The sequence below is a fragment of the Mytilus californianus genome, unplaced genomic scaffold (assembly GCF_021869535.1).
Source record: "Mytilus californianus isolate M0D057914Y unplaced genomic scaffold, xbMytCali1.0.p SCAF_12, whole genome shotgun sequence".
Lineage (NCBI taxonomy): Eukaryota > Metazoa > Mollusca > Bivalvia > Mytilida > Mytilidae > Mytilus > Mytilus californianus.
This window is the reverse complement of record NW_026262604.1, coordinates 48,019,377-48,076,136: the sequence shown is the minus strand read 5'-3', so window position 1 is coordinate 48,076,136 and position 56,760 is coordinate 48,019,377. Positions and strand designations below refer to the sequence as shown.

At 32.3% G+C, this 56,760-nt stretch overlaps 1 protein-coding gene across 2 annotated transcripts; it reads right to left on the bottom strand.

Annotated features, from left to right (window-relative positions):
- Nucleotides 1–1,056: 1,056 nt before the first annotated feature.
- Nucleotides 1,057–29,332, bottom strand: LOC127721935 (collagen alpha-1(I) chain-like). 2 transcript variants are annotated; one of them, XM_052228771.1, is made up of 35 exons: nucleotides 29,232–29,332; nucleotides 27,565–27,579; nucleotides 27,344–27,361; nucleotides 25,449–25,505; nucleotides 24,199–24,258; nucleotides 23,890–23,952; nucleotides 23,570–23,632; nucleotides 23,250–23,312; nucleotides 22,292–22,477; nucleotides 21,189–21,254; nucleotides 20,510–20,566; nucleotides 20,078–20,131; nucleotides 18,899–18,934; nucleotides 18,064–18,132; nucleotides 17,425–17,487; nucleotides 16,964–17,017; nucleotides 16,379–16,405; nucleotides 15,891–15,971; nucleotides 15,479–15,532; nucleotides 14,988–15,041; nucleotides 13,993–14,046; nucleotides 13,159–13,185; nucleotides 12,628–12,735; nucleotides 11,555–11,689; nucleotides 10,700–10,726; nucleotides 9,461–9,568; nucleotides 8,975–9,055; nucleotides 8,619–8,780; nucleotides 7,430–7,519; nucleotides 6,616–6,660; nucleotides 5,976–6,026; nucleotides 3,068–3,108; nucleotides 1,867–2,173; nucleotides 1,759–1,824; nucleotides 1,057–1,445 (listed from the first exon to the last, which is right to left on the bottom strand). In XM_052228771.1, exons 1-35 carry the CDS (start codon nucleotides 29,299–29,301, stop codon nucleotides 1,117–1,119), a joined length of 2,841 nt encoding a protein of 946 aa, XP_052084731.1. In that variant the 5' UTR covers nucleotides 29,302–29,332; the 3' UTR covers nucleotides 1,057–1,116. The 2 variants fall into 2 exon arrangements, with proteins under 2 accessions (XP_052084731.1, XP_052084730.1); XM_052228770.1 differs by having other exon boundaries at nucleotides 1,759–2,173.
- Nucleotides 29,333–56,760: the final 27,428 nt, after the last annotated feature.

Here is a 56,760-nt window from a genome sequence, read left to right as displayed (position 1 = left end):
TGATAGGTGATGCATTTATAGCAGAAGAGTCTTGACCTTTCGATGCACGCACCTAGTTTATCTCAGTATACTACTACGATTGATATCACTCCTGCACGCACCTAGGTAATTTCAGTATGCTACTACGATTGATATCACTCCTGCACACACCTTGGTAATTTAAGTATGCCACTACGATTGATATCACTCCTGCACGCACCTAGGTAATTTCAGTATGCTACTACGAATGGTATCACTCCTGCACGCACCTAGGTTATTTCAGTATGCTACTACGATTGATATCAATCCTGTATGAATAAAAAGACAAATCACAAAATACTGAATTCCGAGGAAAATACAAAACGGAAAGTCCCCAATCAAATGGCAAAATCAAATGATAAAACACATCAAACGAATGGACAACAACTGTCATATATATGAATATGAGAAGATGTGGTGTGATTGCCAAATGAGGCAACCATCCCTGAGAGACCAAAATGACGTAGAACTAGTCAACTTCAGGTCACTGTACGGCCTTCAAAAATGAGAAAACGCCATACCGTATAGTAATCTATATAAAAGGTCCCGACATGAACAAGTTGTAAAATATTTCAAACGAGAAAAAACAAACGGACTGCTTGATGTACAAATCAACAAACAAAACAAAAATGATTGAGAGTGACCACTGACACGATTTGTTTTGTCAGTTTGTACAACTGTTTAAATGAATTTTGGTATTATAATTCATATATTAAATGATATTCAAATATTGTGATCGGTAATGGGTTTCATTCGTGTTATTTTGTCTACTGAACATGGTTAATTCAGCCTTTAATAATTTAATCATTCTTTTAATAATTAAAAAAAATGTTATTTGAATATCAGAAATGTTAATGTACGAAGCTGGTAACAAGAAGCGAAAATATTCTTACTGAAACAAGAAGGGTTAAATGTGATGCCGATGACTATAAATATGAGCATTCAACCATGTAGATGTATATATTTGTAAAAGTCCTCATTTTCTTATATATTATTGACCCTGTAGTTGGATGTTAAGATAATCACAAATACATAACAGGAACTTGCACTTTTTATTATTAATAAAACATATTCATTTACAATACAGTTCATTTAAAGTTAATAGTCGGCTTTATGTTTTTTGCCGTAAAACGGGTCATTGTAGTGCAGTGGGTGTCCTCCGCTAGATCCTCCGTGAGATACAGCATGTGCGTGTGCTGAGGCAGCTGCGTGTGCGTGTCCTCCTCCTCCGCTGTGACTAACGGAGTGACTAACGGCGTGACTAACGGCGTGACTAACGGCATGAGAAACTCCTCCTCCTCCTCCGCTTACTGAAGCTGCATGTGCATGTGCATGGGCATGAGCACTTGCACCACCGCCTGCGCCTCCGCTTACTGCATGTGCTCCTGCTGCGGCGCCTGCACTTGCACCGGCTCCACCTCCTAATCCTGTAAATAAAAATAGATATTTAAAACATTTGTACACCCTTGCATTCTTTATTGGTGCAATAAAAAGACCACTAATTAAAAAAAAATAATTACTCGTTACCAGCTTTTCCTGTACTTGATAAACATTTAACAATATAGAATATTTAGGTTTTCACCATTCTACAATATTTCATCTTTATGTGTTATGTACTTGTTCACAGCACTTATATAAAATCTGTACAAAAGTGATTTCGGTAGCTGAAAAATTTGGTTGAAAATGAAATACGAATCTACGCAATATTTTTTAACAAATTAAAAAAAATATATTAACTACCTCCAAAACCTAAGCCTCCCAATCCTCCGAGTGCACCACCGGCTCCGAGTCCACCGACTCCACCGACTCCACCGAGTCCAGCACCGAGTCCACCGACTCCACCACCGAGTCCACCGACTCCACCGAGTCCAGCACCGAGTCCACCAACTCCACCGAGTCCAGCACCGAGTCCACCGACTCCACCGAGTCCAGCGGCTCCTCCGGGTCCAACACCGAATCCTCCGACTCCTCCGGGTCCACCAGCGACTCCACCAGCTCCTCCGGGTCCACCAGCTCCTCCGGGTCCGATTCCACCAGCTCCTCCGGGTCCGAGTCCACCACCGATTCCAATGTCTCCTGCGCCGACTCCAGCAGGTCCTCCTGGGCCGTTCAAGCTCAGGAACGTATCAAGATCTCCAATAAATTCTCGTACAAGCTATAAAATAAAGAAATAGCTATTTATCATAAATCTCGAATCAAATATTTTTTAATCTTATTTTAGCATGCGTTATACTATAAATGGAATATTTAACCAATACAGATATATAAAAAATTATAAAATCTATCATTAAGGTATATAAAGATCATATATAGTTTTAAAAAGTTGATAATTACATCAATAATTTAACCGGATACCTTGAATAGAGTTGAAAAATGTATTTCTATTGAATAAAATTTGTTATTTGAGTTGACAAAGTAGTTACTGTGGCTTCATTATTATTCGTGGGATACCAATTTTCGTGGATTTCTTAAATTAAATATTCAACGAAGAACACAGTTTCTATTAGCATGTACTGTGGATTCGTTATTATTGGTTGGATACAAATTTTCGTGGATTTCGTTGGTATAGGTACACCACGAAATTAAATGCTCAACGAAGAACAAATTTTCTATTGGAATTTATACAGACTTTGGCAAAACCACGAAATCAAATATCCACGAAAATGCAATTTTCCCTTAATTTACGATAATTGGTATCCATGAAAATAAATTAATCCACAGTGTGCAAATTTTACCAAAACAGTTTTTCCCAAATCCACTAAAATTGGTACCTACGAAAATAAATGAGCCTCCTCATGGGGTTTTTGATTATGTGATTACTTGGCCGTTTTTATAGTGATTATTTGATTACCAGACCAAATATTTCATGATTATTTAATCTTTTGATAATCTAGGACTGTATTTTTGACTATTTGATTATCTTGTTTAAAAAAATTTATTAATAATTATATGATTAATATATTGGCAAAAAATTTGTGATTATGTGATTACTTGGACACCGCCATGAGGGGCCTCATAAATGAATCCACTAGTTAGGTAAACAACCTACCTGCCTGTTTACTTCGTCACTGTTCGGGCCAGTTATATCCGCTACAAAATAAAATGACAACTTCAAACTCCTTAATGAAGCTAGGCGCGGGCGCACATGCTTGTATGGCACATTGATGCTTAGAACGCAAAGCAAACGCAATCGATCAGCTAAAACCGGTAACTAATAGGCACGCGCAACTTGGCACGTTTACACTACCTATTTAATTTCATAATTTTGTGTGCTATCTCCCAAAAATGCGTGCTAATTGCAGCTAAGCGCCATCTTAAAATATAGTAAAACAGGTACAAGAAAACCTGAAGTAATATAAAGTAAGGAAATGCGGCATGACTGCCAATTACACATAAGATACCAATGGGCGAAAACGCTCTTGAAGACCTAGTTCTCTAATTCCTTTAACAGAAAAAATATCTTTTCAATCACATGTTACCTCTGGTATGACAGTATTAAGATGAACTCTGTATCTTTTGATAATTTATATACATATAGTTCCTGCACTAGTATAAGAAGACATGTGTTTTCTATGTTGTGATGTTATACTATTGTTTCAGAAAAGGGAGAAGATTTGGTACCATTTAAACGTTTAATCCCGCTGCAAATGTTTGCACCTGTCCTAAGTCAGGAATCTGATTACAGTAGTTGTCGTCTGTTTATGTAGTTCATACCTGTTTCTCGTTTCTCGTTTTTATATAGATTAGACCGTTGGTTTTTCCGTTTGAATGGTTTTACACTAGTTATTTTTTGGGGCCCTTTATAGCTTGCTGTTCGGTGTGAACCAATGCTCCGTGTTGAAGGCCGTACCTTGACCTACAATGGTTTACTTTTATAAATTGTAACTTGGATGGAGAGTTGTCTCATTGGCACTCATACCACATCTTCCTATATCTATGTATGGTCATTTGATCATAACATCGATTAAAATGGCTAGACATAAACATTTTCATTTTGTTAAGAGTATCGTTTATTGTTTTGTTTTTGTATAGATATGTTACTTGCGGGGAATTTTGTATTGTTCAAACATTTGGCTTTACGAAATCACTAGACCAGAGAACAAATGACGAGAAATGGCGTAAACAACTATCGGTCACCATACAGTTTTCCAAGACCACATAAGATTAAATCCTTTTTTAAGTCCAATAACATGTTCTCATAGAAATAAAACAACTACTGAACAGTCAGAAAACAGAAATGAACAGATTTTAATTGACCGCATACGAAGGGTGTAAACACAAACTTGATTTACCGCTGTGGGTGTATAAAAACGAATGAAAGCTGAACAGACTGAATAATGTATTCAATTGGGTAACATGAAAATAATCGTTTCTGCTCAAAATAGATATACAAATGGTCTGTTCAGATACCAAAGGGACATTTAAATTCATAGGTCGAATATAAACTGACAACACCAAGGCTAACAAAGAAAAATACCAACAGACAACGAACAGTACACAAACCTCAACATAGAAAACAAAAGACTGAGCAACACGAACTCCACCAAAAACTGGGGGTGATATCAGGTGCTCCAGATGGGTAAGCAGATTCTGCTCCACATTTGGCACCCGAATTTAACTGTTCAGTATCGTGTTACATCGCGAAAAAATTGTTTGATATTTTAGAGGTAAATGATTTACATAATGCTTTATAACAACCGTACTTTCAAGCAGCAAACAACTACCCTTTGTAAACAAGGAACTTGTAATGAATTAAATATGAGATTCCTGTTTTCAGAAAGGGTCATATGTAGATGTATGATGTGATTTTAAGGCGACAATAGTTTACCGATGTTCAAATCTCGAAAATCGATTAAAAAGAGACAAATCATGGTAACACACAAAACTGAAGGAATCGCAAGAACTCCAAACGGAGCATCGACAGGGTAAGCGTCTCCTGCTATATGTAACAGGAATAATGCAAAGGTAAATAAACATTTGTCACATACATCAAAAGCAGTCTGTGATCGGTTTTGTTTCGATTTGAAAATTATAAGCGCATGGTATCAATTTGCACACAAGCAATGATATTGATTTGATCATAAGAAGCGCATGGTATCGATTTAAGCATAATGAGCGTATGATTCTGCTAAGTTATCATATTTGGTAAAATAAGATGTATGCAGCGCTATGAGATGAAAACAATTTATTGCATATGTATATAGGAAGGACCACGTGATTAATATTTTCTAAAGTCAATATATCAAATACAAAAAAAAATCCTCTTCAAGATATAAACTGATGAGAGAATACAAATTATGTTTGCAAAATGCATCGATTAAATGTTTCCTTTTTGTAAAAAAAGATTCAACCATATAAATGACAGCTCAAATCTTTACAATTATTTGATTTAATCAATGTTTTATTTACAAACGGGCACATTGATAGAGTTGTTTTAAACATTAAATATAGAGCGTTTGCTGAACAAATAATCATAGAACCGAATCTGGTTCCTACTGATCTCTTGAGGGGTGAAAATAATCCCTGTCTAGCTTGAGTATGGAAAAAATGAAAATTTAAAAACTGGAATAGTTTTTGTATTTTTCTAATTCTTTCAAAAAAAATGTGTTTATGAATATCATTCGTATTTTCAATGTTTAAATTGTCGTTCGCATTGCAAAAACATATAGATCCACTATTAAAACCATACATTCCCTTTGCTTTTCATTGACCCATAATATTTTATCCCCTTGATGGATCTAGCCATTTGAAAAAAAAGGGGAGGGTTCCAACCACATGTCCCCATTCAAATGCATTTATCGTCAAAAAAGAAAGGGGATTCCAACCCCCTTGAACCCCCTGGATCCGCCACTGATTGCTTAGAAATAACAAAAATCAACATGCAATTGGCGGAAATGAAACTCGATCTTCAGCAAACGCTCTATTGCAACACATATTTGAATAAAGATGGTACATACCGAAGTCTCCATATCGAGCACCATCATCATCAACAATAATAGTTATGGTTCCTGTAAAAAAATATATAATAATATATTTTAACGCATGATAGCTTAAAAGACCTAACTTTGCAAACTTTGGAAATAACATATAATTAGAATCATGAATATAAAAATGATGTTTTTATGCATATATGCATGTGATATATTATAGGGATTTTTAAAAATTTAGGCAATATTCAGTCCTCTATCCATTCGGTATAAGTATTTGACGTGATACATCTGACTTGGAGGGATCAAACCTGTACAAACGTCAAATGCCATAATAAAATCACTGAATTTTGATGTTTATAAATTTGCACGGGGGTTTATATATAACTATATATTTAGACCTTCATTTAATGGTATAGTACATTGTTGTCATGCGAAATGAACAGTCTCGTCTTGATGTCAGAAGATGCTCGTTCATAATTGTGGTTACTTGTTCGTATATTTTATGAGACCAGACACGTAGATCAAACCATGTTTTGAAGTTGAATGCATCACAATAAAAAGATGTGTTTTTATCATTTGTATTCCTATGTTAAAGCACCGTGTCAAATGTGTACTTTCTGAACAAATTTAAAAAAAATCAATGACGTAACATTTAACTTTTACTGACCTGAAATTCCACCAACACCAGGTCCTCCTTGTTCACCATCAGGTCCTAAAATCAAAAGGAATAATTGTACAGACAAAAGGAGTAACGAAGTGAAATAAAAAACAATTGAAATGACAAAAGGAGTAACGAAGTGAAATCAAAAGGAATTCAATGTAAAAACAAAAGGAGTAACGAAGTGAAAAAAAAATGTAAAGACAAAATGAGAAACGAAGTGAAATAAAAAAAAAATGTAAAAACAAAAGCAGTAACGAAGTGAAATAAAAAATTGTAAAGACAAAAGGAGTAACGAAGTGAAATCAAAAGGAATTTAATTGTAGAGACAAAAGGAGTAACGAAGTGAAATCAAAAGGAATTTAATTGTCGACACAAAAGGAGTAACGAAGTGAAATAAAAAAGGAATTTAATGGTAGACACAAAAGGAGTAACGAAGTGAAATCAAAAGGAATTCAAAAGAAAGACAAAAGGAATGAAAACATTGAATAACTTTATAGGTCGATTTCCTGGCATTGTTATGCAATTCGTTAGGGTCTAAGGGTTATAAAGTTACTATTATAAAATGTGAACGAAAATAGTAAATCAAGATAACAAAGCAATACAATAAGTGTAAACAAGTCACATGGCAAAGTAGGTACTGTTACCAGTATATAATTATTAATATATGAGACAAGTGCAATTTCAAAATTTAAACATATATATGTTGATTTCATCAAAGTGTAATTGTATCTATTTCTATCCATGATAGAAGAAACTAAATGGAACAAAATGAAAATAAAGGCTATACCAAGCTTATCTGTAGCAGATAAATTTTAAATACCTTGGTTTCCTCGTAGTCCTTGTGGTCCCTGTGGTCCTCTTGGTCCATTTCTTCCTGGTCTGCCTGGTCTTCCAGCATTTCCGGATTTACCTTAAATTATTAAAGTTACATTGATGTAAATTATACCATTATATTTTATATTTCAGCCTTAAAGCAATTGATATAGGTGACTTATTCATCTGGACATAATTTTTAAGATACATGGTAAAGTTGGGGATATTTTTATTATAAAAAGTCAAGATTGATTGCTTCAGTTAATTCTTTGTAGTTTAACGTGTGAAGTAATAAATTTTAGAAAAATGTTGGAAAGTTGAATTATAAAATGTCTTTTTGTATTAAGAAAAAGGTATACATATATATTAAGTAGTCGATTTTTCATATCAAACTCATATTTTGATTTTGTTTGCACTATATCAAGAAAAAAAGAATTAAGTGAGACAATAAATGAAACGAAAAAAATATACATGTAATTCACCATTTCAGAATCTAATGCATTCAAAAACGTACAAAAACACTCTGAGATTGGCTAAAATCGTCCAAAACAACGAAAATTCAACCAATGAAATGATGTTATTTTCAGATTAGGGTACGAAAAATAAAATTACCCATAATTCAACTAATGAAATGATGTTATTTTCAGGTTAGGGTACGAAAAATAAAATTACCCATAGTCCTTTAGATTCCGAAACAACGAATTGTTGCATGATCGCAATAAATAGAGAATATCATATGGCTTTTTCAATATCACATCTGTATCAACCAGAGACACCAATATAATCACAAGAGCTCTGCTCGAGGGATTATATTGGTTGAGGGTTGATACGGTGTGTGATATTGGAAAAGCCATATCATATACACTTTATTATATACATGTACCTCATGTAGATGTTTTTTATGTGACATGACGTCATACATATAAGGGGATTTGAAATGACGTCATACAGTTAGAGGTTTGACATGATGTCATACAGGTTAGGGGTTTGATAAAGCCTTTGCAACAGTGACTGCAATCGATGACGTCACGTCATACGGATTAAAGGTGTGATAAAGCCTTTGCAACCGTGCTGATATCGATATCATCACGGGTGGCTGATACAGCACGCTTGCCAATGACTGTATTACACATACAATTTATCTGTATTTACTTCTAAGTATATAATAAAAGTAATTATATAGAATATCTCGGTACCTCTGGCTCCTCGGAAGCCGGTTGGTCCTTTGACACCACCAACACCAGTTGCACCTCTAGTTCCTGTTGCACCCATGTCACCTTGTTTGCCTTCTTCTCCGGGTTGTCCTGGTTCCCCGGCAGGTCCTTTCTGGCCGAGTCTACCTTTACCACCAGCCTCTCCTGTTAAAAGAAAATACATTCAACTTTTATTCGCAATATTTCTCCGTATAAATCTCTTAGAAGTTGTTATTATAATACATAATAGTATTCTGCCATTTTTGATTTGTTAATAGTTTTGAATGAACCATTATACTATTTAACTGTTTTAAAAATAAGGACCCAGTGTTAAATAAAAGCTTCTTAACATTTTTTACCTGCTGGTCCTTCTTTGCCGACTGGGCCGAGTTCTCCTTGTGGTCCTTGTATTCCTTTGGATCCAGGAACGCCTGGGGCTCCTGAAAGATTAAAAAAATAATCAAAAAAATTGGTTCGTAAAACGTAGCTTCAGGATAGCGTTAATCATTCAAGAAGGCGATAGTATTTCGTTATAGTAGAATAATCTTGAAGAAGACTGCCTCATATTTCAAGATTATATTTTGATATAACACATACAACCTGAAGAGGAATTTCATGAGACTTTTTTTTCCTAAAAAAACATTGATAAGAATCAAGTCTCACAGTAGAAACAAAACTAATTAGAAATGTGTAACTTTATACTTAATTTAAAACTTTTAAATAGATACATTCAACTATCTATCAAAAATATTCAATATTTAAGAAACATAATGTAAAAAGAAAGGAGACATCAAGAGGTAAACAGAAACAGTAGAACAAAAAGATGAAAACAAGTTAATATTTACCTGCATCGCCAGCGGGTCCAATTTCACCAAGGTCACCTTGTTCACCGGCTGGTCCTTGTGGGCCATAGGGTCCTGGTTGTCCGGGACCGCCAGCTTCACCTGGGGCGCCTGTTGAAGATTAACAATGAACATGTTAACATAACTGGTTACCTTTCATTTAGAACATTTAACCATAAACGACCATAAAATACAAATAAAAATCCCATTCTTCAACATAAATATCCTCATTTTAGTACATTGATTAAAGAGCCTCCTCATGGAATTTTTGATTATGTGATTACTTGGCCGTTTTTATAGTGATTAGTTGATTACCAGACCAAAGATTTCATGATTATTTGATTATTTGATTATTTGATAATCTAGGACTGTATTTTTGATTATTTGATTATCTTGTTTAAAAAGATAATTAGTGATTATGTGATTATATTGGCAAAACATTTGTGATTATGTGATTACTTGGACACCCCCATGAAGGGCCTCAATAAAGATATGACTTGGTTTTACAGCTTTTGATTTGAGAACGTGACAAACATAAGATTCGAAGATTTATTATAAACAATATTGAAACTACTGTTTTTCGAACATGTAGATAATATTAATGACAATTGATCTTTGAAACAGTTCTATGTGGACCTTTAACTTATTCATATTCTATGTCTTGATCTCTTAAATACAAGATACCTTTTTGATACAAGAAAATCATTTTCGTTTGAACTACATTTGTATCTGCTTTCAATGCACATACTCTTACTTCACCTATCCACCCCTGTCTAGATTCTAAGGTTTCATTGGTGTTAGACGAGGATCAAACTATGTACATGGATTTCTATCTCTTTTTTGTATATATTTCATATTTCGTAAATGTAGTAGAAGAATTTTCATACATCGGTTCAGTGGTTAGTGAAGTGCTTTTGTGGTTTTTTAAATTGTTAATACGACGACGAGGTTTTTTTTAACGATCTTGACTACTCATGAAGGTCTCGCACGGTCAGTAAAATTGTTAATATGAATACATTTTGAATCATTTATTCTCTTTCTGGTGGACCGATCTCATAATGAGGCCGAGGCTTGTTTATTACATTATTTGCAATGTTTTAGTTTTTGGTTTAAGGTTCGTTCTGTTAATCAACAAATGGGAACACAGAGACTTTTAACGCAGTTTGACTGGGTTATGGTAGATAACTCTTGAACTCATTTATGCGTTTGTTACAGACAGTTTTAAATGAATATTTTACATACCTTTGTCCCCGACTTCTCCTTCTGGTCCTGTAATACACAAAATATACAAATTGTAAGCAAATACACAGTTTAACCCCACGGTATTATTGCGCATGTCCCAAGTCAGGAACCTCTAGCCTTTGTTAGTCTTGTATTTTTTTGAATTTTGGTTCATTTATATGTTTTGGAGTTTACTGTGACGTCCATTTTCGCTGAACTAGTATACATGCTTATTTAGAGGCCAGATGAAGCCCGCCTTCGGGTGCGAGATTTCCTCGCTGTGTTGAAGACCAATTGGTGGCCTTGGGCTGTTTTCATTTCTCTTTGGTCGGGTTGTCTCTTTGACGCCTTCCCCGTTTCCATTTTAAATTTTATCTTTATTGCTTTCTCTAACTTTATCAAGATTTGAAATAATAATACATTTAAAAATTTCTTTTTCACATTCCATTCTACCAAATATTCTTAAAATGTTCATAAATTGCAATACTTTTTTTATACTTCATCTTTAAGGAACCTGGACAATTTATCAATTAAAATTTTACTAATTTTACAAAACTATCCTACATTTTCAATGGATAAGGAAAATAATTTATAAACGCTTCATTTGATAAATACAGAAAGTCGTTTATACAGTTGTACATTACATATTGAAAAAAAGACCTTCCATTTTTTTATAATTAGGATTCACTGTGTAGTAGCTTGGTAGAAACTTTTCCCTTAAATCAACAAAACTTTGGTTAGTACATTCAAATACCAAATGAAATTCATCACCAATATTACTCCTTCACAAAGTACATATTCTATCATGCCTCGGTATATTTTGCCATCTGCCTGCAAATTCAAAGATAACAAATAATGGTAGTAAATAATTCTAACCTTGTGGACCAGGATTTCCTCGGGGTCCTCCATGACCTGGTAAACCATCAGCTCCCTTTGATCCAGGTTCTCCTTCAGCTCCTGGGTCTCCGTCTTCTCCGGGTGATCCCTTTGCTCCTTGTGGTCCGTTTGGTCCTTAACGAAAAAATTAAGACTAAATAAACGCGTTACGGAAGTTAACAAAAACAAAAAAGAGAAAATGTTTCATACTTTGTTAAAATTGACGTTCGTATTGTTGTGTACGAAAAAACCCCAAAAAAACTCGCAATACAAACTACCGGTCATCGACCATGTTTTAAAGCTACAGGATACCCATTTTATAGGGTTATACAATTTAAAATCATTATTATGTGCCAATTTAGAAAACGTAAATGAGGGAATTCTGAAACAAAACAAGAGAGGAAATCATATCACATGCTTACGAAAATCAAAAGAATACATGGTGTCACCATACTTTTTTGTGTGCTACATAACACAATGAATATCTTTTATAAGGGTCTGGATGAGGGTTCCTTCCTTTCTGTATTCTTTAATTTTTTTAGGCCATTTTCCTCTATTCTTTATACCTTTAACCCATTATTTTCTATTCTTTATATTTTAGCACCTCATTATTCTCTATACTTTATTTTTTTGCTCCATTTTGCTCTATTCTTTATATTTTTTGCCCATTATTCTCTATTCTGTAAACCCAAATCCACACCCTCTTTTATAACGTTTAATTATCTGAATTCACTTCCGTCAGGAACATGACAATTATTTTCCATTCGTTTGATGTGTTTGAGCTTTTGATTTTGCTATTTGATAAGGGACGCTCCGTTGAAAATTTCCTTGGAGTTCGTTTTTTTTTTTTAATTTTTGTTGTTTTACTTTTTTGGTCAATGAAATAAATAAATTACAACCTATGGGACAATCGCAAATCATTAAACAAACAAACCCTGAAAAAGTACATATCATTTAAGCATACAATAGTTGCAACAGAGTGGTAGGTTGTGTTCTTGCTGACAGCTGTATGATTTCAGTATAACCTTTAGTTATAACACAATTGAATACTTAATTTGTAGACAGTCTTTTACCTTTTGGCCCTGGTCCACCTGGTTTGCCCTCTGGTCCTTCTGGTCCAACATCGCCTGGTGCTCCTTTGTCTCCTGTGGGTCCCTTTCCTCCAGCTGGTCCCATTGGGCCTTTAAAAACAAATATTAATTCAGAATGCAACCGCTTAATTTTACACTTGTTGCGAATATAAACTATTAATTGTTGCAATAAATGTAATAATATGTACGTCTGGAGATTAAAAAGATAAAAAAAATACTCCCTGCTAAAATAAATGACGTCGTTTTCAATAGAAAAATGTATAGCATTATTATAAGTCCGTATGATTGATTTGGACATATATACATTTGCTTACATCCACATACCACATCTCCTTATTAGTTTTTAATTTTTCATGTGCAATATTTGGGAAGCAATACGTTATATTTTGTTAGTTTTTAACTGACATTGTCTTGTATACATAAGTATGTAATAAGTAACTTTTCTTGGACAATGTTATGTTTCTCTTATCCATAAAGTAGCATTCAAAAGATGTGTTACTAATTAAATTTTACCTCTATTTCCTGCTGGTCCATCGGCACCTGTAATAACAGATAAGAAATGAATAGATTGCAGTAATATAATAGAATATCGTCAGAAACGAGAGGTATCATCCTGTCTTCAACCTGGATATCGGTGACGATTCCCACTCTTTTATGTAATGCAGCTTTTTCACTAAATTTTACATAATTTTTGTGGTAATGAAAAAAAATTTCCACAACAAGTTACAATTTTGTCTAGATATGCAATGTCTATATTTACCATTACATGTAATGATAATTCAAAAATGGGAATAATACATCTGTTGAACTTTTTAAACCCGTCCATGCGTACTCCAACATTAACATGTTTTATCATTGTGTATGTGTAAGAGTGAGTTCTTTTCACATCGAGCAGTCTGTTCCTATGATAGGGATGTTGGTTGAATCAATTGCTTCAATCGATTCATTTTATGGATTTTTCACAGAAATAACCAAAGACACCAGACTACAATTTAATAAGCAAGACGTTCACCTACACAAGACTTATCGGTAGCGCTCGATTAAAAAAGTGGGAACAACATCAAGTCTTAAATAAAAACAATCCAACAAGCCAAAAATAAATAGTTAAAAGAACATTGAAAAAAATCCATAATGTTTAGCAAAAACAGAACAAGGCAATTTATGTCTGGGGATAGGCAAAGTTATTGTTCTTGACGGTTTTAGCAATAAATGAATAGTACGTTTGAAGAAAATTACCGCAATAATGAACCAGTGTATTATATTGATATACGACTCCGTAGTAATTGTTGATGTACTTTTTTTCTAATTTGATGTTATTCAAATACATAAATACAATTGAAGACTTACCGGGTTTACCAGGTGCTCCCTGGGCTCCATCTGGTCCTTTTGGTCCTGGTAGTCCTGCAAAACAATGTTGTGAAATTTACCTTATTCTGTAGAGATTTGAGGCAACAGTGAATTTACCTTATTCTGTAGAGATTTCCATATTGAGGCAACAGTAAATTGACCTTATTCTGTAGAGATTTCCATATTGAAGCAACAGTAAATTTACCTTATTCTGTAGAGATTTCCATATTGAAGCAACAGTAAATTTACCTTATTCTGTAAAGATTTCCATATTGAGACAACAGTAATCAACCGATGTTCAAATCTTATAAATCGATTAGGAAGATACAAATCAAGGTAACCAGCATACATTGAGGATATTGTATGAACTTCTAAAATGAGCGATTCAAAAGTAAGTTAATTAGTTAGATAATATTATATTGATTGATTGACTGTTGGTTGCTTAACGTCCAGTGGCAAATACTTCATGCATGTTCAGGACGAGAACAAGTTAACAAAAAATACAATCGGTAGGTCCTGTAATAGAAAATTTAGACTGCCATGAGGAAATGAGGGTATATTGGTTAAGGACAGAAATTTAGCCTTGTAAAAGGCCACCTACGGACCCCTCAAAGAGTTGTTGCAAGGGTTCTTAACGTGTAAAGAACGTGGCACTCTCTTTACACGAGGCATCGGATTTAACGTCCCCATTCTGACCGGACGTGACTGCGAACTTGTACATCCCGCACAGCCAAACGGACGCCCCGCTCCAGCGAGGGTTTTACCGCCGGTCGGAGGAAGATCAATGGTGACCATACTTCTATTCCCCAGTCACCCTTGGGGGTAGATAATATTATACATTATCATATCTATTGAAGGAACGATATGAAAGTCTTCCTTTTAAACTACATACCCATTACAATTTTTCATGTTATGAAAACAAATAATCTTTGAATTGTATAGCTTTTAATTTATTAGCACATGTAGCAATAAATGCAAATAATATTGCAATTTACCTTTACATCCGGGTCTGCCTTGTATACCACGTGGTCCGGCATTTCCTTGTGGACCTAAAATGTAACATTTAGACACCATAAGAAATGTAATGAACTCCTTCTTTTTATGTAGGCACAATACACAACAGTTATAAGAATAAAGCAAAATTTGTTATACATTTATTTCTTATAGGATCTGTGAACTTGATTACCTTGGAAACCAGATTTGTCATGAAACTACGAGAATTTGCAATCGAACAAATAATGTTTTCACAGTACTTACAAAACTCATCAAATATATCAATATAATAATTGTGTACGTTAGACGCGCATTTCGTCTACAAAAGACTTATAAGTGTTGCTCAAATTGAACAAGTTAATGGCCCCCAAAAATACGAAGTTAAAGAGCATTACGGATCCGGAATTACGAAAGGTTTTGCCGAATACAGCAAATGTAATCTATTCCTGGGGTTACATATAAGCATTATGTTAGTTTAAATAATAAGTTTTACCTTGTTCTCCAGGTCCTCCGACGTTTCCTACGCTTCCTGCTTGTCCTGTTGATCCTATAAACAAATTATGAAAAAAACCATTAAAGCTCGTTTTGACAAAATATCTGAAAAGTCAAAATTTCATAACCTGATAACAACAATGCAATTGTGCTACATATACGTTTACGCTAATCGGTACTACACAGAGTGAGCTATTCAGTTAATCGTCACTTACCTTCAGTATGTTGTCAAGATTGTGAATATAAGTAACAAGTAATGTGTGGTATACATAGTTGTGTATGTCTGTTTTTGTTGTTGTTAATTTAATCTTGATATACACTATTTTCGTGTAAATTATAAATATGTTTTCTTATATTCTATGAACTGAACTAACTAAATAAAATGAAGACAAAATAAAGTAAAAAGGTACTACCTGGTGCGCCTGGTGCGCCTGGGTTTCCTGGGGAGCCAGGTTGTCCTGCACTACCTTGTTGTCCAGGTGAGCCGGGTTGGCCTGAAAATTATAAAATTATTAACGCGTTTGCTATGTAAAACGTCGTCTTTTTATTAAATTTTCGTAGAGATTGAGAAAACACTCCTACATTTAAGCAAAATGAACTTATCTAACAGGACTTATTCTTAATTGCAAAACACTACATATTAATGAATTTAAAAGATACGTTTCACAAATAATGCACGTAATTGAACTAGAAAAATTACTTCATTTATGAAACAGATAAAAAAATATAAAGATAAGCAACTTGAATGCAATACTGTGAAAGTAATTTGTGATTTTTAGTTGTTATGTAGTTTATCAAATGGATAACAATAAATAGACATTGTCCCGAAACTGTGAACATTTTATCGTAATGTCACGTGGTGTTTGCCTGATTTCTACATGGAATATCTAATTCAACTTACCTAAACCTCCTTGTGCTCCTTGATGTCCTACAATATTTAAATTGAACTTTGAACTACGATCACATCAAATTCATCTTAATATTTCTGTTTCAGAATCTAATCGGTTATGGGTAATTGTAATATATCTAAATCAAAATGAACATATCGTTATGCTATTGGTTGAATGTTGATTGTTGTAGGCATTATGAATCAATCAAAACGTTTTGGTTAATGTTTTGAAAAAAAATACTTAAATTACACCCTAAAACGGCAATTTGACATTTTACAATATGGAAAATAAAGTTATTTTAATGAATCTATAAATGTTATAACCAATATGGTGATATTGATATTTTGACAAACTAAACTCACTTCTAAAAAATTGTTTTCTTCCAAAAGCAAAACGTAAGAGAGCAGAGTTGCCATTGCAATGAAAGCTTGCTTGTTGTGTTTTTGAGAAAGACACGAAGGCCATACGTCAACATAATATCTATTCTTTGTCAAAAAAGGTTTTTGAATACCTGATATTCAAATTTAATATCATCAATATGCATAATGTTTTCTGACACTACTAATTGATGTATAAATGCTGTATGATAAACATACCTGCAGCTCCGGATGGTCCTCTTGCTCCTGGTGCTCCAGCCTGGCCAGGTGCACCTTAAGAAAATAATGAAAATTAACGTAATTATTTTCAAAGAATCAAACAATAGAATTGAATAGCCATACCTCCATCCAAAGCTTGAGAAGTTCTTTATCCCTTAGCTAGTTTAATTTCTCACTTTAACTTATCTAATCATGCTTATTGCCAAAAAAAGTGAAAAGATACTTTTAGCGTCAGCTTATAAAGGAAGATATGTAGAAGTGATTTGCAAAATGGAAAGATATAAATCATTTTGAAAATATATGTTCTGACATATTTTACACAGCTCTTTAAAGACATGTTTCTATATTGTAGAAATTCAACTTATAAAATTAAATTTAAAATGTACTGAATCAATGCCCCCTAGCTCCTGTATAGGAACATGTTTTATCCGTAAATATAACTCCCATGTTCTGCTACGTACCTGGTTGACCTGGTGCTCCTGCATTTCCGGGTTGTCCTGGGTTACCATTGGCTCCTTGTTCACCTTCAAAGCAACATTATGAATTCATTTAAAAAACAGAAACAAAACATTTTATAATTAAGGGTATATATCAATCTGTAAAGCCTTAATGTTTCTACTTTGAATAAAAATTATTCGGCCTACTGTTTGAAAACCTGTACAGTGCAACATACATTGTTATATCTATTAATGACTTTTTTCACAGGCTTAAATAAAATATGCAAGTATATAGAAGAGTAAAAATTGTCAGAATTTTCAAGTTTTTATCCTAACTTCAAATTATATCCCTACTTTCTTCTGCAAAATAACACCTTAATAAAACACCAATAGAACGCAATTCTCATGAAATTTTGAACCAACCAAGTAGATATTCGCACCATAATGCACAATGCTTTTAAGTGTTTGTCCTGCGACTCAAAGTTAGACTTTCAGTGTGAAAGTTTGTTTTTGTCTAAGAGATGTATCTTTATTTAAGCCTTGATGTTACATTTATTTCGTTATATGGATGGATTCTGATTGTTTTTTTATAATGTCTTTACATATTTTTACATTAACACTTATTCTACACAATGATATTAGATAATTACAGAAGTTCCATACCTGGCTGGCCTGGAGCGCCTCGGGAACCTTGTGGTCCTTGTGGTGAGTTTCCTGGTGGTCCTGGTGGTCCTAAAATCAAAATTAATCTGATAAAGTAGTCGGCCTGATCGAGCAAATTATTAAAAAAACAGAAATATATATTTCCAATAAAATTTCCGAAAAAGATAAGTGTGTCTTTCAAAAATTAATTTATAGAGGTAAAGCTTTGTTTGAAATCATTCTAATATGTTTAAAGCATGTCCGTTATCGTGAGAACTTAGTTACACATGATTGCAAGAATTTTGCAATGACACACTTCTTAATGTACTGTTTTTAAAATAATGTATACGTTTCCTGTAGATGCCCTTTTTGTTAGAGCACAGTGACAACCATGATTGAGAATTGAGAATTGGCGAAAAAAAAAAAAAAAAAAAAATTGAAAACAAATTCCAATGAAAAATTAAAAAACTTAAGTGCTAATCTGCCTAAGAATCAGGCAATGGTGAAAACACGACAAACAAAAACCTACTCAATTTTACATTGATTTAAGTTCAGAATGTATAATGGTGCTGGAATATAGCATTCGTTTCCTATTCCTGTTCAAGAAACAATTTGGTTGAAATGCACTAGAAATTAACAATTAAAGGGAGATAACTCCGTAATTTGCTACCATTATAACCAAAAGTTATCTTGATATTTTTCGAATTGCCAGACACGCAGAAACGAAAAACCTACCATTTCTAACTCAGGATGAGGGTAACTTCGAAATTGGATGGTGGTTTTTTTTCGGCCATGTTTTGAAATTCTTTTAAATTGCCTGATTCTTACAAAGACTGGCACATAAATAAATTCTTACCACTCTCTCCTTGGTCACCGGGTGCTCCGGCTGGTCCTGAGAAAAAAATAACAAATATCAAGTAACTGCTGATCATGGATTCGCATTATTATTTGAAAAAATAATGTGACAAATGAGCTTCCTCGGATATTTACATTATTAAATTATTTTCAGAACTTGGAAAAAACTTATCATAGATACCAGGATTGAAATTTTGTATTTGCGACAGACGCGCGTTTCGTCTACAAAAAACTCATCAGTGATGCTCGAATAAAAAAAAGTAAAAAGGCCAAATAAAGTACGAAGTTGAAGAGCATTGAGGACCAAAAATTCCTAAAAGTTTTGCCAAATACAGCAAAGATAATCTATTCCTGAGCTAGAAAAGCCTTAGTATTGAAGTGTCTTCGGATAATTTTATATGGAAAAGTATTGATATGTGCAATGTTTAATAAACTTATCATGTCGGAAGAAACGGTGGAATCGATAATTGATCATTAAAATTACACTCCGGTCGCAAAGTTAAGGCCACAAATATATCTTATTCAAAGTTTGGAAATCAAATGAGATATTTGTTTGTTGATTGCAAAATCATATCTAAGGCAAAATTTATCGTCTGTTATCTCTAATGAAGGAAATATATTATGTCACGTGACGATTAGAACAAATCTGCAATGCATTTGATTGTACCAACATGGTATCCAAAAATTTGAGGTTTCACTAGTAAATGAATTGTAGTCTTAATCAGTAATTTTGTCTCAAACTCAACACGTAAAGTCTTGTTGAAAGTTAAGTTCATTTAAAAAAAAAATTTCTTGTTGCAAACATCGTACTGTTAAGACAGTTTGCTTGGAGTCAATTCAGTACTGTTCAGTACCTTTTCAAATAATTCAGTGTGTACAGATAAACAACATCTACTGAACAGTCTATTAATAGATTGACTGCAACATAATTCTCTAATCAGTACTTAATTTACAGTGATGGATAAGTCAGAAACTTGACTGAAAGACTGAACCTGAATTTATAATTTATTGTTCGGTTCAGATCAAAATAATCGTTTCTGTTCAGTGTTTTACTAGTGTTGTATAGTATTATTTTTGTCCATGCCACCTAGCAAACAAACACAGTTGACGTCATTGTTCTTTATTCACATCTAAGTGTACATGCTGTGATAAAGATACGGGACGAAAAAGTGATTTTTACCTCTTGGACCTTGTGGTCCTTGTGCTCCTGGAAGTGGGAATCCGCCGCCACCAGCTAAAAAGACACAATATAACTGTTAACAATACTCTTTTAAATCTCAGTCTAATATGAAAATGTAGTCTTTCAAGTTAGTTGTAAGAACAACATAAAATTGTTTAATAACATAGAAGAAGTATAACATTAACTGATAAATATTATTTTTATGAATATTTACCGTCCTTGTCACGTGGATGATACATATTTGAATGCACGTACGTATTTGAGGTATGAAATTGCGATCGAAATGAGAAAATTGTTACGATTGATCTGAAATAAATTGGTCAAATAATTTGATCAAATATTACAATATTTTTCTGCCTTATTTTTATATAGAATCCCGAGCTCCATGAAAACGGTCATGTCTTTATGATATAATTGGAAAAAAATACATACTTGCAAATGCTCCTGCACTAGCACTAGCACCAGCTCCACCTGGTCCGCCAACTGCACCTGTACAACGGGAAAGAACAAAACAATGACGCGTACTGGTATGCTATAAAATACAGAAATCAATTCCTTTTACCCCTTTTTTGACTGCTCCTACTGTTTATTTTTTTCTGTAGTTTAAATGTATGATGTATAATATGATATATTTTGTAGTAAAAAACCCGGATTGTTTTATTAAAAAAAAACAACATAAAAAGCAGGTTTCATCAAATGTTCCATTTGCCTCTGTATAATAAATTACATGTTATATAAAAAATATTAATCGCATTCTTTAAAAAAGTTCACAAAAAAACAACAACAACAAAACAGTGTAAATTACTACCCTTTGAAATCAGATTCAATGCCCAGAACACAATAATATATCATTTTTGATTATTATGTTTATTTTCTAATAAAACGGAACGAGATTAACCAAAATTAAATTATGCCTAGATATAGGAATAGTTTCTGTTAAGGCTTAATCATAAAAAAATACTACCTCAATGTTAATGTCTCAAATAAGCAGTAGATTAGATTAGTAAAAAAAAAAAAAAAACAGTAGTCTTATGTTCTGCGTTATTGCAATTCTCACAGTGCATGTAATGAACAATATTTGTGTAGAACTGTAATTATGACATTTACTAACCTCCGGTTCCAAATGCACCTGCACCACCACCAGGGCCTAAGGCGCCACCCGGTCCAAACAATCCTCCTACAATAGACAAAAATCGTAAATCACAATGCCTTAAGAACAGTCACAATTTACAGTAATATGTCAACGTTGTTCGAATAAAAAACTACACATTGAAGTTTCAACATTGTTCGGTAAACTGTATAAATGATGTGTCAATAATGTTCGGTAAATTTGTTTAATGATTAATCAATATTGTATGGTAAAAATAAACAGTGACGATTACGTATTACCATTGTACGAAAACCTATATAATGATGTAGCAACAATTTACTGTAAAAGCGATGTATCAATGCTGCACGGTAAAACGTTATCAAGATGTAGCAATATTGTTCTATAAACTAAACATTGAATGTATCGAAATTGTACGGTTAAACTATTGAATGATGTATCAACTTCGTACCGTGAAAAACAGTGGTGCATTACAATGTGGTGCATTACCATTGTAATGCAACACTATACATGGTGTGACAACGTTGTACGGTTACTGGTAAAATTATACAATGATGTATCAACACTGTACGTTACGGGTAATAGAGAGGATACCAAAGGGTCTTCAAACTCGCAAGTCGTAAAACGATCCAATAATGAAAAATGTAGGGTAAAGATACAAAATTTTGTATTAATGTTTAAGATTATAATTTAGTAGGAGTATCGAAAAGGAGGACCTTGATTTTTAACCACGTGTTAGTGTAAGGGCTACATAGACTTATCCATCAAATTTATTTGTTTAATATTTTCTTTTTGAGAAAACCGAACTGCTTCCATTTCCCTCTGTGTGTTTGATGTTTTGTACTAGTAATTAAGTTTTAAATGAATTTTTAGTTACAATTCGTTAAAAAGTTATTTAACTGAAAAATCCATTCTTACATGGGTAAACATTTGAATATTTTTCTATGAAATTCCTGACCATTTCTACCGATTAACTTTTAAGTTTGTGCTTTCAGTCCTTATATTTTCTTTCTTTGTTATCTAATAGTATTTAAATTTTTTTAGTAAATAATTTTTATTTGTGTATATCCATTCAATGTGCGTTTAAAAAAAAATTGAATATTTACCAGGTCCGCCTCCATTTCCGCCAGGTCCGACTCCAATTCCGCCAGGTCCGATTCCAAATCCGCCAGGTCCTCCTCCAAGTCCACCAGGTCCTCCGCCAAGTCCGCCAGGTCCTCCTCCAATTCCGCCAATTCCACCAGGTCCTCCTCCTAGACCACCAAGACCTCCAAAACTACCACCGCCTCCTCCTGTAAGTATACAACATTGTTTAAAAATAAGATAAATTTTGAGGATTTAGATGTGCGTTTAGATGTTTCTTCATGTGAAAAAGATTTCTAATTTGTAAATCGTTATTTTTGGTTATAATATTCCTCACACGTCAGCGCCATTATTTGCTTAAATATCAGGAGCACATGTTGAAGGGTTCGTGTTGCTCATACTTTAGTGTTGTGTTAAGTGTGTAAAAATTATTGTTCATTTGTTTGTCGTTTTTCTTTTTATTCATTGTATTGTCTGTTTTTTCGACTTTTTTCTTTGTGCTGTATTTCTGTCACATAGTGTTTTAGCGATACTTTTTAACATTGTCATAAAGCGGGAGGTTTGGCATGCCATGAAACCAGGTTAAACGCCCCTTAAAATGTCCTGTACCAAGTCAGGAATATGGCAGTTGTTATCAGATAGTTCGTTTTTACCGTTTGTTGGCGTTTGTTTTTGTTGCACTTTGGTGTTCCTGTTGTTCCTTTGTTTTCCTCTTATAGTTAATGTGTTTCCCTCGGTTTTGGTTTGTAACCCGGATTTGTTTTCTCTAAAACGATTTATGACTTTTGAACACCGGTATACTACTGTTGCCTTTATTTACAAATATTAAATTTCACACACATCAAAAATCAGTTATGAAATATTTATTTTGATTTGATGGTTCTCCTTAATGAACCCTGTAATTTTAAATAAACTTCTTTTTACCAAGATCTATAAAAAGATTTTAAATTTTAAAACCTTCTATAATTAGCATAACCATACCTAGAGCACTTGCAGCGGCTGCGGCACGGGCGGCTGCTGAAGCACTTCCTCCACCAACTCCACCTTGAAATATAATAATTCAAATATCATTCTAACAATGTCAAACATTTTCCCATTAAGACGATAAAGATTATATGAAGATTGAACTATTATTCTAACAATTTCATAATGTTACCTTTAAAAATATAATATTTCAAACGTAGATCTAATAGGGCAAAATAATTTACCATCAACATTATAAAGATTGAACTATTAGTCTTCCGATTTTAAAATGTTACCATAAAACATATTATCATTCAATATCATTCTAATAAACATACCTAGAGCACGTGCAGCTGCTGCGGCTTGGGCTGCTGCTGAAGCACTTCCTCCACCACCTCCACCTTGAAATACAATTATTCAAATATCATTCTAACAATGTCAAACATTTTCCCATTAGGACGATAAAGATTATATGAAGATTGAACTATTATTCTAACAATTTCATAATGTTACCTTTAAAAATATAATATTTCAAACGTAGATCTAATAGGGCAAAACAATTACCATCAAAATTATAAAGATTGAACTTTTAGTCTTACGATTTTAAAATGTTACCATAACACATATTATCATTCAAATATCATTCTAATAAACATACCTAGAGCACGTGCAGCGGCTGCGGCACGGGCTGCTGCAGAAGCACTTCCTCCTCCACCACCACCTTGATATATAATAATTCAAATATCATTCTAACAATGTCAAACATTTTCCCGTTAAAACCATAAAAATTGTATAAAGATTAAACTATTTTTTATTAACAATTTCAAAATACTACTATTAAAAATATAATATTTCATAGCACAACAATTTTACCATTAAAATTATAAAGATTGAACTATTGTTCTTACGATTTTAAAATGTTACCACACCAAATATTATGATTCAAATATCATTCTAATAAACATACCTAGAGCACGTGCAGCGGCTGCGGCTTGGGCTGCTGCTGAAGCACTTCCTCCACCACCACCTTGAAATATAATAATTCAAATATCATTATAATAATGTCAAACATTTTTCCGTTAAAATTATAAAGACTGTATAAAGATTGAACTATTATTGTAACAAATTTAAAATGTCACCATTAAAAATATAATGAGTCAAATATAATAATGATAGGGCAAACATTTTACCTTTAAAGTTAAAAAGATTGAACTACTATTGTATCAATTTCAAAATGTTACTATTAAAAATATAATGATTCAATCATAATTCTTATAGGGCAAACATTATATCATTAAAATTAAAAGATCGAACTAATATTCTTGCGATGTTAAAATGTTACCACGACAATTATTATGATTCAAATATAATTATAATAAAGCAAACATTTCACCAATAAAATGATAAAATGATAAAGATTTAACTATTTTTTATACCATTTCAAAATTTAACCATGAAATATAAATTTGAAATTAAATGATTTGCAACGTATGTTTCCGATATTTGTGGTTGAAATGTGCAACGTAATCCATAATCATAATAGGCAAAAAAAAAAAGTACAAAACTAAATATTTAATAGAATTCTAAAGATTTATCGTCAAATATTAGTTTTTGAAATTTTGTTTTTGAAAAATTGATCTACTTATGTGTTCCATACAGAAAGACATAACCTCTATTATAAAGAATCGACTCTTTTTTACAGCACGTTATATGAGAATCATTTTGATAAAGCTAAACCACGTGAAATAATCGTTAATATTGAGTATACATTTTGCATGCTTTAAGTAAAGTCAGAACCATATATTCTCTTTCTTCTTGTAGTGAATTCACACCTATATTTCAACCTAAAGGAACACACAATGCATTATTCAATTACTTTTTCTTCACTACTTATACATATTCAAGCTGCTTTACTGTACTTGATTGACTGAAAGCAAAATATCTGAATAGTGCTAAATTTACTACAAGATGATATATTGACAATACATTAAATTCTTCACATTATTTAACATTTTTAGGTTTAATCGTCCAGATGATATTGAGAACAAAATGGCAGTTAAAGACCCATTTGATAGATTAGTATACCACATGAGCAACGATAGCAGTGCAACGCATGTTTGCAAATACAGCTAAGTAGCAACGCTTTATGCTAAGCTAGTGACATTAACCATCAAGAGTAAATTCAAAATGCTCTCTTGACAGTATTAAACTCATTACCTCTGTGTCCGTGTCCACCGCCATGACCTCCATGACCTCCGTGGCCGTTAAAGAAATCTGTAAGAATGAGGGACCGTATAGAAATGTTTTTTGAATAGAAAATTAAAAAAAAATTAACAGTTGATTTGACTTAGTCCTGAAGCTAATGATTTATGAAAGTGCATGACGAAAACTAAGTGATAATAAATATGAAAATCTGACTCTGCAAAATGAATCGAACAGGTTAACAGTAGGGAAACGAGATAAATGTTGAATGCAGGAAGAATTGTTCTCTTAAAAAAGGCCACATAAGGACCCCTCAAATTTGTTTCAAAAGAAGTCGGCACTGTACTACATATGGCACTATGCAGATAAACAACGCGTAATATAAGACACAAAGTAAATGTTGACACTTATATATATTTTATTTGATCAAACTTTCAAAGTACTAGTATTATCCTTTGAAAAGAGCATTATAAAATACACTTAAAATAACACGAATAGTTCAGATTGTTCTCTGGTAGCTTCGTAAAGGTCAATGTCATCGAAATTACATGACAAACTGTTAAAATACAAAATATCTTCCTTACAACAAGGTTGATTTTAATATAATTATTTTCTGAATGTAGTTAGAAATTAAAACTTTTAGAAAAACTGAGATATGATTAATAAGGAAGTACATATATTGTATGCACATGCGCATAAAATATTGATTGTATGGTTTCGTGGCCATAGATAGTGCGCGCAAAATATTAAATTATATATAGCACGCACAAACTATCATAATGTGCAAACAAAAGGATAATATTTCGCAAATGTTTTTCTAACCAAAACATTATGTTAGTATTCTAAATGAAGTAATTTTTTATTTAGGTAAGACGTCTAAAACTTTGTACTGATATAACGTTAGACTACATACGTCGTTAAATAATGCAACATTGAAAAAACAATCTTTTATACAAAAAAGCTTAAATTCTGTTCAGCGAATTAATATACCAGTATACATGATTGCATATATTAATACGAAAGAATTTTCTTCGTAATCAGCAAAATAGAAATGTTAGTGAACTTTAGAGCATGTCTTTCATATGTTAAAATAAAATCCGATTTGCATTAGATGATATTTGCCACTCACATGCTACTTAATATTTATCCTTTTTGTTCCTATAGAATTTTGTACGATAACATGTAAATACATAGTCCCTTAAAATTAATCATAGTTTAACCTCACACAGTGTTATGATGCCTGCATGTGTTTTGCGCTAATGCAACGTTATTAAAATACCATCATATTTGCTGCAATTTGCATAATATGAATTCATGTAATACGTGTTCATGTGTCATATACGATATATATAGATGTGGATATAGTGTAATATATTGTTTAATTGATGGTAGATATATATGATATAGTTCGATATATATATATACATATATATGTGGTTTTTATTTCTATACCTCCTCCAGAAACAAGCTCTACACCGGGCAATATTTCTGTAACTGAGTAATAATATCAAGAATAAAATTTTCAACTTCAACATTAGTTTCCTGACAATTGTATTTGTTTCATTATAATTGTATTTTCAACGTTATAAGTATATTATTGACAGCATAATTGTATCTGTTACGTCATGATAGTATATGTTACGTCATAAGTGTACCTCTTCATATCTACGATAAGAGATAATATAATTTCAATGTTAATTTTGCATTTACAAAAATATTATGCATCACCAATTTAATCAAAACTTGAAATATTTTTCATTAGTAAATTTTAATAAAACGCTAGCAATATGAAGTTTGGTAGTAAAAACCAAATATTTAACATTTGATACAATATCAAAGAGATTGAGAGAACATATAACACAAAATATAGTAAAGCCTACTATAAAAAAGACGATTTAATTATAACGTACCTCCACCACCACCGTATCCTAAAATAAAGGAATGTAAATATATAAACTATTTTTCTGTTGTTAAATACTTTAAGTAATACATTTTTTTTTATCTTTGGAAAAATTAAAATCTGATTGAAAAAGTTGCTGATCAATTAAATAATTCATTTAATTCATTCAATTTTTGGAGAAAATCAATTGCATCTATTTTTCAATGATTAATTTAAAAGATAATAACTTACCGGGTTTGCCATATCCTGTTGAAAAAACAAAACAAAATAACAGTTGTTAAACAGGTGTATCTAACATGTCATGTATATGATAAACGATGCTGTACGTGTTTTTTTCTCTATTTATAATAACTGCTAAACTTTTATTTATATTCGAATAAATAATTTATAAAACACGGTGCATTTTGACTTCTTGTTTCCGACTCTCATTGTTGTAACTCACCTTGGTGTAGTTTAATACTTACTCAATTTCACATAACAATATGTGATGACATTAGGGACCGAATAAAGTAGCATAATAATATTTTTTGTTACCCAATAAACCTTCTGATACTAAAACACTTACATTCATTTTGAACGGAGTAAAATAATGCAGTTTATTTTCGACCAACCAAATTCCCAAGTTTATCTATTACAATTTTCAATATGATACTTAGGCAAACTGTAAGCATTTGCTTGACGATAAATCATTTGAATATTCCTTTTCTGTACGTATTGCATGTATTATGTGATTTGAATGCTAAAAATGTTAACGCAATGATCATATTCAACGGGTATATAATTGGAAAGATTTTGAATACCTATTTTACTTTTGCAAGGAAAACAATGGTTCTAATTAAATACTATTAAAAAAGGAAATAAAATTTCTTGGCAACAAACCTTCACATTTTCAGGTTAATATTTCATATGTTTATTATACATTTCTTTGATGTTATGAAAAAAAGCCTTACAGTACTGTTCAACAGCACCACCCCTTGCATCACGATATGAAAAATTGATAAAATAAGTGAAGATTAATCTTCTATAGATTGATGATTTACGAAAAAAAAAATTGCAAATAAAAAATGATACAAGATTTTTCGGAGTTTGATCATCTTTAGTTGGTAATGGTCTGTTGTATATTGACGTTCTTTATATACACATATTACACCATACTAGAGAATATTACTTCAATTTATTCGATCTATATTAAAACAGTTGTAATGAAAAACAAAATTAGAAAGGATAAACAAAACTCAATATTTGATCACGTGGACTAATTCCCATTAGCATAAATGCGTGTTAGCTTCCAGATGTGAAATAAACGAATATCTAAATAACAATTTAAGGAAGATTAGATGTTGAAAGTATAACCAACTGTAAATGATAAGTAGAATAAACGAGGTTTTGATTAGATACTTTGAAATGTGAATTAACTATTTTTTTAAGACTGGAAACATTTCACTAAAGCTATGAAACGAATTAGAAATATTCATTTAAAAACTTACTGATGCCACGATTAAAAGTTTTTAAAAGTTTGAAAAAAACCAATTGAATTAAACTGGATTTTAAAACACGTATATAGTAGTTGCACACTTTATATATTTCTTCATATAACTTGTAATATACTTTCCGAATTTTTTCACCAAAGATAACTTTATAGTTAAGGTCCATTTTAACAATTTGAATTAAAAGTAATCATTTAAAAAAAATTTAGTATATGCTATCTATTTAATGGGAAAATAATTATTGATTAGTAATAATCCATTAGATAATTGAATTAATCCGGATTAATATATCGGGACAATTCAGTGAAGCACTTTTCGTTGATGTCTGATACGACAACGTACCAATACCAGGCTTACCTTACATTATAGAATATAACAAAATCTGAAATTCCAAAAATATCATGATCTTACCGATGCTCCCGGCTAGTCCTGTGCGGGCGATAGCCGCTACTAGGAACACAGTCAGGAAATTATGGACCATTGTTCTGGTGTTCTTGTACGTATAATATTTTACAACTATCGCTTTTATACTTCGGTATGGTCACATGTTCTACTAAGAGCGTACAAATTGACTGCGTCTACAGTTAAGCAAGGAAGGGGGACATTTGGGACATGTCTAAAACAACATTTTTTAAACTCGCTATGTCTAACTGATATTGATACAGCACCTTCCTTGGTTCAAAACAAGTCCGGAAATATCTAGAAGTTGCCAAATTTTAGCCAAATTATGATTGAAATTTATTTTTATTTTGATTTTGTAACAAAATGTTAACCCTATCAATCCCTCACCGCGGCTTCTGATTATTAGGAATCACTTATTCATTTTTGCAACAGTTGGGAACAAAACTATATGTAAGATTTCTGCATAATTTAAGCCTAAGCTGCTATTCGGTGTTAGAAAAGATTTGTCGTAATTTGATTAATAATTGTTCACTTTTGTAGAAAACATTTAATTCATACAAAGTAGTTTAATAGGTCTATAATAAGGAGATACTTAAAATTGCTACATACTTGGCTTTTACAACTATTTTAGATTCTTATAAACGAAATACATATAAAAAATAAGTGTTGTTTGCAATGCATTTTATGCTTTGCACTCACATCTTAAATGAAGTGGGACTGCAACCTGTCGTTGAAGGGGTAACCTTGCCATGCAGTTATAAATGTTAGCACGCTACACATTTATATTAGTTGCAGTCAAACAAATTTATATTTATTATGTGATTATATTCAACTTTGAATTACTAATCTCAGGAATGACGATTAATATCTAATTAGTCAATCTTTAGTTTTCTATTTTGTGTTTTGTAGACTGATGTTTGTTTTTATGTTGTTTTGTTGCCATCACGAGTTGGTTGACCGCAATGGAATATCCGTTTCACAGATGACAGCGGATATGTTCAAATTGTCGTAACTAAAATCCTGTCTCCCCCTTTTTCCCCGGGTGTGACCTACCTAGTTAGACTTATTACCGGGTTTGTACTAACATGAGCATCACGACGGGTGCCACATGTGGAGCAGGATCTGCTTACCCTTCCGGGGCATTTGCGATAACCCCCAGTTTTTGGTGGGGTTCGTGTTGCTCAGTCTTTGGCTTTCTGTTGTGTTTTGTGTACTGTTGTTTGTCTGTTTGTCTTTTTCTTTTTTAGCCATGGCGTTGTCAGTTTGTTTTTGACTTGTGGGTTTGAATGTCCCTTTGGTATTTTTCGTCTCGTTTTCATTCTTTTGAAATAGCGTTATCAGTTTATCTTTGACTCATACACCATTTACATGATAATTGACAAGTAATAAAGAAAAAGAAAACGAAAGACTTCGGTTCTTAATAGAGATATTCAGGTTTATCAACATCTTAGGCGAACAACTTTACCAAATCATGACATGGATCTTTCTTTGCTGCTGTAAGTATCAGATCACTATTCTTTATTTCGGATAGCGAGATATTTACGATGTTCCTTAAATATTTCTTTGATATATAGTTATTGACTACTTTATGAAAACACTTAAAACATTTCGTATTTAGGAAGCACTTTTTGGGATTTACCTTCGTCTGGAATGTTCAAACCATTGATGTATTAGAACAAACGCGTTAAGCGTTATATGACCAACAGGGCCGAATTATTATTTGGTTAAATTTGCCTGAGAGATTTGGAACCTTAATTCAAACACCCTGAAGCAAAATGGTTTTAGCGGTGAAGTCGAATATACATTAAGATATTAGAAATGCTTACATGAGTTTCTTTAATACCATCTGCTTAAACTTTATAACGCTATCTAAACCGTCCACACTTCTCTGCTAAACAATAATGTTCTTCGTTCTAATACAAGAAAGAAGAGACCAAGGAGCAGTCAAAATTATAAATTTCATCAAAACAGACAACGTCATGCACTTACATGTAATAAACAACGAAAAGACATACAACAGTCCAGAAAACGGAACACTGAGAACTAAAAAAAAAAAAAAAAAAGAAACTGTTGTGTCCAATTGTTCAGGAACGGTAATACCCTAAATAGAGAAATCGTCTACATATTGGTTCTTATGCTAACAGAACAGGAATTGCCTACCCTTCCTGATTCATAATGCTTATTCTAAATTTTCCTGTGTAGTGTTCTTTGCACTTATGTTTCTGTTTTTAGCCTTTGTCTTTAAATGATGGTCTGTTTTCACCGACTTGTTGTCTTCTGGGGAACATTTTCCCTTAGTTGTTTTAGATGAAGAAAAACTTTTTTTGCGGAAAAAATAAACTTATTTCAAAATCAAATATATAACATTGTAAATTATCAAAATTCTGCCACTTTTAGATAATATACGTTTGTTGAATTCTGTGAATGTTTAGTCCCTAAAATAATTCGTATTTAATGGGTTTTCAAATATGTATATTGTCAGCTTAATTATTTTGGGCTGATACTGAAGGCAACAGTAGTATACCGCTGTTCAATAGTCATAATTTGATTAAGCAAAAACAAATCCGGGTAATGAACTAAAACCGAGGAAAACACATCAACTATAAGAGGAAAACAACGGAACAACATAAACACTGAACTACAAAAAAAGCAAACGCCAACATGCATAGAAACAACTGCCATATTTCTGACTTGGTACGAAACATTTTCAGAAAAAAATGGTGGGTTGAACCTGGTTGAATGGCTACCCAAACCTCCTGCTTATAATGCAATGTTAAAAATACCGCTAAAATGACAACACTACGTGACAGGAGTACTGTGCAAACAAACGCAAGAACACTCAGCACAGAGAAATACATACATAAATAATATAATAGTACACTATTAGTAGATACTAAACACACGTATAAAAGACAACAATAACTTAATTAAGGAAAATCGTTTGATATATTTCGCCTACGGATATACAGTAACTTTAACAGTACTAATTTCACTGTCTCAAATGCACATTTTGATAATAAATGTGTCATCAATGATGCTCGAAGACGAAATATTTGAAAATCAAAATCTAATTAAAAGATTGAAGAGCTGATAAACCGAAAAGGGGGGAAAATAAGTCTAACCAAAGCTGAGCAAACATTTTCACAACGTTCTTTCACTCAATGATAAGATATTATAAGGTGATTATTCGGAAACTTATATAAAGTCTATGCAAATCCGAGCTCATTCATTTTCATGTGTTATTTGCTATACTTTCAATAAGTTGAAAGAAAACAATAGCGAACATTTTGAATGCTATTTAAAATGCAAAACTTTTTAAATTCTTTAATTCTTTAACAAATGTTAAAGAGAAATAGATATAATGATATTGTATGAACATCTAAAGGATTTAATTTGATTTATATCACTTTTTGATTTTTTAATTCAATTGGCAATGAAGTGACCTTTTCATATCTGTACGATAAATGTTTAATATGTAAATGGTTCATATCTATGTTGTCTACCATTTGGTCGAGTTGTTGTCTCTTTGACACATTTCCCGTTTAAAATTTCTAATCTTTTTTCATATGTAATTAAAAATGGTGTATATTCACAGAACATATAATCTGACATCAGCATGTATACGTTCCATTTCAATGCAAATTCAAGCAAACATTATATCTGTTAGAACAATTTTATATTAGATTAGCATGCGCTACGTTTGATTACAACAATCTGAAGAAGAGACAAATCTTGTTAAAATGCGGGTCACCTGGATCATATGCATATATCTACACTCAAATTATATACGCACGGAATCAAATGACGTAGTATTTAATATAAGTTTAAAATAAATGAAAGCTACCAATAACAAAGTGTTGAGGAGAATAAAGCTTTTGTTTGTGCTACAGAGGCTAGTCGGTGAATAAAAGATACATATTCGTGGAGAAAACTGAACACGTAAACGAGCAGTGTATAATTGATCAGCTTAACAATGGATCTGTTACGATTTCTATTTGGACTGCGCTCTGGTGAACAACGATCGCAGCAAGTCCCGAAAAAGAGGTCAAATGTCTAGAGCAGTTTCAGAGTAAGAACAATACTGTCGAGGTTTATTATTAAAGATGGACAATTAGTTGAGTGAAAGTAGTTTTCGAACTACTAAACTCTTTCCAAATTTCATGAAAATATGTTATAACTCGAGGTTATTTATCTATATAGGTTATCATGCACTACGTTTGGTTACAACTATTTGACGAAGATGCAAATATTGTTAACATGCAAATCACCAGATTCTTAGGCATACAGCTACTCCAAAAATTATTTCCATTTAGGTCATATTTGTTTAACACAATGTTTGCGAAGCATTGCTTTTTTTAAAACTTATATTCAATTGGACAAGCTTTGGATTATCTAATTTTTCTCCATAATAAAATTTAACAGTGACTTCCCATTTTCAACAATAACATAGCCTCTGCTCCATCGCATGGAGTTTACATAGCTTATTTAATACGTAACGTTCGTGCATATTCACACTATACGGACTTCATTAACATGGGTGTGCTCCTTACTATAAATTGTTTCTTGAAAGTTATGAGGAAGAATTACTGGAATCGACATTTCATAAGGTTTACGGCCACCATCACGAATCAGACGATACGAGGTATCGGTGTCTCATCTTACTATTGTCATGTTTTTACGGTCTTAGATCGTTAGGTACTAGTATAGTCGTCTGATCTGTATTTTTCTAGATTTTGTTCTCTTCCTGATTGTAAGATTTTGACTGAGTGTGAATTCGTATGCCGGGTGATGCCTGCACAGCAGGAGACGCTTACCCTGTTTTCCTAATCGATTTGTAAGATTTTAAATTGGAAAACTAATGTCGCCTTAATTTCTTTCAATTAGATTTGTTTGATCCTGGAAATACTTTTAAAATTCTACACAATGTACACGTGGACAACCAAGCTGCACAAAATTATAAAAAAATTGTAGGGAAATCGGTCATTGTCCCTGTTTTCTAACACAGAAATAAACATTTGATAAACAACTTATATATAACAAATATTTACAACACAAGTGAATGCTTAAAATACATTCATAGTCATAAACAAACCAAGTTCTAATGAAGGATAAAAGCTTTTCAACAGTAAAGTTGTATCGTTACTGAAGTGTACATAGGACATGTTAAAGGAAACGTTTTTAGAAATACATTTCTTTTATTACAAAAGCAAAATTATTTTATGAATGGGCTAAATTGCAACGGTTTTAAATGCATTTTTTCATCGCCTCTTGCCACTGCTGGTGGAGTTTTAATTCCCCGAGGGTATCACCAGCCCAGTAGTCAGCACTTCTGTGCTGACATGAATTATCATTGATATGGTCATATTTATAAATTAACTGTTTACAAAACTTTTGAATTTTTGAAATACTAAGGCTTTTCTACCTCAGGAATAGATTACCTTAGCTGTATTTGGCAAAACTTTTAGGAATTTTGGTCCTCTATGCTCTTCAACTTCGTACTTTATTTGGCCATTTTAACTTTTGTGGATTCGAGCGTCACTGATGAGTCTTTTGTAGACGAAACGCGCGTCTGTCGTAAATACAAAATTAATCCTGGTATCTATGATGAGTTTATTTGATATTGTGATGATTTGTTTCTCGATTTTCATTTAACTATTATTCATACATAAACATTCTGTAAAGTGTTATGGGGTACTAGTTTCAGTTTCTATTGCAACCTCCTTACCAATTTCTGTTTATATAATTGTAAAGCATTCGAAACATACTATCTGAGCCTTTTCGAAAGTTTTCGAAAAGTTTCTCCCTGTAGGGACGAATGTCCTTGGCCAGATTCATTAGAAATATTTGGAAGGTTTTTATTTCAAAGATCTTTAACTTTGCTATTGTTTCGGTCTTTCAACTACTTTTGTTCAAACTCCACTTTTGAGTTTTATGTAGACGGAACGCGCATCTTGAGTATTAAATTACAATCCTGCTGTCTTTGATTATCTTTTACCATCTTGTATGTAACGTTTAAATAGACTCAGTAGTCAATTATTCTGGAGTGATTTCTTTTAAGAGAAATTGTCTGTCTGCAAAACTGTACTCTCATAATAATTGTTTTTAAACTGAATTTCCAAATCACCCCAAGTCATATCAATTTGAATGCCAGAGGGTTGGAAATCTGACATAAATACGACATACTGTAAAGGAGACGCGACACCAAATAACGCTGTTTCTATTGAGGAAGGCTCATTATCCTAGAACGCATTAAACAAGTTATCAGTTTTTTTTATATTTTGGTTTGATAATTAAGTTAATTTACTAATATTTTTACAACTTCTTAAGTAATGCTTGCGCAATTAGGAAAAAAAATTCCTTTACATGATATAGTATTGTTGTAACCTGTTACATTTGTAACTCTGTGGGGATCGAGTAACACATGTTGATTTATATATAAGGTATTTTTATTTACTTTTGATGTTTTAAGTAAAGTACGTAAAGTGTTTAAAAAGGCTCAGATAAAAATGCACAACTATTTAACAATATAGGAACGATGACTATAACAGTTACTAACGAAAAATAAAAAAATATACATACATATGTTAAATAGCATAATGGAGTGTAGAAATGAAACAAAAAATAATTCAGTGGTTGTTGTGCAGAGCTGTATACATGGTATATCATCTTTGCTTTTTGTCTATTGTTTTGTACATAAATCAGACCATTAGTTATTCGTTTTAATTGATTTATATATTGCCAATTCGGAACCGTTTATAGCTTGCTCAACGGTATGGGTTTCCTCATTATGAAAGGATGTATGGTAACACTGAGTTGTTATCGCTACTTCATTTGGTCCCTGCTGCGGAGTCGTCTCATTGGCAATCATACCAGACCCCTTTATGGTTATAACTAGTATATAGATCCGAAAAATAGGGATAAATAAAAAAGAAAACTATTATTTCAGAAAGAATGCAAACATTATATTCGGTTGTCATCAAAATAAAACATATCTCATATATTATTGAAATTCTAAAAAGGAGAAATATCAAATTTCTTTATTTTTCCTTCTTTGATACTGACAAATCGTATCGTAACAACCCCTGTGCAGTCAAGTACAGTCTGCAAGCTCCAATCAGATGTGTTGCCAATTTAAGGAAAATCGCTAAGCTAAAATCTATGGCATTACATAGATAATTGATAATTTGTTCAACTAACGTAAAATTGTATCCATATTTAATAAGATAAATGCTTTCCATGATAATACGATTAAAATCTGGTAACTGTTTACGAGAAAATAATAATGTGTGTGAATGTTCGGAAACGTGGAAGTATGTAAAAAAGGGACGAATAAAACGAAGATTTAATATTACTACTCTCACTTAGCTTCAAAACTATAATAAGTATTTCATTTTTGTCGGAAGTTATCTTCTCTGTTTAAAAGCATTAAAGATAAAAAAAACATTTTAAATATGTATCTGTTTACATGAAATTAAAAGTAAGAATGTTCGGAAACGTGAAAACATGTATGAAAGTCACGAATAAAAAAAAAGATTTGATATAACTACTCTATTAGCTTTCAAACTATACCCAGTATGTTTTTTTCTACCAGGTATTATTCTCTGTGTTTCAAAGCATTAAAAATAAAAAGCTTTTATATTGCTATGTAAAATTTCAGTTTAAGTAAATTGTCATTTAATACGAAAAAAAAGTATCATTTAGGATAATTTGTGACATTTCATTAACTTCCTAACACGAAAAACCGTTGTCTATTAATTGAGATGTAGCGTATACAAATGTGTCTTAATCAGATAGCAAGCATACATCAGAGAATAATCAAGATAGTTACATAAAGGTTTATGTACGCATTTTTCTTCTGATTTATTATTAGTATTACAAAGTCATTTTACTGTATCAATAAAATAAAAAGGGTATTGGCAATATTGATGCGTTGACTGTTAAATTAGTGATTGTGGCGTAAATATACCCAGAGAAAATGAGGCAATAAACAAAAAAATCGGATATATTGTCGATCTTTTCACTTAAAAAGTGTGACAGACGGGAGTTTATATCCTTCAGCCCCTGATTAAGCCACTGAGTAGTACATTTGGAGATTCATATGTCCCTTGGGTATCTTTCTCTCTTCCTATACCTTTCTATAGGCATTAATCCATTAGCAAATAAACAGATAAAGACTTTCCATTTCAAAGTAAACAAAATGTTCTCTACATATATACATGTAATGTTAGTATTTCTTACGAACAAAGACGCATGGTTTGTATGTAGTAAGAATATACGACGGATCAGGTATATTAAAATAAAGTAAATAAGTATCAGCATTGTTCAACATCGTTGGTTCTCTATTGATATATGTTTTAGTAAGTTCTCTTCTTAAATATTCAAAATGTTCAGTTTGTTAGCTGGGTCCTCATACTTAAACTAAGACTGTGCATCAATAAGAACAAAATTTAATTAGATTGTTCTATCAACTCCGTTTACTTATCAAAAGGAGCTTTTCAATACAATACAAAAAATCAAAACAAGTACTTGACTTCTAAAACGCTTTTGCCCAATGCGTATGTAATGAGGAACTCGAATAATATATGAAATTGTGTCTGATGTACTCTACCGTATAATAGTGTATAAGTAGTTATCACGGACGATATAAAGCTGAAAATGTTGTGTTTAACAATGACCAATATATGAACGTATTAGAAGGAAAACTGTTACAGTGCAATAAATCCATGATAAAGGATTGATTTAGATATAATGTCTGGTTATCACCATCAATGAAAATTGTTATGATGATACATTTGTATCTTTATATAAAAAAGGAGATGGCGTATTATTGCCAATGAGACAACTATCCACTAAAGTATTTGTATCTATTATTATAGGTCTTTTTTTAAAATACAGGTCTTTAACTGTTTCGGTTCACATGCAGTTTTGGCTTATAAATATTTGGATTAAAGCGTTGCTGATAAGGCTAAATCCAGACAAGCGTTTCGAACGCTCAAAACTTATAACGTCTTGTTTTCATATTTCATGTATACCAACGCTGTTTAAAGCTTAAAGGTTAGGACGAGTTTGGTACAGAAAAGTTAAGGCCGAATACAGACGAGTTAACACGTTTTGGTTTACCGATCCAGAAATAATTTTATAAACAAAGCGAATAATAAAAATGAGATTAAATTTTACTTTCATTTCAGTGAATTATGGGTTTGTAATTTGATAGTAATTGAGTTGATGTTAAGCAGTCTAGTTTAATTTTTGTATATGTTAATTTCTATGTCAGCATTATCGAAAGCTATGTATGCAAAGCTGTTCATAATGTCCATAGAGTATGGGTGCATTTGCATTGTTGAAAGTCACTGATGACCTCTAAAATCTATATTTTGGTTCACTTGAGTCACTTGATTGCTGTTACAATCACGTTTTTCCCAACACATAATTAATACTTTATTTCTTAAAAGAGAAAACAATCTAAATTTTATGTGAATACAATTTTTATCAAAAACTTCTACGAGACAATAACAACATTAACAAAAAAATAAAAAAATAAACATAATTAGCTTGTGTTAATGCTTTAAATCATTTCACTATATTAGTTACTTTTCTATATAAGTATTTGTTGTTTACTGCACAACATCAAACAAGTTGTTATAAGTATGTGAGTATGGCACAGATGGTTCTCTTTGATCTAGTAATGGGTTTTTAAAAAGGTGAATGACACGAACTTTGTTCTGGGTGTGGCGCGAACGTTTGTTATAGACTTTGTTATTAATAAGTTATTTCCTCTTCATATAATTTAAGCTTTCATTGTCAAAATCCTGTTACAAACGAGTGCATTAAACTCCGTCTTACATGATAAAAAAATAATGAACTTTTTGTTCTATTACAGTCAGGGGAAAATGAATCCTCGTCAAAAGGTACAAATGTAGAAAGGTGGGATAAAGACGACAATAAAGATGTTTGATCTTAGACTGGAATTTAAAACATTCAAGTCTGGCTGGTACTTAGATATATACACAGTCTTCAGTTGAATATGAAAATAAAAAATAATGACTAGAAATACAACAATCTAATATAAAAGGTATAACACCAAACGTTCAGAAAACCATAAAAAGTAACAGACAAATATTTCTACCTAAAGTAACTTGTCTGTGTTTATGTGTGATGTTTTTCTGCTTTGTATCGATCTGATGAGTTAAACCTTTTTCAACTTTTTCTTATGTTGTGCTGTTACACCATTGTCCCAGATTAAGGGGATGATTGAGCACGCACAAACATGTTTAACCCCGCCACATTCTTCATGTGCCTGTCCAAGTCAGAAGCCTGTAGTTCTGTGGTTTTCGTTGGTTCAAACTGTCATATTTGTTTTTCGTTAATTGTTTTGTTATAAATTAGGCCGTTAGTTTTCTCAATTGAATTGTTTCATATTTTTCATGTCGGAACCTTTTATAGCCGACTATACAGTATGGGGTTTTCTCATTGTTGAAGGCCGTACGTTTACCTATAATTGCTTAAATCTACTTTATTTGAAATTTGGTGGATAGTTGTCTCATTGACAAATATACCTCATCGTCTTATTTTTTATATTGTCAAGGGATGTACCCTAACCATTTCGTACCACCATTTCGAACCCTGGCAAAAACCATTTCGTACCCTGACCATTTTGTACCTTGACCATTTCGTACCTCATGGAATATTTACATGTATATCATTTCGTTCCTCATGGAATATTTACATGTATTTCATTTCGTACATCATGGAATATTTATATGTATACCATTTCGTACATCATATAAGATTTGTATGTTTACCCTTTAGTACCTTATGGAAGATTTACTAGTGTTTCATTTATTGATAAAAACTGTCTCATAGATGTGCGCCATTTCGTACCTTATGGAGGAAGATTTATATAGATATAAGAAGATGTGGTATGAGTGCCAATGAAACAACTCTCCATCCAAGTCAAAATTTATAAAAGGAAACCATTATAGGTCAAAGTACGGTCTTCAACATGGAGCCTTGGCCATTCAAACGGGAAAACCAACGGTCTAATCTATATAAAAACGAGAAACGAGAAATACTTATGAACCACATCAACAAACGACAACTACTGAACATCAGATGCCTGACTTCGGACAGGTGCAAACAAATGCAGCGGATTTAAACGTTTTTAATGGTACCAAACCTTCACCCTTTTTCTGAAACAATAGTGTAACATCACCATTTCGTACCTCAGGGAAGATTTTTATATATGCCATAGAAGATAGCATTCTTTTTAATTGGATTAAAAATGTTTATTGAATACACGTGCCATTTGAAATTGTGACGTGTGCCTAAATATTGAGATATATTCAATTGAGTATCGTAAAGTGTAGTTTAGTGAACCTTAATGTTTATATCATATGCATGGTTTTTTTTAAAAATAATACTTTTAGAAAATATGCAATACACACGAAAAAAGATATTTACCAAACGTTTTTGAAATTTAGAAGGTTAGATATAAGGAAACAAAATAAATGAACTTGTAATTTCTCAAATTGAAAAAGCCATAGCAAGTTCTTTGATTTGTCACAAAATATGCAAATTCTTATGCAAACAGTTTTATTCATGGCTTCCTTCTTGGGTGAATATCAGCTTGTGTCCCTTTTCACTGCATTTCCTGACAAAAACAACTGTTAATAACTATAAAAACAGTTGCAGATAATTATTCCTTTGTTGGTAGTTAACCTCATATTTTTTTAGTTGAAAAATTAATGAAGAATAAATCCTGCAAACAAACAAAGTGTAATTAAAACTATTAAAGTTTCCAAGTGCTGCTTAATCAAACCAATCATCGGTCTTTATAACATTTCTACGGCTGGATGCATTTTATTTATGTTATTTAAAAAAAAAAAATTAAAATCATCTCAAAATGTTTTATATCTTAAAAAACAATAACTTTTACAAATATATGAGACGAAATAGTAAACATGTATCTAGTCCATGAGGTACGAAATGGTAGATGCATTATGCCCATAGGGTACGAAATGTTTCTATCGTGGGTACGAAATGGTTACTGTTGGGTACAAAATGTTAATTTTGGGTACGAAATGGCAGAGTAACGAAATGGTCCAGGTACGAAATGACTTGATACCAATCTCATTATGGCAATATCTGTAAATTTGGAAAATTGACAATCGATGTATACATCGCGATCAAATTCAACAATAAATGAAGAATAATGACTTTGAGAAAACAGAAGGTTATCGAAGTCGAATCTCATTAATCAATAGGAAGATAAAAATCAAGATATAACAAAAATTAACCACAACCTCTGAACTAATATAAAATAAATACGGTTCCCACGATTCGTTTTTCACCAATGATATTCCTGTACTAGTAGTTTACAGGAGGTATGATAAAATGACATATTTGTATATGCTTAGTGCATGCTTGTGTGTATCAGATGAAATTGTTATCGTACTAAGACATATATGAGTGTGAACATAAATGAAAGTTTGTCTTCTATTCATTTGAAGGTATATATTTTGTGTAGTAAACATTCGAAAATATCAAGGGAATAAATTTAGGCGACTCTTTTTTACCGATATTCAAATCTCGTAAATCGATTTAAAAGAAACAAATCAAGCCAAAATCTGATGGAATCGCATATACTCCGAAAGGGGCGAGTTCGGTTGCGTCGATAAGGTATGCTTTATTATGTTAAATATACTTCGATTGATTACGAATACTACAAAACTAAGATCAATATTACAGAAAACTAGATAGAAATTTGAGTAATCTTTTACGAAAGAGGCGGGCGAAGCCAAAGATGTACAAACCCATAAGTCGATGACAAACTGGCAACGCCATGACAAAATACGTAAATACAACAAAAAGACAAACAGCAGTACACAAAACAAAACACAGAGAACTAAAGTATGAGCACCACGCCTAACAGAAACTGGTGGTAATCTCAGGATTTCTGGAAGGGTTTCTTGCTCCACTTGTGCCATCCTCGTGTTACTTATACTAAAGCGCCACTACTGTAGGTAAATCCACAAAAGCGCTTCGGACGCACCATTTAAAAAAAGTGTTATTTCGATTAGTTGTATCGAATCCGAAGCGTGACCTTTCAAACAGAATCGGATAATAACTTCAGCTTTATTAAAAAAAAAAAAACTTGGGTTAACTTGCATGCAGCAGGCTGTCACTATTTTGACACATTTATTACTATTTAAAAGTCTTAAATAGTATTCATTGTAGTATTTTTTTTTGTATATATAGAACAAACATTAAGTATATTTATTAACAATGAATGCAAATCTCTGTAATTAACAACAATATAAATCAAACCCATATTAGTCCAGAAAATTGATTTGAAAGGTGCATGTAACACCAAATTTGTTTGCAATCGTACTCTTGTATCAACGCTTTTTCGGGACTCAACAATTTCAGTAATACGTAAACTGAGCTCGCTTACATTTATTGCTAGCTTTATAAGAAATTTTTTTAGACTTTCGGTGATTGAGAACTTGCTGGTTGGTATAGAGTGTTGTCTATTGTTAAAACCCACATGTTAGCATTTTGTAGGATTGTACATTTTGGTTCAGTAGCGTTGACTCTTATACCTTGTTCTTTGTTTTAAACTTTTACTATCAAATAGTCACAAACATGTTACAGATTATCATTATAGACACACAGTTCACTGCTTTTCACATGACATTTAATGAAATATTCGTTCCGATTAATTTCATCTGTCTTAATCCTGACAATTTTACAGTTTCTAAAGTTTATAATATTTTTTAACACATTTGATTTTATTTGTGTAAGAAAAACACGACTTCTTTACTAACCATCAATATTTATCTTTTCAAACTATCCATGGAAAAATATGAAAATAGCAGAAAGCAAGACAAGCAATTGCTGTTGAAATAAAAAGTGAATAATCGATATGGTATTGATGCATTAAGCAATTACAAGACATATGCTAGGAAATTACCAATGCTGAATGAATATCTTCCTAGGCCAATGCGTCGTTCTGATATGAATTTAATACAACATTTTTATTGTACATTTTCATCAATTTGTACAGTAGCTTATTTCCCTTCTCGACCAGTGAACACCTAGGGATTCGGGTTATTTAATCTTTAATTGTCTGTGTATTGTTTCGTGTTCATTATTTTGTCGTGTTTGTTTTTGATCAAAGTGTTGCTTTTTTTGGCCATAGCGGTTTTGTTAGACTTATTGTATTTGATTGGTATACCTGTACTCAAATATCAATTCCTTCAGAAACGGTTGACCGTCGATAGTTTTTGCTGTTCTATTTAAGATTATACGTTCCATGATACTGGTATAACAAAAGTGTTCATGTTCTTATTTCGAATGAGTGTGTAAACCTTCACGTCGCATTTCCAAAGTCTCGTTACCGATGTTGCTTAATACATTCTATAGACACTTGTCGGATTACTCTGCTCGAACTATCATTTAAATAAATTATAACTAATAAGATTTATGATGAATATCAATAAGGTTTTATATTAAATTTACCATACCCATTTTACATTGATAAGGTTAATGTAGTGAAATTGGTTATTAATGTCAGAAAGTATAAAGCACTTAGATATTTGATTGTTGGACATGATGTCAGCTTAAATATCTATAGGAATTCATAGATCTGGTAAACGAAACTAAATACTATAGTATTAAACATTCATGATTAACCAGTATTAATCTATCTGTTGTAATATATATACAAAATATCGAAAAGTTGATGCATTATTCTGATCTTGATCATTCAATTGAATCGGTACATCTAACATAAAATTAACACATTGCAATGTTGTCCTCTGGCGTACATATGAACATGAGATATTATGAATGCTAACGAAACTAGAAAGTCTGATTCATTCATATCATGATATTTTTCTCGATATTGACATAGATGAACGATTTCAAACTAGAACCTATGACAAAATTTATGATTCTTCTTTCCAATTGTCAACTTTCCAATTAACAAACTCCCATTAATCAACAGTAACATGGCTTCATTAAATGGCGTTGACAAATCTCACTTCATACGAAACGCATTTGGGTCACCTGAACCCAAGAAATCGACGAAGAAAAATAATGAATCCACATTTACTGCTGAGAATTGGAAAATCGCAAATCAGCTTCATATGAATACAACAAACAAGTCGGATTCATCTGATTTCCTTCCAATTTAAATGAAACATTGGTATCGATATGATTAGTAAATTAAATTAGAAAAAGTTGTAAAAATGTAATCCAGGATGACTTGAAATAATACTGAAAAAAACGGACTAAGCAAGATTTAAGAACAATGTGTGCACTAATAACACTTTATCAATTACAGCGATGCGGTTCGGTGGTTTATTGGTCTAAATCGTCCATTTACAGTATACATAGCCTGTCAACACTGAGGTTGAGAAGTCCAACCCCTCATATAGCAGGTGCGTTCGACGCCTAAGTTAATTGACTGGCGTTGCAAGTTTTACTTCCAAAGGTCGGTAGTTCTCTCTGGGCAATCAGATTTCTGGTATTAAAACCAACAATCAATAATTTCAAGCAAATTAAAATTTGTTGGAAAAAAGTGGAAAGAAAACCAAATTATTAACGATAATAGGCTCATAATTTCGTACGTCAGATACGCGTTTCGTCTTCATATGACTCATCAATGACACTCAGAGAACCGATATATGGTTATGTGCTCGTGTATGATTATTGAAAAAGCCTAACATTGTAAAACAAACTTGTAGGCCGTGCGGTGATATAAAGCTACCGATATCTACGTCGTTTGAACTCTGGTGGGTAGTTGTCTCTTTAGCAATCATACTACCAACGAAATGGTACAAGGATATGAACGATGCCCGTCGACAGTTTAAATGTCTTCTGTTATACATGAATCACCCGTCACACGAATCTATAGCAACAGTCAATAAGATGGGGACAATACAGAGATGGGTCGTTAAAGATTGGACAAAAAAATGGCAATAAAACAAAACAACGACAGAAAGACCAGTCTACAAAACACTACATAGAATACCAGGGGCTGAGCAACACGAGTTTTGCCACAAACCAAGAGTGATTTTAGGTGCTCATCATCCCTCTATAGTAATTGTCAAAGTCAGAATGACATCAGTTGATATTTTAGGGCTATGGTAGTGCCCTATATAAGTTCCCGCTGACGACAGTAGAACATGTGAGGTGATAAGTTTTCCGAACAACCTTAATAGAGAAAAGCAGGAAGCCGTTTAACTGTTTATTCAGATTGACTTCAAATCTGGCAAGCTTGATCATATTGAAGTTCAAATAAAACTATTCGCTTCATTTACTTTCCCCGATTACTTGGATAAATGGTCAATCACTTTTAAGTATCATATTAAAAGACAATGAATTAAATGTCAAGTGAAATCAGAGCAAAACAAACAAATCTGTAATATTTGTAACTGTAAATTCAAGAAAGTTTGCAAAGTTTTTACTATTAACATTTAAAATGTTTATATCTTTATTTGTACATAGCGCTTTCTGCAAACGCAACAAAAAATCTTGCATTTTGTTCCATTATCCAGTCATCAATGAGATAAATGAACCAACGATTTCTGAATTTACAGGTTGTATCCGAACGATGATGTTTTAGAATTGTTTTCTGTAAAAGTAATTACTATTTCTGAAACGAGAGTTTTCATTATGTTTATATTCTCAAATCGTATTTAACGGGATAATAATCAAATGGTTTTGTCATCAACACAAAAGCTTAACATTTTGTATATTCGATAGCCCTTTTATGTTGTGACAATGCTATTTTCTTCTGTTTGAATTCACATAAATTCTTCTCAGCAAATGAATTATACATGACCGTTATATTGGCATATTCATAACAAAATATTTAAATGTTTTACACGACTGAAACACACTTTACTTAATCGCTACTCAATATAACGGTTATTAATCTCAGTTTCGTTTGCATGACGTTCCTAAATTTAAAAGGAATTTCAATGACCCATCACAAAAAAGAAAACACACTTTTCAGTTTCTAATTTCATTTAATAATATAAAATGAATGATTGATTGATCGAAAGCGGTTTTATTGCCGTATTACCACACATTTTCCTTGGAAAGTAGTATAAAATAAAATTATCTTTATATACAGTGTCCAATATTTTACTTTATGTTTTGAATCAACTTTGTTTTGTTATAACTAAAGTAATATATTTAATAAATAAAGAGTTATATTTTGAATGGTTATTGCTTTTATCAGTATTGTTATTTCAAATAAATATGTCACCACAATATTGTACACTGTAATAGCATTCTTGGCACAGTGTGTACAGTTCATACAATTATTTTATTTTTATATTATCATACTAGCTAGCACATCGGGACATCGATACCACAGGTATTCCCTATATTCCATTCTAAAACTCGGGTCGGTATTTTGACTGGCCAAGCGGACGTGACTATCATTATAAAGCATCCATTAAGCTTCATAAATTTCAGCTCCTGCTTTTACCATTAAAGATACATATGTGTATAAACGTTAAGAAGAGTAATAACGTCACAATATTTACATGCCAATTTCCCGATTTCATTTCATTAGAATTGAGGACGGACTAATGTCAAACGTCAATATGATAAAGTCCGATAAGAACAACAATCGCTTCAAGTCTAACAATTGTTCATTTTGCTCTTCTTTTCATCTTCATTTTGCTCTTCTTTTGTACATGGACCAACACCTATAATATTCATTAATTTACAAATAGACTTCAATAGCATTTGCACTAAACCATATGTCTTTACATTGTTCCTTTAGATAAAAAAAAATGTCAGCGTTATACTAAAAACACAGATAAAAAAGGCATGTAATTTACATTTATGTAAAGACATTTATAATACGGATATTGGTAACACGATATATTACTTTACTTATGGATGGAAGGTTTGATATTATTCGATTAACCTTGTCGAGGTTTTTCCATGTTATTTTGCAAATTCAGTTCACTCCATTACACCACTGCAAATATCATGTTTATGCAAACACTCAAGAATTGTTTGTTATTGTTACAAATCATCATGAATTGTTTAATCTAAATACTTGAGAGTAGCGAACATAATTTGCAAGCTAATTGTCTTTAAAAAAAGCCCTCTCAGGATTCAAAATACTTTTTTCTCTAACTTTTATCCGATTTATACTTCCCTTCCTGTTGATGATTTTTTTTATAATCAACGTGTGGTTCGCTTGATCTCAGTTCTTAATGGGTGGAAATTCAAGTATGAAATCAAACTTTTTTGTCTTAACAGTTACATTTTCAATATTTAAAAACTCTGCAAGCCTTGGGTTTTAAATGTGGAAATTTAACTGTCTCGAGTGGAGAAATTTCGTATAACACTTGACGCAGTGGTATATAATCTATATCTATAAAATGAGTGTAGCTGATTATCTCGATTTATTGTTGTAAAAGTATATAGAACCATATTATTTATCGTATTAGCAAAGGGTCAGATATCCTATGATATCGAAAAATCATTTGTGGAATCCGGCCATGGCTGATTATATTCCCTATATCAAACAAGTTCTGTGAACCAAAATATGTCGATACACAATTGAAATCATGCTATTCTATAACACAAAAGTAACGTTTGATGAACCGTAAACGAGTGTTTTATATACTACCAAATCACACCGGGAGTGACATTGCATAAACGTGAAGTATCAATATAATAATGTGCGACCTGAATAAACATTGCTTCAAGTCAGATAAACATCCATTTAGCTCTACTTCATAGTAGTCGCATATTGCCTAACACTTCTAATCTTGTTTATTGACATACGTATTTCAAATGCAGTTGTACCAAACCATTAGTGATTACACTGTTTCTTTTGATATCAAAGTATCTGTGTTATATTAAAAAACACAGATACAGAAGTCGACAGTCTATGTTACATGTATGAAAACATCTACGATCTGTGTTATATTAAAAAACACAGATACAGAAGTCGACAGTCTATGTTACATGTATGAAAACATCTACGATCTGTGTTATATTAAAAAACACAGATACAGAAGTCGACAGTCTATGTTACATGTATGAAAACATCTACGATCTGTGTTATATTAAAAAACACAGATACAGAAGTCGACAGTCTATGTTACATGTATGAAAACATCTACGATCTGTGTTATATTAAAAAACACAGATACAGAAGTCGACAGTCTATGTTACATGTATGAAAACATCTACGATCTGTGTTATATTAAAAAACACAGATACAGAAGTCGACAGTCTATGTTACATGTATGAAAACATCTACGATCTGTGTTATATTAAAAAACACAGATACAGAAGTCGACAGTCTATGTTACATGTATGAAAACATCTACGATCTGTGTTATATTAAAAAACACAGATACAGAAGTCGACAGTCTATGTTACATGTATGAAAACATCTACGATCTGTGTTATATTAAAAAACACAGATACAGAAGTCGACAGTCTATGTTACATGTATGAAAACATCTACGATATGGATATTCATAAAACGATTTATTACTTTACTTATGGATGGAAGGTTTGACATTATTCGATTAACCTTGTTAAGGTATTTCCATGTTATTTTTCAAATCCAGTTCACTCCATTACACCCCTGTAAATATCATATTTATGTAAACACTTTCAGCAAGCGATTGGTATTGTTACAAATTATCTCATGGGATTTTTTAATCTTAATACTTGAGAGTACCGAGAATAACTTTAAAGTTAATTTTCTTTGAAACAGGCCTTATCTTGATTTTAAAAGTGACTTTTGTAAAATTGATGAAGTTATATATATATTTTTTTAAATCAAACGTATCTAGCGACAACACATTTATCGAATCAGTAAAAAAGAAAAATGTCCTAAGACATCGAAAACGAATTAACTTGGCGTAGATAATAATCTTCCTTGTATATCACAAACCTACTTAGCACCCAAATGTTTTTTTACACGAAACTATCTAAAAACATAGAACAATGGAAATATCTTCCTGTTAACCTAAAATCAGTATGAATCATTCTATCTAATCATTCCGAGAGTGACATTGCCAAAACATAAAGTATCTTATCGTAATCGTGGCAATCCTATTTTCCAGAAAAAAAACTAGAAACAATATTTTTTGGAGTAAGTATGAAGCAAGGTAACAAATGACACAAGAAGTGACTATGGTACGATATTATATGACACATGAAGATATTGGGTAAATTGGAAATTAATATAAATACAAATATATAAAACAACAAAACTTGGAAACAGTTTTACTTCTGTTATTATCTGACAAAGAAAATACATTTGTGAAACCTGAATTTGCGTACACTGGAGACCAAACGTTTGGTAATCTAATACACACAATGCTTGAGAGCATTTAATTCCAAAAGGTCGAAGATAATAGCCAAAATTCTATTCAGCCTACCCCGGTGATGAGAATTTAAAAATACACCAGTATTTAGTTTGTCTCTAATCAAAAGAATTTGTTGGTTGAAAACAGCAAAGCGTATGTGTTTTCTCCTAAATATAACTTTCATTCCCTAATACATGAAACATCCATTAGTGTTTTCGTACTTTGCTAATTTGTTTCTTGTTTATCTAAATGAATGATTTTTCTTTCTCTAATGTGAGTAGTGTTGCTAATAGCAGAATCAACTTTAGCAAAAAGCTAGTAGTACCACCAGTTTGAATTACTATGAGGTTCTTACAGACCTTCGATCAAAGATAATTTGCATATCTTATTTAACACTTTTCATCTATGATACGTATTTCCATAACAAATCATGAAATTTCAAGTATTTCTTTTGTAATTTAGGTCTACCTGAATATAATGCACCGATCTTCATAGTACTATAAGATAACCGTCAGAAAACTAATTGCATGCATTGTGTCCTCACTATTTCTTTTTATTATCTTAAAAATATCTGGCACTCGTTTTCTAATAAAGGTTGATATTCATATTATATAGATTCTTTCAAAAACAGCGAATGAAACGTTCATAGCTTCTTTAGTATCCGCTTTCATTGTCTAATTTGATGTGTTTGACCAATAAATTCTAGATAGTAACATGCAGTCGTAAAATAGTCGGGCTATGTGGTATTATTGTCAATAAGACAACGATCAAAGACCAAAGGACAACAATGTGAACAATTATAGGTAACCATACGACAGCGCGAATAACCCTTATCGTAAAGTAATTCATAAAAGGATTAATTGTGAGGAAATCATAAGCAGTATATAGGCATATATGTTCAGTTATGTATAAATCTGTTTAGAATAAAGCAATGTTAGCACAGAATAATACAATATTCGAAGATCTTTCTAAATATTAATTTATAACCTTAAAGAATAAGTTTATCTAAACCATCAATACGTTATTTAGATAGTTTCTAAATTTACAAGATGTATATGCAACATTAAAAGTTAGTATGTTTTATCCTATTTGTAAGGAGGTCTCTAGAGCTAAAACCAAAATCCATAACAAAATCTTTGCATGAATGAAATAATTATGTAAAGGTTAAAAAAAAGACACGGAAGCTACCAAAATCGTAGCTCAAAATGCTTTATTCAAGGAGAAGCCGATAAAAGCATTGCAAAAGTCGAAAAACAACACAGACTGCAAAACAGTACAGTGGAACTGAAAACTCAACATCAGGAAACCAACCAAACCCCTGTATTTATATCATATATATTCCTGACTTAATAATTGTCATAGAGTGATTGTATTCATTGAGATATAGAACGTAACACTAGGCATGGGCATAACGAAATACAGAAAAAACAAACTAAATGAACACCACCATAAACAGAATGGAAAATAAACGACAAGGAACGAATAAGTTTCATTTAGTGTAAATGTTTTATCGTGTTCCGGGTGATACGGAAATATCCAATCAATCATGAAAAAAAAAATTCTTCATATTATATATTCATTTTGTAATGTTGATTTTACCAGAAGCAGGAGAAAATATTTTGTTCTGCTCTGCTCACTGTCCACCTAATTGCCTCTGAATACATCTTAATGGACTTGTTCATTTCTAGTACAGATTGTTGTAATGAATGGATTGTCTGGTATTTGGTGAATATTGTAAATATTAACATAAAATCATAATTTTGTAGATCGTGTTGACTGTAAATTAATATCTTTCAACGTCATTGAATAAATAAACGTTTTATTACGATGTTTTTATGTTACAGTTAGTAATGTTTGCATCAAACAAATACGATTGCTATATTGCTACATATGTCATATCACTTAGTTTATTGGAAAATATTTATATCATTATAGCAATAGATGAAAATTTGTGTAAACCAAAAAGAAAATAAATCGAAAAGATATAGAGCTTTCGTTGTCGTTAGGTCGATGTCTCTACATCTCATATATTCAAATAAAAGTATTAGTTTTTCACTAAACATATGTAGCAGTGAAAAGTAAATTGAGAGGTAAAGCCTTGATACGTGTTGGAATTGTGCAATACGTAATGTTTAAGAATTTAGCCACCAATTTCGTGTTGACCCTCGAAAATGACCAGTTGCATGGTTTAATTGTCATCCGTCTACATTAGCAGTACAACAAGTCTGTCCGTCTTTCAAATAAACTACTATATACATGCTACGAATTGATATGTTTACAATCGTTTATATCACTACCATTTAGGAGATACCGTTGCTAGTTGACTATAAGTCCCAGACACTACATCCGGTATTGCCATTAATATGAAATAAGGAGATGTGGAATGCTTGCCAATGCAGAGTCCAAATGACGTGGATTTAAGTAAATATAGGTCATTATATGGCGTTCAAAAATGAACGAAATCCATACATGATAATCAGCTATTAAAGCCCGAAATTACAGTATGTGAAACAATTCAAACAAAAAGAAAATTTTATAACAACGCATTAAACGACAAATAGATATAACAGATAGTAAATAGTGACAACCACTGAATAACAGGCTCTTTATTTGGGACAGGCACACGGAATTTGGTGTGACGTCCATTTTCTCTGAACTAATGCACATTATTATTTAGGGTCCAGCTGAAGCCTGCCTCTGGGTGCGGGATTGTCTCGCTGCGTTGAAGACCCATTGGTGGCCTTGGGCTGTTTTCTGCTCTTTGGTTGGGATGTTGTCTCATTGACATATTCCCCGTTTCCGTTCTCAATTTTACATACAGACTACAATTTATCCATCAGCGTCTATTTTATGATTATTGGCATAATTGAATTCTTCTCAACTGCAGACAAGAAGGTATATGCGTTTACAATTTTTTTTTCAAAAACTAAAAAGGTTGTACACCAGGAATTTCGGGACTTTGGGTCTTCAATGCTCTTCGACTTTGTACTTTATTTGGCCTTTTAAACTTATATAAAATTATAAGCATGGTATACACGAGTTTATTAACCATTCCATAAAATAATTTATGTTTGATGGGATAGTGTAGATGATCTTCCAATTAGATATGAACGATAGGATTGTGGAGTGTAGAAAGGTTACACATTTTATACCTTATTTGCTATAGCATCTGCATGGCTGCGTTTACAATAACACAAGGTTCATTTGTGTATCTTTTTAAGCATACATGAATCCAATTCTAGCTGACTATGCAGTATGGGTTTTGCTCATTGTTGAAGGCCGTACGGTGACCTAAGGTTGTTTATTACTGTGTCATTTGGTATCTTTTGGAGAGTTGTCTCATTGGCACTTATACCATATCTTCTTATTTTTTATATGTATGAGTAAAGTCAATACGATATGTCGATGTAGAAAAATTAAAGATTATATATATATATATATATATATATATATATGAATTTTGAGTTCAGTATGATTATTATGGCTGCCGTTTTAACCACATAGAAATTAAGAGGAAAACTAGTTAGCCAAGGTCAGACGGTTTAATGTTGACACGTTCAATAAAGAATAAAGAATTCGATATGAAATTAAAAGCAACATTGAATTATCACAAATCGTCCATCAGTTAATAGCCAATTTACATTTTTTTTTAAATCAATCACTTTTCTAACACGTGCATGTACTGCGAGTGGAAAATAAACTGACAACGCCATGGCAAAAAACGAAAAAGACCAAGAGACAAACAACAATACACAATACACAACATATAAAACTAAAGACTGAAAACACGAACCCCAACAAAAACCGGGGGTGATCTCATGTGCTCCGGAAGGGTAAGCGGAGTCAGCTCCATATGCGACACCCGTCGTGCCACTCCCATAAAATATGTTGATACGTTATATCATGTGATAAGGCATCACATGGCGGATTTGTAAGTGATTCTCTATATAACCCTCAGACGTAACCAAATTTATAAACCATCGGGCATGTACATTTTCTAAACCGGAAACATAATCGAATGAGAAATTCAAAAAATTGAAATAATTGTTTCATTACGGAGGATAGACAAGACTTTGCCGGTATGAACATCACATACATTCAAAACATAAAAGGCACAAAGAAGAAAACTCAAGCAAACGCAACACGAACTCCTTAGAAAAAACAGAGGTGATCTCAGGTGATTCGGAAGGGTAAGCAGATCCTGCTGCACATGTGGCACCCGTCGTGTTGCTCTTGTAAGTACAAACCCGGTAATAAGTCTAATTCGGTAGGTCACCTTCGGGGAAAAGGGAATATATCCGTCATCATCTGTGAAACAGATATTCCATAACGACCAATGAATTTGTGATGGCGTCCGTAAAATTTCGAAGGGATGATATCTCGAATTTGACATACACAGTCATCTCAGTACCAGAATCTATGACAAACGAGACGATTTTAATTTTAAAATTATAAATTTCCCCCACCTTAGTAGCGATATACCAACTTCACCTGCATATGGGATATACATTTCCCAACTTATTCGATATTCAAGAGCTTGCAGCTCCTACTCAGACTTTGTAAAACGTCACCAGTGTCTGAGCAGAAAGTTGATGAACCAGGGGTATGTCAAAGAACGTCTCGTCCTTTTTCTAAAAAAGTTCATCGGAAGGTACCAAGACCTTGTTGATAAATATTCCGTATCAACTTCACAAATAATACATGATGGTCTTGAAGTATAGATTCTGCATACTGACGTTGTTTATCATCTTAACAACGTGTAATATTGTTCTTTCATTTGTCTTTGTTCTATTATTAATATTACTTTTACTGTTTGGTTTGTTTTCTGTGATATCCATTTGACGTGGCTAGGTACTTATACATCCCGTCAATGTGTTTGTATTATCTTTCATTTTTGCTGGTGTGTTTTGTATATGCGACTTTTTGTGTTTCTGTGGTTCTTATAACGTGACTCTGTACTTTAAAAGATCCCGTCATTATGTTATTGTTCTATTATATGTCATTATGTTATTGTTCTATTATAAATTTGAAAATACTTTAAACGACAAACGACAAATTTATTTTACTCCCGTAGTGGTATTAACCATATGTGGATTCTTAAATATTCTAAAGAACTTCTGGACAATTTTAAATCTCGGTCTATTTCTGAAATTAATTCTAACATAACTTTTGATTTTTTAACCCTGTATACCAACATTCCACATGTGAAATTATAAAATTGTTTTGAATAAACATTGAATGACAAAATTTCTTCTTATGTGAGGTTTACATTTTCTGACGTCAGACACGCGAAGCAATGAATGTGGTTTTTAATTTGATAGATGCTTTTGTTCTTTTTTGTAAATAATTGTTTGTTTTGATATTGTAACACTGTGATGACTGCTGTACCCATATTTTGACTATTTTATTTATAATGTCTGTTTTGTTCACGCATCGTTGTAAATATAACGGAATTTGATAAGACTGTCGTACAAGTGAGAGGTTTAGCGCTATAAAACCAGGTTCAATCCACCATTTTCTACATTTGAAAATGCCTGTACCAAGTCAGGAATATGACTGTTGTTGTCCATTCGTTTGATGTGTTTTGTTATTTGATTTTGCCATGTGATTAATAGGGACTTTCCGATTGAGTTTTCCTCGGAGTTCAGTATTTTTGTGATTTTACTTTTTTTTCAACTTCACCACTTAGAACTATTGTTCTAGTAGCTTCCTTGGGAGCAGCAACCCTCTACAAGGAAATTATGATAGGAAATACAAGCGACTGAATATCGTATCCACTGGGAGAGATATACGTTGTAGGAATGTTGCTACATAGAAATTGAAAGTTCACTATTGAGAAGCTGAATTCATCTCTTTTGTTGTAATGCTTAACTTTACTAAAAGTTATGACCACTTTTAAATATTGTCCAAAAGGGTATAGCTATTTCAGATACGATTTTATTTATTCATCTTTTACCAGCTGTTCATTATTAGCTGACCCAATCTTCATATATCAACAGAATTGTCAAAAGGGGGATTCACCATATACACATTTTGACACATACATTTCTGTATAAGTGAGGAAGTTACTCCCAAAGTTTTTACGGAAATGATAACATCATTGTTTAAAGTTGGCGCTGGTAACACCTGTTGCAATATAACAACGCTCGTCTTCTTACCTCGCCTGCATGGGTAGAAACCATCCGCTCTCTTCCCATCTTTCTTACCTTAGATTCACATATGTGAACATGCTGTATCCGACATTATTATGCATAAAAAGATAACAGCTATTACCAGAAAAATAAGACATGAAAACAGGCAATAATAAAAAATAAACAATAACATACTCTTTCGAGAAAACATATCTACAAAGACAAAGAACACATTGTCCAGATAACATTAATTGGTACATTCGCGAAATGTGAGTGGGTTCAGCACTTTACAGTTGCGTACAAACCTATCCTTTTGTCTATATTTACCAGATATCGTAAAAGGTAAGAAAAATGCGCAATAAAAAACCTGCACAGTCCAGTGACCAACAGGATGACCACTAACGATTTAACCAAAGATCCCGTTGATAATGTTGCACATCATCTACACACTTAAAATTGACAAATGGAAAATTGAGTTATTATCTAAAACAGCTTCTATATATTAAGGGAAATCTAAATGGCTTTCCACGCTCAAACCCTTTCTTTACAGTTATTAATATATTAACTTAACTTGGGATTTGATATAAGCACCATCAGAAGGTGGGGTTACGGTTCGGGTTTGGACGGCGGTAAACAGCCAAACAAGTCTTTTCTGATAATTCTCCAAAGGAACTGTGATGACTTTCTACGGAAAAATTTACAATATTTTTAAGGCTGAATTTAAAAAAACTTTTAAGGTATACTGCTATATTTACATCACAGCTTTCATGTGAAAAACGAAATGACAAAGGTTTGTTGAAATTTTAATATTAAAACTTTAACCACAAAATGGTTTTTATAGTTATAGTATATTTCAATCCCGAATATTTTGGAACATTACCAAAATGGTATGGTCTGCGGTAAGTTGAATATTTTATATAAAAAGTGTTAAACTACTACTTAATAAATTTTGTAATATATATAGATAAATCCTTAATAACAGAAAAAAGATATTTAAATCGAATGTGAGTATTCAATAATTTGATGCATTAATTTACCACT

Excerpts from the sequence above, each read along its gene's own strand:
- LOC127721935 (XM_052228770.1), bottom strand. The coding sequence starts at position 29,301 with ATGGTCCATAATTTCCTGACTGTGTTCCTAGTAGCGGCTATCGCCCGC. Across the intron at positions 12,736-13,158 it reads TGGACCAGCAGGAAATAGAG|GCCCAATGGGACCAGCTGGA; the intron begins GTAAAATTTAAT and ends TTGTTTTTAAAG. Across the intron at positions 10,727-11,554 it reads AGGAAATCCTGGTCCACAAG|GACCAGAAGGAGAAGTCGGG; the intron begins GTTAGAATTATT and ends TGTGTATTACAG.